This window comes from Camellia sinensis, chromosome 2 (genome assembly GCF_055761805.1).
Source record: "Camellia sinensis isolate YWXY chromosome 2, ASM5576180v1, whole genome shotgun sequence".
Taxonomy (NCBI): Eukaryota; Viridiplantae; Streptophyta; class Magnoliopsida; order Ericales; family Theaceae; genus Camellia; species Camellia sinensis.
The window spans coordinates 114,501,475-114,573,563 of record NC_138962.1 but is presented as its reverse complement, the minus strand read 5'-3'; the positions used below and the strand labels follow the sequence as shown (position 1 = coordinate 114,573,563).

The following is a 72,089-nucleotide window of genomic DNA, read 5'->3' as shown; positions in this document are numbered from 1 at the left end:
AACAGAGGCTGAGGCAAAAACAGAATAATTTTCTAACTACAAACAGAACAGATTCTGACAGCAAAACAGAGAGGTTTCTAAGAGGATATTCTCATTCGTGCGCGTGTGACTCTACGTTTCCCATAGTCCTTTAAATTAATGCTTTAATAGTAACATATTGTACTTAATTAGTAGCTTCATTCAAACTTGTAATAGCTAGTTAGTTAGCATTAATTCATTTGATGTTGTAATAATAGTTAATTAGGACATTCATTCAGACCCTCTTGTGTGAGGGCAAATTTGTAACACTTGTAATATTATGTATGTCTTCCAACCCCGCTCTTTCTCCCTTTTATTTACCCGCTTACTATGGTTGCATGTAGTACCATATTTTGATTTCATATCATTATCATGACTTGCATCCATATTTGCAGACTTTAGGATTTGGCTCATCACACTTGATAAGCATCGATTATTTCTTGCTTGAATACATGCGCTGCCATATGCCTTGAATTGATCCGCATATCATGTTAAGGAGCCGAATCTAATAGTTGCATTTTGTATATGTTGCATTAGTCACTTGCATATTAGAGCATGCAATTTTCTAATTATTTTCTTCTCTTTGGCTTGCCTTAGTTGAGTATTAGGTGAGCACTTTTGCTTTTGCATATTGTGTGTGTGTTAGTGTTGCCATATCAAGCATAGTTACCATGAGGCTAAGTGCTTAGTTGATATACCTCTTTGAATGTCGGTGGATGAAGGCTATTTTGCCTAAGTTGGGATGATTTGATTAATGTACATATGAGCTTGCCTTTTTCAAGCATGTAACGCCCCCAAAATAAGATCATAAATTTAATCCAAATGTATATAAATAACTGCATGAATCAGAGTGTAAGTTCTTTCATTTCATAATGTTAATAGTACAAAAGAGTTTAGCATAAATAAATACCCTACGGGCTTACACCTTTCCAAGTTTTGGCTTGGTTACAACAAAAGTGAGACTAGCTCATACAATTTAAGCCCTAGCCTATACAAAAGTGAAATAAGACAAAGAAGCTCTTGCTTCCCAAAAATCCCTCCAATGTTATTGCCTTGGTGGAGGCATGTCATCATTACCTGAAAATGTTTTTCCCAAATAGGGTGAGTCACAGCCTAGTAGGAATAATCTAACACAATATATGACATCTAACAAAGGTATAAGTATACATAAACAATGACTGTGATAAAACATTCTCATTTTATATAGTCATAAAGTACCAAATCTTAATCCATTTCCATTTAATTCATTTCAATACATGAGCCAATTTCATTATTTCTCAATAACCCAAATGAGACTACAACTCAATGGTTCTACGATCACATCATTAACACACAAACACTTCAATCTGCCATTTTACGAAAATTTCATCCACAGAATCAGCACCCATGTATAAATTTCGGGACTTACACCCAGGACACTTCGTCCAACTTAATTATAATGGAGTCCATCCTCTTTCTCCTCCCAAAGAGTGGAGTACATCCCCTTTCTCCTCCCAAACAATCATACATATGCAATGTATTTAAACACATAATCATACATGGAGTACATCCCATTTCTCCTCCCAAACAATCATACATATACAATGTATTTACAACATGATCATATTCAATGACAACCAACCATGGATTAGTTTTAATTCCCCTAATCCTCATGCAATTTCTACAACAATCATAGCAATTCTCCACCGATAGCCCAATACAGTTATTTCTAAACAAATAAACAGTCTCAAGACATATATATATATATATATTATTTAAAATTTTCAAAGATGAAGCGTATCATCTACTCAATTCCACCATGTATGTCAACGCTCGTTCAATTTCATGTTTACAACACTAATTTCATGTATTTATACAAAATAAATATAATAATCATTTTTAGGGCAAACTCTCTATATTCCCAAATATCAACCAAGTACCAAAATCAACAATTTTGACACCATACATCATCATTTTCAAACCCCATAATCATTTTCTTCTCATTCACCAAAAAACCCTCTTTCCATTTTACACCCAAACCCTAGGTTTGTTCATATTACCCCCAAACCCCACCATCGTTACACAACGACAAATAACTAAGTTAAAAACCATATTAAAGTATAGAAAATCCCTACCTCAAGAAGAGAAAACCAAGCAAAGCAAAGTAGAATCCTCAACAACGTTGAGACCACGTTCCAATCGGATCAAAATGAAGCTCTTGAAATGCTCTAACTTTTTCTTAAAGGCACTAGGGTAGAGAACCCAAAAGATCTAGGCCAAAATGTAGAGAGAGATTGTGTTTTAGAGAGAAAGAGTCAAGATCTAGGTTCTTGAAAAGTTTTAGAGAGAAAAGAATGAAAAAGTGATATAAAATGTCACTTTCGCGATTTGATATACGTACAGTTCGCTCGAGTGGAAGAGTTGACGCTCGAGCGTCAGACACAAAAAATTGTTCCGCTCAAGCGTAATAAAGGCTGCTCGAGCACCAAGACACAACGAACGCTTACCGCTTGAGCCCAAGAATTCGCCGCTTGAGCGTAGAAAACACACATCTATAAGTTTTATAGACAACAAGGCAACGCTCAAGCGTAGGAAAGTCCGCCCAAGCGCCCACCCACTTGAGAGTAGAAAACGCCGCTCGAGCGTAGAAATCACTCTTCCAGTAGTTTTACAAACCTGCAAAGTACTGAGAGTTTGTAAAGCCCGCTCGAGTGCAAGAATGGCCGCTCAAGCGGAGGAGCAAAAATTGCAAAGCCTGCTCGAGCGCAAGAATGGCCACTCAAGCGGAGGAGCAAAAATCTGAGCAACAAAGGTTTGGAAAAACAAGCAACTAACCTATTCCAAACACACAACTACAATCCAATAACCAAAATAGAGGGGAGACGAGGGAAACAAGATATGAATCACCATTCCAAACCATACAAACCTAAGTTCGGAATACAACATGTAGCGATCCTGAATTTGACCTGGTCAACTTCGGGGGGCGACCTGCCTGGTCAGCTCGTCAAAAGCAAAAATGAAAAATGCATTCGAAATTGCTTACGGGAAAGTGTATTTCACGCTTGAGGGACCTTGTTATATCAGTCCGTAAATTAGGGTTTCAGATCACTTTTTGCAGCCTCCTCTCTCTCTAAAACTCTCCAAATTTCCAGGTCTAGAGCTTCTCTCTCTAGAAGTCATTTTCTCTTTTTGATTTCTCCAAATCCATTGAGATTTAGGCCTAAGTTCTTCACCAAAGTTGGTTATCACCTCGAGGGCTTCATTGTGTGTGGTGGAGATCGAGTTTCGACACCGTAGATTTTGGAGTTACATCTTAGATTCTCTTCAAAACTTGAGGTAGGGATTTTCTACACTCTGATATGATTTTTAGCTTAGTTATTTGATATTGTGTATATATGATGAGATTTGGTTGTGGTTTGGACAAATCTAGGATTTGGGTGTGAAATGAAAAGAGGGGTTTTGATGAATATGAGATAAACGAGTATGAGGCTTGAATATAAGATCATGTTGTGCCAAAATTGTTGATTTTGGTGTTTGGGTTGATATTTGGTGAAAGGGAGATTCTGCCCTAATTTTGATTAAATTATTATTTTGCATAAATAATTGGGATTAACATTGAAAATGTGAAATTGAAAGGTTATGGGTATAGATGGTGAAATTAGATATGTATTATCTTACACTTTTGGAAGTTGTGAATAAACTATTTATCTTGAGATTGAATATCTGTTTAAAGATAAATGTATTGGGTTATCGGTGGAGGATAGCTATGATTGTTGTAGAAATTGCATGAAGATTAGAAGATTTAATGCTAATCAAATTTTGGTTGTCATTGCATATGACTATATTTATAAATCATTGTATATGTATGTTTATTTGGGAGGAGAAAATGGATGGACCCCGCTGAAAGCAAGTTGGCCGGAGTGTCCTGGGTGAAAGACCCAAAATCATATATATATATGGGTGCCGATTCCCGCGGACGAAATATCCGTAAAATAGCATATTTGAGAATATATATATATGGGTGCCGATTCCTTCGGACGAAATATCCGTAAAATGGCAGATTTGAAGTGTTTATGTGTGTTTTGCATAATTAGAAAACCATTGAGTTGTAGTCTCATTTTGGTTGTTGAAAGATAATGAATTTAACTCATGAATTAAGTAGTGTATATGAACTGGAAATGAATTATATATGAACTGGAAATGAATTGAAGGAAATTGAGATAAGATTGGTCTTCGTGGCATATGGATAAGCAGGCCTTGTGGATACTTCCATATCGGTATTGTTTATGTACGTAGTATTTATACCTTTGCTAAACCTCATAAATTGTGTTAGATTGTCTCTACTGTGCTGTTGGCTCACCCTATACGGGAATATCATTTTCAAGTGCAGGTGAGATGTTTCTTCCAAGGCAATAGCATGGATGGACTTTCGGGAAGCAAGAGCTTCTTATTTATGCTTTACGTGTGTACGTTTGTTATTTGTAAAGCCAAGGGCTTAAGATGTAATGAGCGAGACTCTATTTGTGTATAACCAAGCAATGACTTGGAAAGATGTAAGCCTACATGGCATAGAACTAGTTGTTAAACAATGAACTTTGATATATGAGAGTCTGTTGTTTCTCATATTTATTCCACATATGAGTTATCTTTATTGTATTATTTTGGGGGCGTTACACAACAAGTGACAGGTCAAACCGGAATCGCTATAAAGCAGCACATTCGAAACTCTTTTCAAACAAACATGAAATCAAAGCATTCCAAAGTGAGTGACTTAGTCTATACCTGTATGCCTCACATAGTAATGTTTAGCATTAATAAATCAGAACAAGAGTATATATTGTATATAAAAATCACATCATGAATAGTAGATCCTGATCTTTGATCGGATGAGTAGGGTACTCAATTCATGACCTTCCCTTTCATACTTAAGTTCCCGAGCCGAGACACTTTGGTTATGACGGACAAGTGGCCTTTGGCACGAGTCACAGGTTTTCTAAATTTCTCAAAAATATTTAGGTGCCAACTCTAAAATCTGACAATGCAGTCCATTTTTGGCATTTTTGATTGTAAATCGATTTTCCAAAGATTTGCCAGATTTAGACTCTTATTTGTTTAATCTATTTCACATTGCACTTGTGAAACTAGATTCAGAACCACGGGAGTCTGAACTGTAAGGTTATCGTATCCGAGGAGAATAAACCCCTCCAGAAGCACGAGAAACCAGCTACACAGTGATAACTAGAGCTATCCTTACCTGCCACAACAAAATTACCATTGGCCCCCTCAACAATATGGTCCTCCATAGTACACTTTACCAAATTATCTACAAACCTAAGAAGAGTATGTTGATCCTTTTCAGCCAAGGTATCCATTTTCTCCCGCAGTACACCAAGCAGAAAGGGACAACATGATGGCAACACTCACTTATATATTTCTTAGTAGATTAGGGTGAAGGTAGCAGTAGCAATTAAGCTCAACAACCTAAATCTCAATGTGCACCATGTTACTCATTTTGATGGTGACGTTATGTAATTTTAGTAATAACATTATGTAAAATGTAATCTCTGTCATTTTTGAATTGTGATATGATGTTATGTACTTTGTCAAGTTCTTCCATTAAGGGTGTATACTATTTTTAAAACTGTTCAAGTTAAAATCTACATATGCTTCCACAAGTATAATAATTAAAAAAATAATTTTATATATCTAAATCCAATAAAAAGAAAATTTTGCCACAAGTATAATATGGATTTACGACATATAAAGTCATTAATTATTGAAATAAAATGTAAAAAAAAAATTCATTTTATATTGATTTAAAAATATGAAGTATATTGGATCATACTTAAAAATTAACAAAAATTGATCAGAATTTATTTTAAAACCCAATAAATATGATTCTAAAAAAAATATGTGTATCGGTAAGTTTTTTTCAAATCGTGCAAAAAATAAAAAATTCACAATTCCGGTTACCGCAGTCGTTACGCTATGGCCTTTACACCCCATAACCGCAACTGCGCTACTACGACCGTTATGGCAACCGCAACCATTTTTCAGAACCTTGGTCTCAAGTGTTTGGAGGAAAAAACGTGGGTCACTCTTTTAAAAAAAATTATAAAAATAAAAATAACAAACGTATTTACAAAACCACTTTTACGTATACAAAATATTTTTTTCTAAAAAATAAAAATATTTAAGATGAAAATAAAAAATAAATTTTTTTTATGCGATTTATAATTTCTATAAAAACGTCTTTACAAAATCCACTTTTGATTAATTAAGTTTTCAAACATAACTTAATCAAAAACATGTTTTCAAAACACATTTCTTATGTTATATTTTTATTATTATTTTAATCAACCTTAAAATCGAAAAAACGTCTTTTGAAAACATGTTTTCAAGAAAACCTATTTTCAAAACCCACTTTACCCTATGTTGAGAATAAGGTAAAAATTCACTCTATTGTGGGAATAAAGTTTTGAAAACACCCTAGTTAGGAAAATGAACTCATCTGACCATCTCTTCTCAATAAATATATATATATATATATATATTGATATATATTAGTATATTATTAGTGTATATATAACCTACTAACTAGATGATTTCATGCTAACTAAATTCTAACTAGCTTAGTTACTATTTATTTAATTAATTAAAGTTTTCATAACTTCAATTAATATAGAAAAATTGAACACAAGAAATTAATTAGAAGGGTTTAAGATTATTACTAATCACGTCCCAAAAATCAAATACATCATGGTGACGGAATAATATAACACAGTAGGATTTAACTAGTGAAAGCAAAACATTATATAGATAATTAAGAATGACACATAAATATTGACAATAAAAAGTAATATTAATAATTATAGACAAGAGTTTCAAGTTACTAATTAAAAAACAAGTCTCTTTGCAAAAATTAACCAAATACAGAAAGATCTAATATCTAAGGCAATCACGGTTCTTTAAATGTTTTGGCAACTCCGCCTTCAGTAATTTTCCTCTTCACCTGGCATGAAACGCCATGAGTTTGGAATGCTAATAAATACACACACACCCTAAACCTTTAACCAATACAGATAAACAGGTACAATGTATAACATGATATAACACTTAGAACAACAACAGTATTATGATAATAGTGCTAACACATCAAAAAGTTAGTATAACAACTAGAATCCCCCAAAGAGATTCATCATTCTAACCACAAGAATGGATTTGGATTATTCAGTTCCCCATTTTTTGCTGTTTTGTAGACCATACCTTGGACGCCTACGGTGGTTATCTATAGTGTATCGTTAACTGAAAATCTCAAAAGAGACGGTTAAAAACACGGGTCAACTCCTAGAATACCCCCGACTAGACCCAACCTTATCCCTCCAAAAAATAAGATGTCGTATAGAGTCCGAATACAACTAAGCCATTTTAGGGCTACGAAACAAACACTTATGCAAGACTTAGCTTATTAGGTAACATACTCCATCACCTTTTATTTCATAAATGACAATTTCAAAGTCCAATGCAAGCTATACAAGTAAGCATCACCCGTTAGCACCCCATTATGTTTCCCGTTTTTTAGGTACGTTATGATATAAGTTACTCACAATCAATTAGCACTAAAATTGAACATGAGACAAGTATATGTGAAGAAATATAACACATAAGGATGTATATAAGATATGGTAAAGAAAGAACCATCATTAAAGAAGTCATTAGAAACACTTAAACAAATCAATACATCGATACATAAATTTCCAGCATTTCAGATTACCAGAGACAAAAATAATAAATTGGTAAAACATACTTTTGCAGGCTTAAGGGTCCGCTCGAGCGGGGAAGTCCATGCTCGAGCAGGGACCCTGTTTTCTGAAACTCTGAAAATGCATTCAGTGTTATATTTTTCCGTTCTCTTTCACTTGTAAGCACTCTTAGGCATGCATTGAGCATTGTAAATGAGTTGACGAGTTAAGAATAAAGCCTAAAGAGGAATATGTGAATTAAAGAACGGATTGAACTGTTAGTGACCTTTTGTGTTCATGAAATATGTAAGGTCAAGCTCCAGGGCAAATCCATAAGCCAATCACTGTGAGTAATATCAATATTTGAATGATTGTGAATGTCCAATTATTATTCCCTTATAAGCTTTATGAGTTGCTAATTGGGATTGTGGATAAAAGTCTGACAGGAATAAACATAAATGGACCAAAGGTCGTTTTGATAAACATAAATGGACCAAAGGTCGTTTTGATAAACATAAATGGACCAAAGGTTGTTTTGATAAACGTAAATGGACCGAAGGTCGTTTTGATAACAAAAGAACGGACCGAAGGTCATTTTGACCTATATGAATGGACCGAAGGTCGTTTTGACCTATATGAATGGACCGAAGGTCGTTTTGACATATATGAATGAACCGAAGGTCGTTTTGATCTATATGAACGAACCGAAGGTCGTTTTGACGTAAACAAATGGACCCAAGGTCGTTTTGACAGAAATGAATGGACCAAAGGTTGTTTTGATAGGAATAAGTGGACCGAAGGTCGTTTTGACATACACGAATGGACCTAAGGTCGTTTTGACATGAATGAGTGGGCCGAAGGCCGTTTTGACACGAATGTATGGATCGAAGGCTGTTTTGACGTAAACGAATGGGCCAAAGGCCATTTTGACAGAAATGAATGGGCCGAAGGCCGTTTTGACATAAATGAATGGGCCGAAGGCCGTTTTGACGTGAATGGAAATCTGAATGGGCCAAAGGCCAGAATGTTTGGAACTGTAGTCACTTGATTTGAATTTCGTATAGTTATATATCTGTTAAATAGAAATATGAATTGGGCCCAAGGCCGTTTGGAACATGTTGTTCTACATTGTTATGTAACTTCTGTATTTGATTTGATATTATTCACTGGGTTTTCGCTCACGCTCATTCATGTGTTTGTAGGTGAGCCAAGAGAAGTCCAGACCCAGTCTCAGTGAAGTCTGTATGGAACAACTAAGGTTTTGAGAAAGTCAGCCCTTGTGACTCACGCACGAGACCCGTCTTCGCCCTTTTGTTATGTATTTACATTTTGTCAGGTTGACGAAGTTTTGAATACGTCTGTATATAGCTTTCATGGGTTGACTTAGTTTGGATGATCCTGTCTGTATAGAATCTTATGTCATTACACTTTCTGTCGTGAGTTATTAACATATGTACATATGGGATGTTATGGTGTGCATATAAGCACGGCTCTATAGACAAAGTTTTAAATTTGCTTCCGTTTGGCCCCTTTTACTCTGATGAGTCTTGTCTTATTTGGTTTAAGGCCGTAGGTAATCTCGTGATTACTGGTCGGTTATGGCCTTAACCCATAGGGGCGGGTTCGGGTTGTGACAGAGTGGTATCAGAGCACGAGTTAATAACTCACGCACTTGTCCAAAAGAGCAATGAGCGTCTAGAAAAGATCTAGGATGCATTCATGTGATAAGTATGAATTCGAAAGCATCGAGAATATGCTTAAGTGTTTTGATTTGGGCAATTATGTGCTATAAGTTGTGCTGTACTTGCATTGCAAATTGTTTGACTACATATGCTCTCTGGTATATGCATACTTGTGTATCTTTTGTATAAAGTATAATGTAAGTTTAATCAGATGGTGAGTAATAACTCTGTAAAGTCATGTTTAACTTTAATTATTTTCTGATGATATGAAATGACAAGTTCCCTGAAATGCTATGTTTTGTATGAATGGATGATTGTCCAAATTTTCCTGGAACGTAATTGTAGTATCCTTAGCAGAGGCCCTCGCCCAGGGGACATAATACTGTGGCTTATGGTCATGAGGCCCTCGCCCGGGGGAAACAATACCGTGGCCTATGTATGAGATCTGTTACTCAGTACCGGAGGTTCCATTATTGAACTTGATATGCTTGATCAACTTGATATGCTATGCTAAAGGAAGTACCACACATAATTTGAATATGAGATATGAATTGTTACACTAATGTGTACAACAAATTTGTTTTGTTATAATGTACATACATGAATATGTGAATTATGAGAAGTTGGTTATGTGCATTCAATTCTGCCTACGGGTGTCTATGTGAAATATGAACATGATTTGAGTATATAATTACTTAGTAAATGTTCAGCATGCGATATCTGATAAGTATGTGATTATCTGTTACGTATGTGATTAATTACGTACGATATGTGAAATGAGAATATAAAGACGTGCCTATGTGTGACTATGTGTTTATTTTTGTATTGGATATCCCTGTATTTGGCGTGATTTAATAAGAGTTCGTGTAGAACGTGGTTAAAGTAAGCGCATATGAGTTGGCAGACTCTTTTACAGCCCGACCTGATAAACTGGAAAGAATGGTACAAGAGATGGCAGAGATCTTAAGACAACAACGTCAGTTGTTGTTATGGTGAGAACTTTTGCCACCACCAGTGTAAGAAACGCCGAGGAGTCGTTGTCGGATTTCGGGGGCTTGTTATAGGAGTGGTAAATGGACCATATGGTAAGCAATTGTCCTCGAACTGAACAAATGTGAGTAAATCTTCTGCCTCAGTTGAATTCGTACCAATGGTGGGAATTGCTAATCAAGATAGAGTAGTTGTACTCGTCCCAGAAAGCACTCAGAATACCGCAACCGTTATCCCAGGTATCTATACTGTTTATAAACAAATTCCTATGTGGTGATTGATTCTGAATTAGTACGTTTGTACATCTTTGTTTGGGATATTATTTGATTCGGATCGGCATATTTTTCCATATCTGTTGCATGTGTATCTAGATTGGTTAGACCTACATGATCGAGACCGTGTTCATTGGAGATATATGTCCCGTTTGGGAAATTTGTGAAATACGTTTTGGGATATTGATTGACTCTGCACATGCACATGTATATCTAAACCTATGCTCAGATTGATTTGCTATGTTACTGTCTTTAATGACTAAACCATTGGAATTGTGACTTTGTGATTGTATAATTGAGTTGAGCACCCCAAATAATAAACTCTGCAAGTTACGAGACCATGCATTTTGATTGGTAGAAAATTGACTGGATTATGTGACTAAACTGGGCTCGACTCATAAACCTACATTTTGTGACTAATTTGGAACTTTTGCGTAACAGACCCTATCTTATGTACAACCGAGAAACTCTATTTAATGTGTTACTATGCACCATGTGCTTGTATATAAGACTTGTTTGGGAATTGCTGTATTGATTATGGTACATACCTCCTGATCTGAATAACTGCACGTTTATGCAACTACCCCCGAATTTATGTAGTCGATGCCATATTGTACATGACTTGAAATGCTTTGATATGAATAGTTGTGATGAATAATTCTGATATGACTTTGAGAACTGATGAACTTAGGGCAGTTGAGAAACTATCAACCATGTACCTAAACAAACGAAGTATGCCTTACAGAACCGAATGTGCCCTAGTTGAGAAAATTTTTATCTGATTCGACCTGATAGAACCTTTTCCTGATATTGTCTTGATGGAACCCTCATTTGATATAATCTGATAGAACCTTTGTTTGATTTAATTTGGCAAGACCTGTGTCGGGATTGGTTTGATAAGACCCTCTATCTAATTTGATTTTGTTAAAAGGGGATTAAGAATTGTTTATGAATAAATAGCCAGATTATTCTTGGTAGAAAAACTAATAGACCCAAAACTTGAATTTGTTTGGAATACTTGACTTATTTGAAAGATCTTTTGTGGGCTGTCAACAGATTGATCTAACTATGAACACCGTTGAGAACCAACCCCCAACTATTGAGGACATATGTGTTAAAAATGAACCGAATTGTACAAACCCCATGATTGGGTGTCGTAAGGAGTGTTGTTCCATTTTGTTTGTTTGACGCTATGGGAACCGATGACGGTAGATTGATTTGATTTTGAGCAGTACTGAACATTTGTCTTTGACTGATTAGAACATGTTTTGTAAGGGAGAGTGGTTGCTTCAGTGTTATCAGATTTTGGGGAAATCAGGTTATAGGGAATGGTGTTGTGTTGCTTTGATGACATTCTTAGAGTGTCCTTTCGTGCTAGGGGACGTTAAGCCTATGTAGCACCTTTGATTGAGATACCTTTTGCCACCAACGGTTTCGTACGGGTGGGCTTGACTAAACGATCTGGAATCGGCCACCGACGGTCGCGAACGGGTGTGCTTCGATTCCGAGACGATTATTCCTTTGTTTTGTTCGGAATGTCATCCTTTAGTATTATGTAAATGTTTTAACATCCAAGAAACTTTGAAAAACCCTGATTGTCCGAAAAGTGCGTGAATTCAGTACACTTTGTATATAACCACCCAGTGTCATTATATTCTGTGATTGGAACCCTGAGAATGTGTGAATTGTGTTTGACATGTGATTGACTCCTTTGATAATGCCTTTGACATCATGGGGATTTACGTATATGAATTGCCTTATGCTTTTAACGACTATCAGATAAAGTAGAAAGACTCGATGGAATAGAGAATTGAATACTGAACTGAATTGTGAATTGCAAACTGTAAACTGTTGAATGAACTGAGAATGCGTGTATTCTATTAGAAGTCGATTGCCTCAGTGTTGTTGTATTTTACAATTGGTACTATGGGGATATATGGACTATATACGTTGTATGGGTAATTGCCTCGATACTACCTTTGTTGGCTAGGGAATTGGTGTCTGGATCCACCTTGAATTTTCGAAGACTTTTGATTGACCTTGGATAACTGTGATGAGTCACTAGACTAAATACCGAATCGGATTGCGAAATGTGGAACTATTGAAGAATGAATTGAGCTTTTGTGACAAGGGAATAGACCGAACTTCTGTGACAAGTTGGCTGACATTTGAAATAAATATGTTAGTGACCTGCTTTGAAGAGGGTAATTGGTGAATATGGGTCTAAGTATTTTTCGGGGCCAACAGGTCGAAGCTGAATATCAGATAGTGGCGGAATTACTTCAATCTCTCTATTTTGGAATGGAAATGGGAATATGTGACTACGAATTTTGTTGTGGGGCTACCTTGAGCACCCAAGGTATAAGTCCCGTTTGAGTTTTTGAATATGGGATTACTAAGTTTCCTGTCTCCTCCCTGTGAAATTTTCGTAAGATGCTTGCAGACTAGTCACTGTTATACCAATAAGATTGCTCGTTTGTATGAGGTCCTAGTATCTATTGTTTTAGACAGGAATCCTAAGAGGTGTTTGAATTTTGACAAGCCTTCAAGAGGTAATGAGGACTGAATTGTGATACGGCGCTGCTTTCCGTCCGCAAATTGACGCATAATCAGAAAGAACTTTTTGGATTTTGGGAGAAATACTCCAAATTTATGCAGTAGATTTTTCAGGGAATTTGAAAGATCTATCCATTGTTGGCAGACTTTGCTTACAACCACAGCTTACACTCTAGATTGGTATGACACCATACAAGCCTTGTATGGAGAAAAAGTTGAGTGTTTGACTGATTGAGAACAGAGTATTGCTTGATTTTGAGACTGAGTAGATAACTATCAAAAAGAACGGAACCGTTGAATAAGAAAGTATTCCGAATTGTTTTCGGCTACAGGTAAATTAAGTTTGGAAGACCAAACTTCCTAAAGGGGGGAAGACTGTGATACCCCTGTTCCGTAATATGCTAATCGGTCCTTAATTTAAATATGATTATGTGTTTGATATAATTTTGTGTGCCAATTATGTGAATATATGTGATTTTGAAGTTCTATCTGTTCACCGTAGGAATATTTGTTTGAATAATCTTTTTTGGAAATTAAATTGAGGGCCTTACCGGCCACAGAACCCGAAATTGATTTCGCCATTGTGATTGGCATAATCTTTAGAGCCTACGGTGAAATTTAATTGAAAAATTGATTCGGACCAGATTAAGCTGAGTTAAGTGATGAATTGGTGCCCAATTATTTTATTCTTATTATATTGACTTAGTGGGATTTGTTGTGTTTTAGCATTACACCTCATTTCTCTCCCTTCGATGATTTAGGTTGATCAAACTCTAAGAAAAGAAAAGAGAGGGCCAGCTGTTAGAGAGAGAGGGAGAGAATTTGGGTGATTTTGGCTCAAGATTTGGGGAACTTCAAGATTAAGCCCAAGATTTTGTTATAGTTTGGGAGATTGAACTCTTGGGTAAGTGAACTCATGGATTTTAGTTTGTAAATTATAAATTCAAGATTTATTAATGGCCAAGAACATGAGTTAGCTGATTATAAGAAAATTGAATTAGTTTTGTTGAATTGGAGGCCATTATGTGCATGCATGTAAGAAAGTACCTTGAATTTGCATGTTTGAGCACAAAAATGTGTAATCCATGTACAATTTTAATTGAAGCTCATGTTATAATCATCATTTGTGCTATCTAAGTTGAGAATGTGGCTAATTTATCTCATGCATGTACAATTTGAGAAGATATGAGCTTGAATGCATGAATTTGTTATGTTAGTGTTGAGTTTGACACATTTTGGGGCATGCATGTAGATGAATCAAGAAATTGAGCTTCATAGTGTTATAATCTTGCAGTGGTGCCATGTTAGTATGATTATATGTGAACTTTGAGCCTTAGAGTGCATGAAAAATTGGCTGGAAAATCGTGTTGGAGCTCAAGAACTTAATCTGGAAATCCCAGATTTTTTACATCCGCTCGAGCGGGGGAAGTGCCGCTCGAGCGGAAAAATCGTGCTTCCAGCACTTTTGGCAGACATGGTGCCCGCTCGAGTGGGGGAATTGACGCTCGAGCGGGGAGCTATGTAGACAGGAAGTCCGCTTGAGCGGCCAAGTTCACGCTCGAGCTAGAATTTGAGGTAACCAGCACTTTTGTAGGCTTAAGGGTCTGCTCGAGCGGGGACCTTGTTTTCTGAAACTCTGAAAATGCATTTTGTGTTATATTTTTCCGTTCTCTTTCACTTGTAAGCACTGTTAGGCATGCATTGAGCATTGTAAATAAGTTAACGAGTTAAGAATAAAGCCTAAAGAGGAATATGTGAATTAAAGAACGGATTGAACTGTTAGTGACCCTTTTGTGTTCATGAAATATGTAAGGTCAAGCTCCATGGCAAATCCACAAGCCGATCACTGTGAGTAATATCAATATTTGAATGATTGTGAATGTCCAATTATTATTCCCTTATAAGTTTTATGAGTTGCTAATTGGGATTGTGGATAAAAGTCTGACAGGAATAAACATAAATGGACCAAAGGTCGTTTTGATAAACATAAATGGACCAAAGGTCGTTTTGATAAACGTAAATGGACCGAAGGTCGTTTTGATAACAAAAGAACGGACCGAAGGTCATTTTGACCTATATGAATGGACCGAAGGTCGTTTTGACCTACATGAATGGACCGAAGGTCATTTTGACATATATGAATGAACCGAAGGTCGTTTTGACCTATATGAATGGACCGAAGGTCGTTTTGACATATATGAACGAACCGAAGGTCGTTTTGACGTAAACAAATGGACCCAAGGTCGTTTTGACAGAAATGAATGGACTGAAGGCTGTTTTGATAGGAATGAGTGGACCAAAGGTCGTTTTGACATACACGAATGGACCTAAGGTCGTTTTGACATGAATGAGTGGGCCGAAGGCCGTTTTGACACGAATGTATGGGCCGAAGGCCGCTTTGACGTAAACGAATGGGCCGAAGGCCATTTTGACAGAAATGAATGGGCCGAAGGCCGTTTTGACGTGAATGGAAATCTGAATGGGCCAAAGGCCAGAATGTTTGTAACTGTAGTCACTTGATTTGAATTTTGTATAGTTATATATCTGTTAAATAGAAATATAAATTGGGCCCAAGGCCGTTTGGAACATGTTGTTCTACATTGTTATGTAACTTCTGTATTTGATTTGATATTATTCACTGGGCTTTCGCTCACGCTCATTCATGTGTTTGTAGATGAGCCAAGAGAAGTCCAGACCCAGTCTCAGTGAAGTCTGCATGGAACAACTAAAGTTTTGAGAAAGTCAGCCCTTGTGGCTCACGCACGAGACCCGTCTTCGCCCTTTTGTTATGTATTTACATTTTGTCAGGTTGGCGAAGTTTTGAATACGTCTGTATATAGCTTTCATGGGTTGACTTAGTTTGGATGATCCTATCTGTATAGAATCTTATGTCATTACACTTTCTGTCGTGAGTTATTAACATATGTACATATGGGATGTTATGGTGTGCATATAAGTACGGCTCTATGGACAAAGTTTTAAATTTGCTTCCGTTTGGCCTCTTTTACTCTGATAATTCTTGTCTTATTTGGTTTGAGGCTGTAAGTAATCTTGTGATTACTGGCCGGTTATGGCCTTAACCCATAGGGGCAGGTTCGGGTCGTGACTCTTTTGTTTTTGCAAGAATCGTTGTAGGCTTTTGCTTTGGCAGGAATCTTTTTAGACATTTTCTTTTGTAGGAATCTTTACAGACTTTTGTAGAAATCTGTCACCAAGATTATATAACCTAGGACTCGTAATTGTGATTGTAAGTCCATTACAAGGACAATGTGAAAGTAAGTGTGACTGTGAGTCCATTACAAGAAGGGCAGTACATGCTTTGCCCAATGTGCTTAAAAGATTGTAAACTTTTTGTAAGTATTTCTTGTATTGTACTATAATGTATTATATTATAATGTATCTTTCATTAATGGAAAATGTTTGTTTTTTAATATGTTTTTGATTTCTAAAATTAGAATTCAAATTAATGATAGTTTACAATGTATCTCTGATCTTGAAGATGATTTGCAAAGATTAAATTCTCTCTTAGAAATTGCATTAGGATAATCCATAATTAATTATAGTCAAATAATTGTTTCTAGAACAAATTAGTATAAATCGACAATGCAAATTGTTACAAAGCTTAATCCTTAATTAGTTTATGTCACCAAGGTTATATGACCTGGGACTCCTTTGGTATTAGAACTATCTAATTCTTGGATTTTCTTTTTATGTCCAATTTTTTCACATTTCCAACTGGTAGCATTCTTCTTGGAGGTATTTGGTTTGGATTTAGTGAAATTTGGAGATTTTGAGTTATTGAATTGTTTCTTCTTATAATATGGTTTCTTTTTATAATGTTGGGATTTGTTGGGAGAATATTTTTTCTTAGAGTAATTTTTGGTTGACCTTCTATAAGATGTTTTCCTTGAAGAGTTTCCTGCAAGAGGAGGTAAATAGAATTATAGCCGAATTGGTAGTAAAATTGTCCTAATTCCATGCAGATGGTTTTGCGTTCTTTCTTTAATTGGTTCTTAAATTTGATATCATTGCAAAGAGATAATCCTTTAGCACAAATTTCAGATATTAATTCTCCAAAAGTATATTGTAGGGAATTTGTATATTATGTTTGGAAGTCCAGCGATGAATCTTTCTTTCCAATAGTCTTAATTGGCATCATGTCGTTGGTATAGTTTAGAAATGAATATGTCTTTCTACCATCGGAAATGGATAAGAGTTGGGCATCTAAGATTGATTAACAATTCTTTGGATCTTTCTAAGACAATTTGTGTGTTTCCTATGAAATGTTGAGTGATAGATGTAACCAATGTGGTGACAACATCATTGGTAGGTTGTATAGTTGTTGGTTCTGATATGGAATTATCATTTTGATCTCGCTTCACAATAGTAAGAATGGCTTGTCTTTGTTCTAAATTAAGGTAATTATCTCACTATCCTTTTAATTATCCTGTAAAACCAAATAAGCATGCAGGCAATGGTGGAATCATTGTTATTAATTGGATGTTTTGCAAGGGTAGCATTGGCTACCATAACCATATGTTGGCCAAAGTTGAGAATTTGATAGTTAGATTTGCCATCGATGTTTCATTCACGAAGATCACTTCCAGAATCATTGTTATTAGTTGGATATTTTGCAAGGGTAACATTGGTTACCAAAACCATATGTTGGCCAAGGTTGAGAATTTGATAGTTAGATTTGCCATCGATGTTCCATTCACGAAGATCACTTCCAGAATAAGCAAAAAGGATGTCAAAATGTCTTTCCTCTAATTGAAGATCTATGGGTGTAGAACGAGGACAATAATTCCTTGTGGGTGGCTGAGCTATAATGGATGTTTCATTGATTTGTGTAGGAGTGTTTGATGTAAATTGTTCATACTGATTGTGTAACAAATTGTCCTCTTGTAAAACATTGATACTCCCACTTTGTTCTACTTTTTCTTTGCTTTTATAGGTAGAAGTATGAGAAGTGTCTATTTGTAGGGTAGACGATTGGTTCATTATCATTGATAATTTTTGAGAGAGTTTACTTGTGTTTACTTAATTCTGCTAAAAATACTTTAGATGGGTTTGTAAATGAATAAGTATGATATGGTAAATTTTGAATTAAAAGAGGTTGACGAATTTGATCTGGGGGAACAGAGATATATAAATGTCTTCAATGCGAGTAATTTGTTTACCAATGGTTTGTAAATACATATTTGTATAATTTAATTGTTCATAAACTTATCCTACTTCAAAACTAGTGGAAGGAGTATTTTTGGCTATTTGTGAGCCTTCTAGAGAAGGTCGGGTATATGAACAGGCATAAAAAGTAAGACCTACACCTTGTAAGGTACAAGTTTTACCTAGTGGATGGATAGATTGAACTATTTCTCCATTAAGGACTGGCCAATGTTGAAATGAGCATTTAAAAGGGAAGTTGGAACTTGTATATTGTGATGTGGGCAATAGTTGGTAAAATACCATTGGAAAAAACGAATATGGATTTGTAATGTGGTAAGAGTGAGGTAATATTTAGAAGGGTTAATTATATTAATAGTCCCTATAGTTTGGGACTTGTGTCACTTTGGTCCCTGACTTTTCAATTGTGACACATTTGACCTTGAATTTTGAATCTTGTTCCAAATAAGGACAATTGAAAATGTCATTAGATTTTTCAAGGGTAAAATCGTCAATTTGATAAAATATAAACTAATTTGACAAAAATAAATGTCAAAAAAATATTTTTAATTTTTTTAAAATTATTTTTATCCATCAATGATAAAATTATGTAAAATTAATAAAAATTATATGATTAAATTTTTAAAATTAATTTTATATGATTATCATCCAAATACATAATAAAAATTAATTTGGTAAAAAAAAATAAATATCTAAAAGATTTATTAATTTTACATAATTTTATTTTTAGTAGGTAGAAATAATTTTTAAAAATTCAAAAATATTTGTTTGACATTTATTTTATTCAAATTAGTTTATATTTTATCAAATTGACAATTTTACCCTTGAAAAATCTAATTATATATTCAATTGTCCTTATTTGAAACAAGATTCAAAATTCAGGGTCAAATGTGTAGTCAGGGACCAAAGTGACACAAGCCCCAAACTATAGAGACTATTTGTGTAATTTTCCCTATTTAGAACGAATGATTTGTTGTTGTTCCATGGTGTGAGATTTTTTTTAAATAAAGATGATTCTTAAAATTGTAAGGAGCATTATATTCTTGTGAAAGTAATTCTCGATTGATTTGGAAATTATTAGTGATGACATTGATAGTTAAAGAATTGATGTCGAAATCGAGCTCTTGGTTAAATTGGCTAAAATCCTGGTAATTAGTGTGTGGGATTTGATCTGGTTGCAACCTCGTGGAAAACAAGGGTGTATCTGTGAGATGTCTATTAGGTATACCTAGGGATCGTCGAGATAATTGGGTTGGTGTTTGGATGGGAGTGTGAAATCTAGTAGAGGTAGTGAATTGAAGAAATTGGGGTTGAGAGTGTACAGATCGAGATCTTTGGAATTGTAAGACAACTAATCCATTTGAATTTTGTATGATTGTTTTAGGGTTGGTTTGTGTTTGAGTATTTGTGGAAGGAATGGCATGTGGGATGACCCAAGTAGGGGTGGAAAAATGGGCCGTGGCTTGTGGGCAGTTTGAAGCCCACTCACGGCTTGAGGTGGGCTCGGCTTGCTTAGGCCCGAGCCTAAGCTCTACCTGGGACCTTGGGCATCATTTTGAAGCTTGACTTGGCCCATGGGTCCTCCCAAGGCCTGAATACCCCCTGGGCTTGAGCCTAGGCCTAATTCTTCTGGCTCGTAGGTTGGTTCTGACAGACCTAAATTTTGGCAAAAACAAGGGTGGCCCGATATGGGTCAGGCCCAATTTACACCCCTAGACCCAAGTATCATCATCCTCAGCATTTGATTGTTAAACTTCATCCCATGTAATTACTTCAGAGTGTTCTTGGTGAGATTGGAAAAGGATTGTGGAATCTTTTGGGTTTAGCGAGATATATTTGAATCATGGACATGATGTTATCATAGCCTTTAAATATACGTGATAAACAATCATAATATTATAAGTAGATGAATCCATTTTATATCTTTTTGTTTGAACATTAAGTGAGGGTTTTTAATATAGTAGTATCCATTAGAGATACTTCAAAGTTTGGAAAGCATTCAAAGTATATAGGACCATGAACTAAACTATATTTAATAAAGAATCTTCATAATCATGGTGTCTCATATCTCGTAAACTGTAAAGTATAAACTTTTTGAGATGACTTCGAGTCATAGGTTTAATTCTTACGTGTACCAAATCAAGATGTAAGAAATTGAAGTGCTTGCAAAATTTGATAGTTGTTTCTTTATCAAGCAATTGAAATGTTTGATTATCTTTAGTAACAAGTAAGATTTGTTCTACAGTTTTGATCTTATAAGTTTGTTTGAGTTCAAATTTTTTATTATATAACTGATCCACATCTTTTTTGGGCATTTTCCAAATGGCTAATTTCTCTTCCATCCATTCAATTCTACATCACTTTGATTTATAACTACTGGCTTGCTAAAGGAACTTTCACCAGAAACTAAGTTAGAGAATGACTTAAATATTATTGCCATTAATAATAGGTAATTGTAGCTGTCAGTAGTTGGTTTTGCTCAAGCTTTGTTGGCCTGCAACAATTTCCTACCTAATTGAACTAAATGGCTTACAGACGTCTACGACTTGGGTGCTACATCGGTTAACTGCTATAACTAGCAGGAATATAAAGAATGACCTAACTTAAGGAATGGCTTTGATACCAAAGGAGTCCTAAGTTATATAACATTGGTGACAGAAATGGTGTTGGTTTCTTCAAGAATTTTCTTATAACAAAGTCAGAAATGTTGACCAGAATGTTGGGGATAGTGCCAATTATTTGGGAAATAAGTAGGGATGAGGGTTTCTGGTTCAACGTCTATTTTTTCTTGAAGGTATTGGACGTGATCAAGAATAAGGGGAACAATAGGGTAAGTATTATCATGAGGGTAATCACCTTGATTGATTGTGGGTGTTTTCAAAGGAGGAATTTGTGAGTGTAAGGAATAAAATTGGGTCCTCTGGAAAAGGATGCAGCCTTTGAAGAGTGATGTTTTTAAAGATTTTTTGCCATTCAATGATAATAATGATTTATTTTGTGACGTCGATGGCGATGGTGTGTAAAGAAATTATGGAATTTAAACTCTTGTTTGTGACGGTTAAGACTAAGACTGTGGCAGTTAGTTGCTAGTGTTTGGAGGTCCTTGCAAATAATTGGAGTCACCGCGAATATATTCAATTTTAAAATAAAAAACACATAAAATTGCTTGCCATCAGGTAAAAACTTGTCAAGAAACGATATTTTTAATATTATTTTCAAGGACTTCTTTTGCGGCCTTGCAATTAATACGTAATAAAAATTCTTGATTTAATAAATCATATTCAAATTTTTTGATACAAGAAACAATTGATAAAAGTTCTTTTTGAATTGCGGAGTACCGTTTTTTAGCACCTTTCCAAATAGAGGAAGTAAAATGAACTGATTGTTTCTTACCACAATAGCGTTGTTTGATAATGCCACTATAGCCAATATTACTTGCATCTGTTTCAACAATTTTGTAAGCAGTAGGAATAGGTAAACATAATAGAGGCAAATATTTGGATTGTTGTTTGATGTATTGGACAGCCAATGTATGTTCCTGGGTCTAAGGAGTTGGATTGTTTCTTAAATGGGTATAAAGGATTTGAGTATCTTTATGGAGATCTTTGTATAGTTCAGAAATATAATTGAGATTGCCTAAAAAATTTTGTAAGTAGGTTTTGTCGCATAGTTCTTCTGGGAATTTGGTGGCAAACTCTATAGATCGTTGTATGGAAATGATGGTACCTTTATGTATAATATGACCAAGGAAACAAATTGAGATTTGAAAAAGTTACATTTTTTTTTTTTTTTTTTTTGCACTTAATAAGAGACCGTTGTGTTTAATAACATGATAAAATTCGTATAAATGTTTGCTATGTTGGAAGATAGAATTGGAGTATACCAGTGCATCATCAATATATACAATAGTGAATGCTAAATATGTAGAAAAACTAAAAAATAGAAGTTAGAAAAAATAAGCAAAGATAAATTAATCTTTCTCATATTATAATTTTTTGAGTTAGACACGTATTATGTGTGCCAGGTAGTATAATGATAGTTATTAATAAGAAACTCTGCATTGAGTATTAAAATTATATAGTTAAATTAGTAAAAGATATGCAGTATTTATATAACTTCATGTACAAATTGTAATTAAACAACACACATAAAATAGTAATATCATTACCATTATTTTCTTAAGAAACTCTGCATTGAGTATTAAAATTATATAGTTAAATTAGTAAAAGATATGCAGTATTTATATAACTTCATGTACAAATTGTAATTAAACAACACACATAAAATAGTAATATCATTACCATTATTTTCTTTATTGAGGTCGCATTCGAGAATTTGACTTTAGCCATTTTTTGACTTTCTCATAAGATGAAAAAAATTAATATGCATAAAAATGATTGTTTTAATTGAATAAATAATTGTGAAAAAAAAATATAATCGTTTTAATTGAATAAATAGTTGTGAAAAAAAAAATATAATCGATTGATGCATATATCATGTAACCTTTTACTATCAAAGTTTTTTTTTAACCTTTTAATTTATTTATAATAATTTTTTGACCTTTTTCTAACCCAAAAAAACTGAGTCTTAGTGGGTGTTTGAGGTTTACTTATTTGGTATTTTTTTGTTGCTTATTTTCATTTTTAGTGAACATTTTTTTTGAAATTTTTTTAAGTTTCTAAATCCAGCCCGACTACACGAATTGAAAAATTAAAAAAAAAAACAAAAAACAAAAAACTCAAAATAGTGAATTTTTTGACTTATTTATTTATGTTGTGTTTGGTTGGGAGATTTGAGAATGAATTTAGAAAGAAAAATGAAAAAAATATGTGAAATGTAAATAAAATATGTCTATATTTTATTTAGTTTCACACACCTTTTCCGTTTCTCTTTCCAAATTCCTCCTCAAATCCCCTAACCAAACATAGTGTTATAAAATACTTTATATTTTATATTTTAAAATTCGTCTATATAAGACGGACTGAAAAATAATGACCCCGTTTGGTATAGTTTTTGAAAAGATTTTTAAGAAGGTGTTTGGCATGTACTAAATTAGTATTTTTTTTTTCAAAAAAAAAAAGGTGAAATATGAGTTGTGTTTAAAATGATGTGGTAGAGAGATTGTGTAATCCAAATGAGATGATTGTGACCTAACTGAAATGATTGTGACCTAAATAAGATAATGTACTATTTTAGCACATGCCAAATAGTACCTAAGTTTTGAATTGTATTTTAAAAGATAAATTGTTGAAAAAAGTTTTGACAATTGAAAATTTGTTTGACTATGAATTTTAAAAATAATTTTAGAATGATTTGTAATTTTTTATATATATATTTTTTGGTAGTTGACTATATGAGAGTGAGAGAAAATTTAATTAATTGATATGTAAAATGAGAGAGGAGAGAAAAGAGAAAAATTAATTAATTAATTTATTAATAAAGAAAGAGAAAGAGAAAGGAGGGAGCACATTAATTTTTAAAATTTGTTATTTTTTTTTATTTTTTAATTCAAATGTTAATTTTAACTAAATCAGACACTGTCAAATTTTTTTTTTAAAAATATTATAATTAAATAAATATCATGTGACATATTTAATTATTTATTTAACGCCCTCAGCATTACTCAAATTATTATTATTATTATTTTTTTTTGACAGATGACCATTTTAGGTGATTCCGCCGGTCAATATGTCGTCCAGAAAAGTCAGGACTCTTCGAACAAGTGACCCGGATTCCGCCGAACGGGCCGTGCGGTCGAAGCCCTCTCCTTTCTTCCTCTTGCATGTATACCCTACTACGCAAAGTACAAGTACTACTGGGCTGCAACTACAAAGTAGAAAACTCAAAACAGGCTTCTTTCGACCTTCTTCTACCTAAATCAATCAATCAATAATAATGGCTCCTAATGCTTCTGTTGCCCTAGCAGGTCCTCCCTCTCTCTCTCTCTATTACATATTTTGATGTTGCAGTTGTGTTAACTCATCTCTCTCTCTGGTTGCAGTGAGGCAAAAAGTTGAACAGTTCTTGAACGCCGCTCGTACCGGAAATCTCGATCTTTTCAAGAGTAATTTTCAACTTTTCTTTTGCAAATTCGCTTCTCATGAAGTTTTTTTTACTCAAATTGTTTTTGCCTATTTCAATATATTTTTCAACTTTTTTTTGCTCTGAATAGAGTTAGCAGCACAGCTCGATGATGGGAAAGGCTTGGCCAAGACAGTTGCTGATGTTAAGGATGCTAATAAACGAGGGGCTCTTCATTTTGCTGCCAGGGAAGGAAAGACTGAGGTCTGCAAGTACTTGTTGGAGGAGTTGAAACTCGATGTGGACACAAAAGATGAGGATGGTATATGCTTTTCTTATACTCTAGATATTCACATTAACATTCACACTTGCACAAGTCAATGCATGTGTTTTTGATATATGTAGCTCTGTGTTGTTTAGTATTAGCATTTAATGAACATTATGGTACTTTAATTTGCAATGCAACACATGAATATTGTTGGGACTGTTTCGTGCAGCTTGTGGAGCTGTTTTATAATTTATTTAGGCGGTGTTTGGGAAAATTTTTTGTTGGGTTTTTTTTGATTTTTTGTACTAAAGGACAAAGTTTTTGCAAAACCAAAAAAGACACATCCAAACAAAATATCACATTCAACCTCATATTCATTTCACTTTTTCTCTCACAAACATCACATCCAACCACAAAAAAACCCAACTATCTTCTCAAACACCAAAATTTTTTTCTCCAATAATATCCTATAATTAAAAAAACCTACATAAAAACCCACTTCCCAAACACCCACTTAGTTTTTAAAATTTTGGAAATTCGTGTATGTTTGGTGCAATACTTTATGAGACAAAAATAACTTAAATAAGTTAACCCCAGGGGGTAGCTGTGCGGTAAAGACTTGAGGATAAGATATAAGGTCTTGAGTTTCAGTCACCCCAAGGGCCACTGGAGGTTTATCCGGTTGTTAACTCCAGGGTCTTGGGATTCGTTGAGGTGCGCACTAGCTGGCCCAAACATCAATTATCAATACAAAAAAAATAAAAAAATAAAAATAAATAAGTTAAAAGCGGGAGGAGAGGTGCTTTTAGTCCCTCATTTATGATTATCAGCTTTTAACTTGTTACAAGTTGCACCAAATAACCTCATTGTGAAAATTCTAGTTGGAGGTGGCGCAATATTAGTTTTCTACTGATTAGTTAACTGGGGTACAGAGTGTAATACCCCAATCCTACCATTTTCATTAAATGTTTAAATAACATTCAAATGTGTTGGAAATTCTGATGTGAGAAATGAATGTCATTGTGTTCTTGTAGGGGATTTCATAGATAATGCTTGTTTATTTTGATTGATGGTGATCAACCTAGCTTTATTTAACCTAATCAAAGGGCTTGAGTGAATTGAGTTAATGCTACCATCTTGTCTATTGTGTGTAATTATGATTATGATTAATTAAGACTAGTTGTGATTAATTGAGATGTAAGTACATTTAATTGAGCCCAAGTGTGATTGATTAAGCCAAGCATGATTAATAAGTGTGGTTAAGCCACAGTTAGCTAAGTTAAATGGGGTTAATTGGAGTTCATTGGAGTTGCATTTGATTAATGAAGGATAAATTGAATTAATTAAGTTTAATAAGGATTAATTAGAGAATGGATGATTTGTCAACAAGTGTGCTATGGGGGAAGAATATATTAAAGGCACTGCATGCTTCAATTATACACCTCATGCTTATTTACAATGCTTGCACAATACACTCTCGACAATTACAATTCTTGCACAATACATTACAATTATATTATTTTGCGTGCAAATCTTATAAGAAATATAAAAGTAGAGGGAGAAGGGGAGAGCTCCTAACTTGTGCTGGAGGCATTTTGTTTTGAAAGAGAGAAAGAGTGGGAAAAGTGAGGAGGAAAGGGAGAAGAAGAGAAATCAAAGAGAATGGAAGATGTAAAAAAGACTTGGTTTAAAGTATGAAATACTATTCTAATGCTAAAATTCTTTCACTTAATCGAAAGGAAAGCTTAATTGAAAAAAAAACATTTGCAAACATAAATTGATGGACTTTAAAGTCTTCCATTACATTTCTGAAATTCTTAGAACAAGTTATGGCCAAAACAGTACCTAGGTGTCATGCTGATCAAAAAAAAAAAAAAAAGTACCTAGGTGTCATTGCTGGACAAATTTGCTGAAGCTGAAAATGGGGTCTATTCTCATCTAAAACTGATTGTACTTGCACATCTTGGCTTGCATTGGTTTACACACTTTGAAAGATAAGTGAGTCTAGTTTCTAATGCTAAAAATGGTGTGTCATTTCAGGATTCCTAGAGTGAGTTATAGCCAAAATACTAAAGTGTGCCATTGCTGTCTAAGAACAGCAGCAGAATCTATTTCAATATTTAATATCTATTTTTCTGCATGGAACTAAATGCAAGTCCATGACCATTTTGAAGCCGAGGAAGTCTAGTTTCACTTCCAACAAACAGACATCATTTCTGGTTTGTAGAGCTGTTTATGGCAAAAACATTGAAGAGTGCTGAAGCCGTCCCTCTATAGATGATTGATACTATGATCATATAACAAGGAATCATTTATATGCTTAATGTTTTGACATAGCTGTAAATTGTAATTTTGTAATGTGTATTAGGGTGAAAGCAAGGTTTTGAAAAGCGGTTGCGGTCGCCGTAACGGTGGCGGTGGCGCGGTTGCGGTTGCGGGGTGTAAAGGCCGTAGCGTAACAGTTGCGGTAACTGGAACCGTGAATTTTTTTATTTTTCGCACAATTTAAAAAAAACTTACCGATACGCATATTTTTTTTCATAATCATATTTATTGGGTTTTAAAATAAATATTGATCAATTTTTATAAATTTTTAAATATGATCCAATATATTTCATACTTTTAAATCACTATAAACTGAGTTTTTTTACATTTTATTTTAATAATTAATGACTTTATATGTCCATATTATGCTTGTGGCAACAACAAATTTTTTTTTATTTGATTTAGATGTATAAAATTATTTTTTTAATTATTATACTTGTGGAAGCATATGCAACTTTTAATTGAATAGTTTTAAAAAATAAATTATACATGTTAATATAATCATATAAAAATTAAAAAATAAATTATAAAGAATTTTTTTTTTTGTTTGGGTTTGGATCACTTGAATATTCATTCTCTTTTTGGATAACTAGTAAATAAAAATAAAATAAACTAATCAAAAGAAATTGACATGTATAAAAAATGTATTAATATATAATTACAGATGTTATGTTTTCTAGATATTTTACAAAAAAATCAATCACTAAACAATGACAAAAATAAAAGAATAAATAATAGCCTATATATATATAAATAGATAATAACCACACTTATTATTATTATTATTATTATTATTATTATTATTATTATTATTTTCAAACAATATGTAGATAGACGCAAACAAACAAAATGGTTGAATGATAGCAGCTGAATAGAATAACATAGGTCTTACAGTTTTAACAAATCAATAACATGTTCTTCATCTTCTCTCTTCTTTCTCTATCTCTTACTCCTCCATCTTCCCTTTTCATCTTTCCTCTTCTCTCTCTATCCATTTTCCTCCATTTTCAGTTTTTTTATTTTTATTTTTTCAAAAGAAATAGTTTGAAACCGTTACGTAATGGTGCGTAACAGGTCGTTACGGACGTTTCGGCACCGTTACGACCGCTACAGCAGCCGCTACGGCTGATACACCTGTGAATCTCAATCACACTGCAAAAGCGGCCGTAACGGGTGGCGGTAATCACCAAAACCGTTACGTAACGGCGTTACGTAATGGTTGTGGCCGCTTTTTAAAACCTTGGGTGAAAGAAAAACCACAACCAGTTTTCAGTCAATTCCCATTTACTGAACGTTTGGTTTGGTCTGGATTTAATATTTTTTTATCGGTGTGGTTTATGGTTTCCATAATTTAATAATTTCAATCTTTTGAGTCCCTCACCTCACTCTAAGGTAATTTCAAACCCCTTGATTATACATAGACCCTAAAAATGAAAATAATTGAAAAGCCTCAATTTTGTTGTCCTAATTTCAAAACCCTTGTTTCAAAAGCCCTAATTTTGAAGGCCTAAATTTTTGCCCCTTCAATTAATTAAATAGATAGTGTTTTGATTACTCATAGCCACTGTTGGATTTTGGTGCATGGTATGGAATGTGTTTTAATTAATCATAGCCACTGTTTGATTAACATAGATTTTGGTGAAGGCTATTGGACTTTCAACTGTTCTTTACGATCTTTGATAGCATATGTGAATTGATTATAGTCATTGTTGGATTTTAGTGCATGGTATATATTGTGTTTTGATTATACATACATAGCCACTGTTTGATTATACATAGATTTTGGTGCATGAAGTCTGTTTAGTTTGGTACATTGCCATTATTTAATTTGGTAGATTTTGGTACATAGCCAAGGTATAGATTATACATGTGTTATATTAGTGCTGTTATTTGATTGATGATATAACTATTATGGTGTGGATTATGCATGTGATCCTAAGGTTAATGGGACGAAATGCATGCTAACTCATTTAGAATCACAATGTAAAATGTATCTCTCAAGCCAATATGAGTAGCAAACTTAGGTTTCAAACCCAAGAAAGAAACTAGTGATGGGGAAACAATTGGTAATATTGTGGCCATAAGCTTTAGTGTGGATGCATGTAGAAAGGCTCTAGTGGAGATGATCATAATATGAACTGCCTTACAAATTTGTGGAAGGTGAAGAATTTAAATGATTCATTTTGGTGCAACCAAAATGGCTAAAAATCCCATCTAGGACTACGGTTGCAAAGGATTGTATGTCATTATTTATGAAGGGACACTTGGTAAGGTGATTGAGCATTGTTTATTGGAAGGGGGGATCAATAAGCTTCTCACAATTACAATTGACAATATGAGCTCGAACAATGATGTCATTATGTTTTTTGAAGTGGAAGATCAAAAGTAGAAAGACTATCATCTTAGAGCATGAGTTTTTACACGTGAACAATCCACGTGAACTAGTCCATGTGCTATTCCTTTTTACACTAGTCAAAAATGTTGTATGCAAGTTTACTTGCTTATTTATTTATTTATTGATATTTAATTTTACTATTGTTATATTAGCTTGTTAATTCTTACTTTTTATGTAGTTATATGGGACAATGTGTGATACAATAATGATACATCAATTTGACAAATTTTGTTACTTTTAACCTATGAAGCACGAATGTCGGTACGGATACGGGGATAGGTACGGGTACGATCTGGGTACACCGATATGCTAAAATCGAAAAAGGTGAGGTACAAGTATGGCTAGGGTACGTCAAATATTTATTTATTTATTTTTTAAGTTTATAGCTAAACATTCCATCTACAAATCAAAGTTCAAAACAATAGCTATAATGAGAAATTACAAAACTCGAAATAAATCAATATTCAACAATACAAATACAATACTATACAACAATAAGTGGAAGAGGGCAAAGTTACTCACTAACAGTGTAACGAGTTGGTGGTTCCAAATTACATAAATTTTATGAAGATGATTAAGGCTGTAGACTTGGATCAAATTTCAACTTTTAAAAAAAAAAAAAAGAAAAAAAATCAGTTGTTGTGGAGTACCTACCCTGCACCTATTGAGTACCCACCGTGTACCGAACTTCCCTCGACTGTATACGGCGTACCCAGTACATATACGGTGTACCCAGTATGCGTGCAGCCTTACCGATACGCATACCCTCATTCGGTAAGTACCCGGTACTTGTACGACAACATTTTTGGAGTACCCGTGCTTCATAGCTTTTAACTCAATATGCTCCTTTTCAAAAAACGAAGCAAAGTATAGAAAAAATATTATTGTATTTATCCTCTGAATTAAGGTATACTATAAAGGTATGCAAGACATGTTACAATTCTAATTTCATAAAACAAGTAATATGTGACTTGGAGTATCGAAGGAGTATTTGGTAGTATCGAAGGAGTATCGGTATCCAATACGGATGCGTCTCCCTTTTAGAAGTATCCACGCTTCATAGATCACAATGGCCCGTCAAATTTTAAGTACATGAGATGCATGATGGATACTTGACCCAAAAAATAGGATGTTTGAGATTAGCATTGCATCTTGTCAATGGGGTTAGTTATGGATCAATTTATAAAATAGTAGTAACACATATCAAAATGCACGGTGTAATTTAATAATTTGTCCTTTTTCCATGCATTCTTAGACATGTATAGTTTTTGTTGCTTTGATTTGTTATTTTGGTTTAGTTTGTTAAGTAGGATTTTCTTTTTCTGTTTCTCAACTTTATGATGTGTACAGTCATCCAAGGTATATTGTAATCTGCAATTGGAATGATAACATATTATGCCATGCACTTTGACACATGGTATTTTTGGGTTAGGCTTGTGATATATGTAGATCACTTAAGAGAGGACTGAGGCATTTGTAGATGTCTACATCATTTCTTAGCTATTGATGATTAATGATAAATTACAATGTTAAACTCACAGTTTTATGTCTATAAATTTTATTGCTTCAGAAATTAATGACACAAAACTTACAACTTATACAGGTAAGGCCATTGATCTACTGTGTGTTTCTTAAAATCTTTTCTTAAGAAAATCTTTTTGGTTATTACATTATTTTTCAATTTTCTGACTATAGATTAGAAAACTAAATGATGAAACAGGAAAGTACTGTATGCTTAATGTTTTAGTGTTGGAACTAAAAGATATCATGTTTTGAAATGTGTGCTTCCAAAACATAAATCTCTCAGGGATTACCATTTTATAGCAATAATGCTTTGATATCAAGCCAATATCCATGTGTTTCTGAAACAGAATAGAGATCTGCGCCGTTCATGTGTAATGCTTTTCTAATTCTGTTGAGTTTACAAATAAGGAAAGCAACCTTGGTTGGAGTCACTATTGATAATTGTTAATTTCTAACTCACTGGATTTCATAGAGGGGGGAAACAAATGTATCATGTGGTATTGTTTAAAGCCTATTGTCACTCGTCATTGTGTTTCAGAGGATTATGGTGAATCCATTTGAACTTTGAGTCACCTGTTTCCCATTTACTAGTCCACAAAATCTTCACTCCTGATAAGAACTGTAAATTCAATTATATTCTCTTGTCAGGTTGAGTTGGTTTTAATGTTATACATATCTATATTATTCAAAAAGTTCTGTTATTGTTTGAATGGTCAGCATATTTACTTACACTTTGCATTACTTTTGTAGCACCCAAAATTTCACTGAAAATGTCACATTCATTCTTATTAGGCTGCTTCTGATTATGTTTGAAATTTCTTTTGTTTTACAGGTGAAACTGCTCTTCTTCATGCTGCTCGGCAAGGACATACCACCACTGCCAAATACCTTATTGAGTGTGGTGCTAATCCTGCTATACCCAGTGAGCTGGGGGCTACAACTCTGCATCATTCTGCTGGAATAGGTGTACATTTATTTCATTTTCCTTGGAGCACTTTTGATTTTGTTGTTGATATAATATCTTCTCTGTATGTGAAAAATGGATGACTATCTCTGTGCTGCTTGCATTTTCTATTATATTACACAAAATTTGTTTCCACCTTATTGTACGGATGCCTTGGCATGAAAAGCATCTATGTTGTGTCCTACTAGTGTTTTGGAAGTAAATGTTTAATTTCTCCTTCTACTATAGAGATACGTGCATATATTTATGTATTGGTTAAGTCCCTCTCTCATTTTAGATCTGTTATATTTTTTTTATCTACAGTTTTAGCTTTGGTAATCTTTGCAATCCTTTAATGGAATTTAAAGGTTCAGTTAATTATACAAAGGGATTGGGTAGTAAGGGTGAGTAGCTAGGTTTGTACCAGAACAAGCACAACACTAAAATTCTTGGCACAGTGCTACTTGTGCTGGGTCGGGCCTGGTCTGGCCTAGATTTCGAGTCTTGGTTCTGATTCACAAATATTTGCATCTATGTTTGCACGTATCTACAAATGTATAGCGCTGCATTTCATAAGATTCCTTCTATGTAGCACAAACACTTTATTTTAGTTGCTGTATCTGTGTCTGACACTTGTTGCACATAGACACTCTTTGAACATGCTATGTGGTGTCTGATTTTTTTGTGCAAGACACATGTCATGTCATGACACTCCCTAGACACATTTGTAATATTAAAAGTTGTTAATTCAGGGTGTCGACACTACTGTGTCTTGGTGTCGACACTTGGTCTCTGAATTTCCATTATTGCGACACTGCTTTTTGGGGTCGACACTATGGAGAAAATGAAAACGGAATTTTGGAAAGAACAAAAACTCCCCCTATCATAAGGGCATCTTTTCAATACCAGTTTTTGTTAAAACTCAAGGCTCCCCTTGTCAAAAACAATGTAGTGCTCAAAAGACAATTTCAATGAAGTCAATTCAAATGATAAGATGAAAGCAGTGTCAAGTCCAATAAGAGATTGGCTTTTCAAAAGCAGTTTTTAATTAGTTAAGATAATTGGTGTAACTTAATTAAAAACAGCTTTTAGAAAAGCCAGTTTCTGTGTAATATTTTTGTTATTATTTTAATCAACTTTGGCAGGAAGAAAATGGCTTTAGACAAACTGTATTTTGGAAAACGGCTTTACAAATGCTGGTTTACCATATAATGGGAAAAAAAGTCAGTAACCCACCCTACAATGGGAATAAAGTTTTGTCCGTACCCTTGTCAAGGAAATGGGCCCTCTCTCTCCCCCCCCCCCCCCCCCTCTCTCTTCTTTAATTCTTACATTTTTCTTCTCGCAGATATCTATTTTCTTTCTAATCTATTATGCTTATCTACTTTGCCTTTGTTTCTAGGTTCTTGTCACACCATTACCTCCCTCTCCTATCTTCTCTCTCTCTCTTTCTTGCTTGACCATATCTTCTCTTTCTTTGTCATTCCTATAATTAGTCTATATCATCCTCTACTTTTCATTTTGTTTAATATTTTTATTATTGATTGGAAATATAATATCAAATAAGAATTAATAGCTGACTGACTATCTTCCTTCCTCGATAATATTAATGGAATAGAGAACAGAATTGCATTGTCTAATATTTTCCATGGCTGTGTAGACCATTATTTAATTTGTTCTGCCTGATGTTGCTGCTGGTTTCTATTAATGTGGCCGGACCACGATATCCATGTTTACAATATTTTTTGGGGTTCAACCTTTGTGTGGGTAAAAGAACTAAGGCATGTGTACTCATTTCAAGTAACTAAACTTTGCAGGAGATATTGAGTTGCTGAGGTTCTTAATTTCCAAAGGTGTAGGTGTTGATTCACAAAGTGATGCTGGTACACCTCTGATTTGGGCTGCTGGTCATGGCCAACCAGATTCTGTGAAAGTATTGCTAGAAAACCATGCTGATGTAAGCCACTATGCTTACAGTTTGTTTTATTTGTTTAATGTCTAATTTTTATTTAAATATATCTAAAAGGTTTATTTAGTTATTTAAATAAGTTAAAAGAATTTTATTAATAAGAGACACGGGGGTGCAACCCATACACAGATAAAAGGAAAGCCGAGTCAACTATACACCAAAAACCAATTTAAAAGCCTCTACAGAGTACAAAAATAGATTCAAAGACGGATTAACTGCCCTGAAAACCTTTTCAATCTCAAAACTGAAACTTCTTTGCCATCAATTCTATTCCTTCTCCCCACATAAGCCATAGTTTCCAAAGGGGCCGAGCACGAAAGCTTCTTCCTCCTCCCTACATGATCATGTCTCCAAGAGCAAAGACATGACCCCACAAGTCAAGAGAACGTCCAATCCACTCCAAACAAAAATAAGATCATGGACCAGAATTATCTTGCCATCTCGCAATAAAAGAAAAGGTGCCTCACATCTTCCTCATCACGTTCGCACAAACAACATGAATTGACATGCACTTGCTTCCTCCTTAAGTTGTCCATAATGAGGAACTTGCCATGAGTCATGTACCAAACAAGAAAGCCAACTTGGATGGTGCCTTAATAGCCCACACCTCTTTCCAAGGGAAGAAAGACCCTCTATGACCCTTGAGAGTATCATGGAAAGACTTGACAACATTAAAACTAGCCTAAAGAAGATCTCCTTCATCGAATGATATCACCTCCGTCAGCAGAGTGGTCAGCATATAAGCAAGCTAGAAGATCTTCTAGGTCCTCCAACTCCCAGTTATTTAGCTGCGTCCAAAGGGTAATATCCTAAAATACATGATCACCATCTTCAAATATTCGCTCACAGAAGCCTCCCAGTTACGAGCAACTTGAACAATATTAGGGTTGACCACCTCTAACCTGTCCTCCTTGCGTCAGCAATGGCTCCAAAACCTTACTAGATCCCCATTTACAAGAAAGAATCCCACACTTTTTGGATGCCTTCTCGGATTCATCCCATATTTGCACTCCACAACCCTGTGCCAATACCTCTCTCACAAGCAATATCCACAACTACTTCCCAAACAAAGCTTGATTCCAGATAGTAAGCCTGCAGATGCCCAGTCTTCCTTCTCTTATTGGAGGGTGGACTATATCCCAATCCAACACGTGATTTTTAAGTTCCTTGCCCTACACCATAAAGAAAATCACTGTGTTTTCTCCAACTGCTTCACCACCAAAACCAGAACAGTAAACAGAGACATGAAATAAGTAGGATGGTTGGATAATGTACTTCTAATCCAAGTCAACTTAGCTTCCTTAGAAAGTTGCCGCCTGTTTGATCTTGTAAGGTCGCCACCTTCGTTTCTAGCACTAGTAGAGATGCATCCAACTTCCCTTCAACAAAACTCTGTCGATACTCAACTTTGAGGCCTAACTTTGCCCAAGGAGGAACCATGAACCTCAAGCAGCCCTACCAATCTTGACCAATGGCAGAATTTGTTCTCCATCTGAAATGTTTATGCTTGGAAGGCCATCTGAAATGTTTATGCCAAGTTGTATCTTATGCTAACCCCAAAAGCCACCATACAAGTCCCATATCTTGAAAGACCTCCTCACACTAGTGAGTCAGCAGAGCCATAACACAAACCCAAACATCCTGTGGTTCCTATCCTGACTTGTAGAAACCCCCTATTGGACACCAATCAAGCAAGGGGTTGACTTTGACGGTCTAATCTCTCTGCAATATTCGTTGCGCTTCCACATCACCGTAAATACTAAGAGGTAAAAGGTATGTCCACTATTGAGAGACTGTACACCCACTGGAACCTCCGCTTTCTTTGGCCAGATTCGAATTGCCACAACCTCTGTGAAAGATCTCGATAGGCCCACCATACTTGGACTCCCTCCCAAGATTAACTCTTGCAACACCTTAGCAACACCCTTCCATCATTCATGGAACTCTAACTGAGGGATACATAACATCTCATGCTTCTTTCCCCCAGAAATCCCCCCCTCCAAAAAGGAATCCCTGATTGACAATGCCGTGAACCTCCAGCAACGTTTGGCCTCCTCGAGATGTCCTCTCCCCAACTGTCCACTAGAGGCTTTTTGATGAGCCATGACACTTCAAAACCCAACAGTGATATCATTCTCTGCATTAGTGGACCTCGTTTCGTCACCAAAGTTCTTTGATCAACCACATCGGCAACCACATCGAAAGTTTAGAAAACTGCTTGGGCTATTCTTCTCTGCATTTTGTTTGTTTGTTTGTTTTTTTAAATTCCTTAGAGATTACATAATTTCCATGTCACATGTTCACTTCATAAAGAACGAAAGTATGATGAGGGCAGATACGTAATTTTGAGGGGCCAAAATCCCACAGCTAGTGGGGCATTTTACAAAAATGAACAATGAGAACAGTGTGAATATGTTAATAATATATCCAGATACTAAAATTTTATATTTTACTTCTCTAGGAGATATATCTTGTTGTTTCAGATGACATAAAACTTTGTTTTTGTGTTGGTTTTGTATTTCCTTGTTTTGATCTTGCCTTTCAAAAATGTTTTGGGAGCAAATTTTTTAGTTAAAATTTTAATTGTGTTCAGTGTTGCAGTCTTGATCACTTGTCTGTTGTCCCTTGTATATTATTAGTTAATGCGTTGCATGGAAGATGAATAAGGGGAACTTGGAAATCTCATATTGGCCTAGTTGGGACCTTGTGTATTGTAATTTAGGTTTGTTATTAAGTCATAGTTTTATGCTTTCTATAAGTCAACATGCTGCTAGTTATATTTATTTCAGTTTTATTAGGTTCTAGACTCAAGGGGTGCCATTCTATTTACATTCATCTCTGCAGATTTACTTACTGATTTTATTTTATTTTATTTTTGTCTCTTTTAATTGGAAGTTTTTCTCTCTTTATAAAGCAGGAACATTTTTTTATTTTATTTTTATTTTTTGTATTATGTTTTATGTCTTCTCTAGTGTAATGCTTATTTCTTTAATCTTTTCCAGCCTAATGCTGAAACCGATGATAATATCACTCCACTGCTGTCATCTGTAGCGGCTGGTTCACTGGCATGCTTAGAGTTGTTGATTCAGGTTGTGTAATTTTCTTAATTCTGTGTTCTGTAGCTGCTTACTTGCATGCTTATCCTCCTTATTGCTGTTGCTTATAGTGTCTTGAGTTTGTTGACTTGCACAGGGATGATTTCTTCATTACTAGTTACAGAAAAGATTCAACTATCAGTTTTCCCACTTAGTTTTTGATTGAATTGCTTGTTTGCACATATGCCAATGTTTGATTTGTTGGGGAAGCTTATTTTGGAAATTTGCATCTAATCGTGTTAGTCAATCTTCAAATCACATGATTTGGTATATTTCTGGAGTATTCATACAGTTGAGCCTCTCATAATAAAAATGCAATATATTATTGATTATTTGTTGGACAACAGTTGCTTGGTAGATAATTGACAATTCTACCTTCTAATATGTTTTTTGAACTTTATTAGTCACACACCCATACAACTGAAGTGAGGCACCGATACACTTTGTGGTGGTCTCTTAGCTATTGGCAATGCATAAATTAGGAGGCATGGTTTTAATTTTAGTTAGTGTTATTTTGCTCCCTTTTTTTTTCCCCAGTGTTTTTAAATAAAAGATTCAATTTTCAAATAAAGACATAAATATTTATAACTATTTATTTGTATGTTTCTCCCGCATGTCATGTCTTGCATTTTTTTAGAATTTACATTTCAACATGTTGTATAGTGTCACATGTCATGTCGTGTGTCCATGTTTCTGAGCTTATGATCGTATTATTAATCATAAAATGTTGCACAATCATATGGTGATGCCTATTTTGTGTATTATGTTATGATGGTAAATGGAGGCAGCACTACATCTTTAGCAAAAAAGAATTGGAGCACTTCTTCGTATATTCACAATGTTTGTTGGAATATGGAAGTGTTAGAATATGGAATATTGTATATTTAATTTAGGAATTTAATTTTAGGGTTTGATTGTGTAATTATTTAATTCTTTTTTCATGTATCTTATATTGATTATATATAGACACGGTCTCACCCAAATTAGGGTAAGCCAATATTTTATAACTCTCTTCTTGTTATTAGAGCCAAACCCTAGCCACCCACCCAAACCCTAGCCACCCACCACTCTTGTCTTCTATTGCCGGCAGCCCTAAACCACCTACCCAGCCACCCGACAACCCTTCTTCTTCCCTCTTCCCAGCCAAAAGTTTTCCTCTTCCTTCTCAGCCCCTTGGCAGTCCCTTTTCCTCACTGCCGCAGCTTCCTTAGGTGCCGACTAGGCCCTCCCTGCCTTGGGTCTAGTGCGGCTTCCCCTCCTAGGTGTTGTTCTTCTCTCTTTACCCTTCTAGGGTTCATGTGCTGATGTGGTAAGCACTTTCTAGTTTGATTTTCTATTGTGTTGGGCTACCGGTGTGTTCGGTAGCATCTCTTTTGTGTGACGCCGCTACTTTGGCTTCGTCGTGTTTCAGCATGTCTGACTTTGTTACACAAACTCAGAGCATTATACCTCGTTCAGATGTTTCCTTGGCCTCCCATGTTCCGATTCATCGGATTACCAGTGTGTTGCTCACTGGTCGCAACTTCGCGGCTTGGAGTCAGTCTATACGTCTCTACCTTGGGGGTAGAGGCAAATCTGGATGGCTTTGGGAAACCGAGATACAACCTCCCGCTGATGATCCTAAGCGGGTTCAATGGGATATTGACAATTGCACCTTACTTGGTTGGATGTTCAACTCTATGAAAGAACGCATCTACAACATGTTTATGTACTGTGATACAGTTCCTCGGTTGTGGAGTGCTCTTACCCAGATGTACGCACATGCCCACAATAATGCTAGGATTTTTGAGCTCTGATACCAAGAAGAGAGTTATAAAATATTGGTTTACCCTAATTTGGGTGAGACCATGTCTATATATAATTAATATAAGATACATGAAAAAGGAATTAAATAATTACACAATCAAACCTTAAAATTAAATTCCTAAATTAAATATACAATATTCCATATTTCAACATTCCATATTCCAACACTTCCATATTTCAACATTTCGTATTCCAACAATGTTGTATGGAACAATTTGGTGGCATTTGTTAATGCTACCAACAAAAAGGATAACATATTTAGCTAGCTTATATGTTTTCAAAACATATAAAACAAAAACAATGACGATATATTTGATGAGTTGCTGTTGGGGGTGTTCATAGTCGGTTTGGTTCGGTTTGACACTAAATTTAGAACCAACCCAATTATATTCTGTTCCAAGTTTTTGGACCCAGAACCAAACTAATTATACACTAGAACCAACCCAACCCAATCCAATTAGCTCGGGTTGGTTTGGGTTAGAACCACGGTTCCACTATATTAAAAATAAGTGAATTAATCAATAATAAATAATTAAAATAAACAAGTCTTTAAACTTTAAACATAACACAAACAAAAAATAAAATATTATTGTTTAATGCAAGTCAATACAAATTAAATCCAACTCAAACTTAAACATAACCAGTACAAATTAAATCCATTAATACAACCAATACAAATTAAATCAATTACGAAATCCAACTCAAGCTTCTAGTCCTTTGTTCGTTCACTAATAATTTTTGTGTGTGGAATTTATTAGGAGCTACCAAGTCCATTGTAACAGACCAATTAAGTGACAACATATCAAATATAAATAAAATTGTAATATATATATATATATATATATGGTTGATTCTCGGGTTGGCTTGGTTTAGGCAAGACCTAAACCAAGAACCAGCCCAATCCTATTGGTTTGCTGATTTAAAGATCCAGAATCAAACCAATGCACTCAAAACCAACCCAACCCAACTCAAAGAGGTCGATTTGTTTTGGTTCTTCGGTTCATTGGGTAATTTGAACATCCTTACTTGCTGTAGGTGGTGATCAAAGGTGTGGAGTGGCTAAAGGTGGTTGGGCAGTGGGGGTGGCCTATTGTTGGTTGATCGGAGGTGGTCGCTAGCAGTGGGGGTGGCTACCAATGGTGGTGAACCGATGTGGTGGGGAGTGAGAAAGGAATGAAAACCTATTTTGAAAATGAATAAAAACACTTTTTTTCTTGGTTCCTAAAATTTTGAAAATTTTCGAAACTGTTATTTATTTATTTATTTTTGGAAATGATGGCAATTGACAAACTATTTTTTTTTTTTTATATTTTTCAAAATTTTTGAGAATAAAATTAGAAAATCGAAAACAAAAATTTTGTCAAACAAGCCCTTAGTTTTGTTATAAGGTTGGATTTTGTTTAGTCTATTCTTGTTTACATGTTCTTTTTATTAATTGTATTTTTCCATCCCACAATGTTAGTCCCTTTTGGGAGTTTCAACTTTTTAAGGGGACCTACAATAATGCATTCAAATTCAAATTTAAAGGCATTGGTTTGCCAAATTGTTTTATATTTCCATTTTTAAATATATTCATATTGTCACACATATTTGATAGTTTTGGAAAATTTAAAAATTTTATGCTTTGACTTTTGAAGGACTGACATTTCGGGACATACCAAATAGGGAAAAAGGACTAACAATGTGAGATAGAGGTCGGAGGGAGTAATAAAATAGGCTGAATGTATCACGAGCTAGTTAAGGGTTGTTTTTTTTTTTTTGTGTGTTCATTCCAACATTTGGCCATTAATATGATTTTAAGACAAATATAGTGATGGACCGTTCAAAAAAATGGGATGTTATATGAAGGATACAATGATTGATGATTCCCAAAATGAGATTAGAGGATTGATATGGCAATTTTTAGAGCATGATCAAGATGGTACAGGTACTCAACAAGAGCACGCACAATCAAATGACACAGGGCACAAGATCAACCTACTCCACTTGGTTCGAGATTTCATGGCTAAAGTTCAAACATCATTAGCTAGTTTTTTTAATCCAATGCCTCGAATCGGATCCCTACAATTTTAAATCTCCAACTTCGTTAGATGAGGTGGAACATCATTGTCTTCCAAGGATAAAGGAATGAGGCTAATTACTTAAATTGTTGAATGTTGCTTCATCAAAAAATCTTGTATGTACACAATTATGCATTGGTGTAAATATTAGTACACATTTTCTTAACAAACTTATGCCATTAGCTAGTTTTTTTTAATCCAATGTCTCGAACCAGATCCCAACAATTTAAAATCTCCAGCTTCGTTAGATGAGGTGAAACATCATCTTCCAAGGATAAAGGAATGAGGCCAATTACTCAAATTGTTGAACATTGCTTCATTAAAAAATCTTGTATGTACACAATCATACATTGGTGTAAATATTAGTACACATTTTCTTAACAAACATATGCCGTTCTGACTGAGGAAACTGAAGAAGCCTATCCCTAACTATACCACGATCCTGCAAGACATGGCATAGCACATTCCAGTTGTGTTTGCCACGATGATTTGTTGGGATTTATTCCATATTGATAAATCAAAAAAAAGGAAGCAAGGATGAGGCATCTTTTTACAAAAGGAAAATGAGAAAGAGCAAAACCCTAACAAGATAATCTTAAGCAAAAGCCTACATATCACGCACTGCCAACCAATTTTTAGCTAACAAAAAAAGTGGGACCCCCTTAAATAGAGAACGGAAGCACACCATGAACACACCGAAGAGAAAAAACAATCACGCATAGATTTAGATAGTTCGGCCCAAATTGCCTACATCACGGGAGAGAGAACTTCCACTATGAATAAAATAGAGAATACATGTGAGATTGTCAAAACACTAATAGAAAACCCGCAATCAACTGTCATAGGCGAAAATTAAGTCAACTTTGAACACAAATCCTTGATAGTGTTTGGGGAATTTGTCTTGGGAAGCAAGGTGATAGCAATACTATTCTAGCCTCTCAACATTCTACCTGAGCAAAAAATGCTTCACAGCTACCATCTATAAAGCACAGATACCTCTCAAGAGGCAACGTATAGGTGTTGGACACGTGTTGGACACGGACATGCGTCGGACACGCTGTGGACATATGTCGGACACTCTACCTAACGTGTTTCCTTTTTTTTTTTTTGTTGAATTTTTGTAGCTAGACACTATTCAGTCACTCTTGGACACGTTATGGACACGTTGGAGATAGAGAGAGAAACCTTATCCCATTGGGGATAGAGAGAGAGAAACCCTAACCATTGAAGACAGAGAGGGAGAAAGAGAAAGCGAAAGAGAAGGAGAAAGGGTGAAGAACCTGTTGAAACCCTAGATCGAGGATAGATCGAGGTATGTTCTTCCAATCTATATGTGTTTGACTCTCTCTTTCTCCTTTTGTTCGGTGCTCTCTGTTCGTCTTCTTTGAACTTGTTCATCGTCTCTCTGTTCGTCTTCTTTCTCTGGTTGTCTTCTTTCATCTCTCTCGCTGCATTCGACCCTCTTGCTTCTTTGTTCGACTCTCTCTTTTTTTGGGTGAACAGACTCTCTCTCTCTCTCTCTCTCTCCTCTTCTTGTGTTTGACCGTGTCTTAGACTCTCTCCCTCTTTTATTTGTTATTTCTTCTTTTTACCTTTTTTGTTTTTGGTAACAAAAAATATTCCCCTTTTTTACTTTATTTTTTATTTTATTTTTTTTAATATTCTTGTTTGCTAAACATTTAACATATAGAATAAATTATTTTTATTTGTAAACAAAAAAAAAAAAAATTATGAATGATATTTGATATTAAAATAAATAAATAAATAAATAAATAAAAATAATATATATTTTTTTAATTTTACATATAATAAATAAAAAAAAATTATATGTATTGGGCGTGTCCTTAGCGTGTCGTGTCCCTCATTTTTTAAAAATTTGCGTGTCCCTGTGTCCATGTCCATGTCCGTGTCCGTGCTTCATAGGCTACCCTTAAATCTGCCCCCATCACATTCCAATTCTTCTGGAAAAAAATTAGCATTAAACTCATCACGAGCTGGGGACTTGTCAGCTTTGATACTAAAAATTGCATCCTCCATCTCTTCTTCTGTTATTGGTCTAACAAGAGCACTTTTTTGCATATACTGCACTTGAGGCAATCCTATTCCTGCGAGAAATCACCTCCCTCTTCTTTCAGACTGAACTCAGACCCTAACAAGAGCTTGTAAAAAGAAATGATCTCTTCTTTAATCAACTTGGGATCCTCCAGAAAATCCCCATTAAGAGCTTTAAGACTTAAATTCTCATTCCCCATCCCATGGTTGCTCACCTTCTGGTGAAAAATCATGTGTAAGATTATGAAGTAGCATCATGCGTGCTACTGGTTGCATGTGATGTTGCATGTCCTTAATTGATGTCTATGACTAACATTTATCCTTGGGTTGACTGAAAATTTGGCTGAGCTAAAGTGACCTTTCATGTGGTTCTCATCATCTCTCAGTTTTATGGTGTTACTATCCAGCAATGGCATGGGTTGGTACACCTAAACAAGCATACAAGTGATTCTGTTTGTGCACCTTTGGGCCTGTCTTGAAATAATTATATTTCTTTATTTTATTAGAAATTGTGCTATTTCATGCTAGGACTGTACGACTCTTAATAGTGCTTTTCCTGTACAGGCAGGGGCTAAAGTGAATGTTACTGCAGGCGGAGCGACTCCTTTGCACATTGCTGCTGATAATGGAAGTCCAGAAATAATAAAATGTTTATTAAAAGCTGGATCTGATCCCAATGTCACTGATGAGGTTAGTCTTGCAGAATTTTTCTGTCTTTGCAGATTTCTCTCATACGGTTGCAGTTAGAAAACTTGATTTAGGAAGAGTACAGTATGTTTTAGGCATTCTGCTTACTTCATTTCTGGTCTAAATTATGATAAAGATTTGGTTTATCGAGTTGGCTTATTTGATGTATGTCCACTGTTACTGTATATATCCATATCTGTTTATGTAGCCAGTACCTTTTCTTTTAACTGTTCATCATTGCTTTGGGTTTCTTGTGAAGCTTAAATTGGATGGCTTGCCCATAATATTAGAGAGTGACACCTGAACGTAGTGGAAGTGAGAAATTTGCTTAGGTTAGAGTTAGAAATCAGATATGGTGAAGGTGAAGTAAAGTTAATCTTTCATTGGTGGGACTGAAAGACGATCCTGTTATTAAAACAGAGTGACATATTTCTTTCATACTTGGAACTCCCTGAAAGAAAATGTTTTTATTGTGTTTCCTAACTTATGGACTATTTTCTGTTTCTCCATCTCAGTCTTTCAAATGTTTTCTTTCCTTCATTATTCATTCTGTTATTTATTTATTTATTTATTTATTTTTTTATAAATGGAGTAAAAAGCTCAAGTTTTGAAATGCTCTAAACACCCTCTTCCTCTTTTTTTTTTGGTGCATTGGAACCTGCATGGGTCTCACCTGTGAATGTTCAAATAAGTATCTGATGCTGAGCTGTATGATAATCTCCAATATCTTCGGACACACAATTATATGAAGGTGGTTCTTGTCAGTGTCTAGGACCTGGACCAGAATGGGTGTTAAATAATTGAAACGATCAATTTGTCTTGGTATGGAATGAGAGATTGTTTCTAGAGCAACATGGCAACCTATAAATTATTGGTAAACATTATTTGAGGTTCCATATATACTTGTGTACCAGTACATTGATGTTGTTAAATTGCAGTAGATAATTTTCTGCATATACTTACCCCCTCCTGGCCCGCATCCAGAAAAACAAAGAAAGAAAAGAGCTCATGTGGGAGGAACAAACTCTTGTCATGAGTTTTTTCATTCAACGCGAACTGTGGCATGATCAGGCAATTGAACTGTTGGACTGGTGGACCTGATTCCTCTTTGGTCTAGCCTCTAGTTTATTTTACAGTCATCAAGGACACTCTCGCAAAATGAAATCTTCTTTCCCACTCTTTCTTCAACTTTTTTCAATTTTTTTGTGTGTGGTGTGTAGATAGACAGTCATGAGAAAAAATTTGGTTACTTGGGTATCAAGAAGCAGACATTGGTGGTAAGATCCAGTGTCTCTAGTAGAGGGCCATGGCTCATGGTACTTGTGAGCTTCTGTCGCTTCAGACTTTGCTAGAAGATCTCGGAGTCTATTGTGGTGAACCATAAAGTTGTATTGTGAAAATAAAGCTACCATTAGTATTGTTCATAATCCAGTTCAGGTTGATAGAACCAAGCATACATTGATTGGCATGCACTTCATCAACGAGAAGATGAATAAGGGATTAATTTGTCTGCCTTTTGTGAAATTAAAAGGTCAGTTAGCTAAGCAAAAGCAGGTAGCTGAGTTTTTGCTGAAGGTCTTAGTAGTAAGTTTTTTTACCCTATTGTTTGCAAGTTGGGTTTGCAAAAAATCTTTTTGCCAACTCGAGGGAGACTGTTATAAGTTGTGTTTTTACTTTATTTAGTTGCTAGTAGCCTATGCAGCAATTATGTACTTTGGATGACTATAATACAAATACATATGCAATGAAAGAAAACCCTAATTTTTGGGTCTCTCATTAGCCGTTTACTGTATGCCTATGCGGCAATTATGTACTTTGGATGACTATAATACAAATACAAATGCAATGAAAGAAAACCCTAATTTTTGGGTCTCTCATTAGCAGTTTACTGTATGTCTGTCTCTGTCTCTCTCTCCCTCTCTCCTGTTTTCATCTCCCGCGCTAAATCTAACTCTAAAAACCAGAAAAAGGTAGAGACACCTAAAACAGGAAATCCCTAAGTATGCATTACATCCCCCCCCCCCCCGGGGCGCTTTTTTTCTTTGTTTTTTTTTCCTTCTTTTGGGTGGTTGTACTTGATGTTCCTTCCCTTTTTCTCTTGAAAATTCCCATTTTCTTCTTCTAGATGCTTGAACATCTTTTACATGCTGGATGGATTTAAGCATAAAAGTTCAGTAAAGCATGTAATATTGTTTTATTTACATTGCCTTTTATTGTCTCAACAAATACAACAATTGTCTCTGCTTCAAATTTATGTTAACATGGAATTTGAATATATATATATATATATTAGATACCATATACGATGCTTTATTGTCGAAAAGAGATAGTATCGTTCTCTTATTTAATTGAGAATAAAATGAAAAACTCAAGCAGAAAATCTCCTTGATTCTGATGATGCATCTTCTTTCCATTATAGGATGGGCTCAAGCCTGTGCAGGTTGCTGCAGCAAGAGGTAACAGGACAGCTGTTGAGATTCTGTTTCCCTTAACTTCACAAATTCAAACTGTTCCAGAGTGGACTGTTGATGGAATACTTGAACATATGCAATCTGAAACTGGAAAAGAACAGGTACTCAGATCTTCTGCCTTTTTACATAGCTTTGTGTTCTTTATCATTTAATTCAGGATCGAGGCTTACACCCTATCACAAATGCTTCTAGAAAAGAGACAAAATCACCGTTAACAACTTATGCGGGGAGTCTGGAGGAAGCCTTGTACTTGGCAGTGTTGCTTCACATATGGCATGATATATATTGACACACTATCTACAAGGCTAAAAAATCTTAACAAATTTATGAAATTTTCTAAGTTTTAGAGACGTGATAATGGAGCAATAAAGTTGGCAAAGCGCACCATTTAACTCATCCAACATTGTCCAAATTGCATGTGCGGCCGTGACCAAGTTCATTATTCTACTATACTATTAAATATAAAATATGTAGACACTGAATGAAAAATAATCCAACTAGTTACAAATATACGGCTATTAAGTACCATCCTTAAATATGCTTCTCAGCACTTTCAATCACATTCTCAATGTGCTGTCTTCAATCCTACTGAAATTGATTAAAAGATATGTATATATGTGGATTTTATATAAAAATTAGGTAAAAACTGTTCAATTTATAGGAATGAGAATGAGATTGTAATAAAAAAGCAGTATAACTGAAAAATGTCTTGCATCATGTGGTAAGAGCATACAAGTTAATTTTGTTTTCTAGTAGGATATGTATGATCTTGTGGACATTGGTAGAGCACACAGGTTCAAACTTTGAATTATTAAATTAGTTGTTACATTTTAAAACACAAAATATTCATGATTTTAAAACATAAAAAATCCAATGGACATTGGTAGAGCACACAGGTTCAAACTTTGAATTATTAAATTAGTTGTTACATTTTAAAACACAAAATATTCATGATTTTAAAACATAAAAAATCCAATTTTCTAGAAAAAGGCCCTTAGCAAAATATGACATTGGGTTCCAAGTTGTATGTGTTCCCAAGTTCATATTTGTTGAACTTGTGACTATAAACTATTTGGTTGATTTTCCATATTTAGTCAATTTACTAAGAAAATAAAAATAAAAAAAATTATTGTTTTACATATATATGTTAAAAAAAACCCAAATCAAAGCATGTTGTTTACTCAAGAAATGAGTAATGGTTGAGTGTCAGGAGACCGACTTTGCTAAAGAATATGTATTAGCTGTCATTCTAAACCTTGTTTTTAGGTGGACATTGTGTATGTGCTTTGCTTTTTATATATCCATAATTTTAAGCAGAATTATGCTTAGTACACCAGTGGCTCTTTTGTTTCCTAATTTATTTTGAATTGAAAAGCAAAAAGTGAAAGCCTTGACATGTTATATCTTTATTTTGCAATATATTAACAATTCAGGTTATATATGCTCATCTTTGCTGATATTTTACGGAGTCAAAATATTTTAAATTTTAATAGTTAGAATGTAAAATGAGGAAATTTAGGGTTAGGAAGAAGAAGGGGAAGGATTTTTTATATATCTCATAATATTGTGCTCAACCCTACATCAGTACATTAGCAAAATATATATATACAAACCCTAATATTGCAATATGACCATTGTACCCTCAATTTAAGTAAATATTAACAATAGAATAGAAATAACTATTCTAACATTAATCACTTTGTAGCACGATACAATAGCATTGCAGCACCTGCTATGAATGAGGCACAAGAGGCAATGTTTTGAACCTTGCTTTTTGGACAATTATATATATATGTATCTTTTGTCCCGTATCCGTTTATATATTGCAGTATAGAATACCATTTTTTGTTTATTTTAAATCAACTAGCAAAAATAAAAAGCCACATGGATGTCTTTCTGGGTGTTTTCCATTCATAGGAGGGGAGCTTTGAATGTGATTTGATTTTGATTCTACTTTGAATTCCTACACATTGTCCATTTTACTCTACTCAAAAAATAAAGGCTAAACTAACTCTCAGCATTTCCTATTTTTTTGTATTAACTTTGAGGTGTGCAAATTGCAGGAAGAGAAAAAGGAAATTAAATTACAGAGGGATGCTATCACACCAAAGCAAGATATGGTTGAGGTGCAGTGTCAACCATTATTGACCTTTTTAAATTGATTTTGACATACTCAGCTTTGTTTCTGTTGCAATGTTGCTGACCTCTTCTGAACATTCATAAACAATCATTCATGTCTTTGGACAGAATTGTTAGTAGCAAATCTATAGTGACAAATTCTGTTGTCAAAATGCCATTTGTAACAAATTCATTAACTAATGTATTGAGGATTAATTAGAGAAATTTAGAATGATCTAAACAGGATAAGAGTGATGCTACAACCTTTGTGCATATTGCCAAAGGTGTTAGGTATGTACCCAATCTTTCCCTTCCCAAGCACACATTAATGTGTACTATTGGGCGTTGTGTTTTAAAGTATTTCTTGTATCGGCCAGCTATTAAAACTAACTGATAAATTTGTTTCAGTTAGGTTGTTGAGTTGGGGAAGGATTTATGAGCCTGAGTTGACAAGTAGATTGTAGGCTTATGCTAAAAGTTTGTTATTGTTAAATAATTTCAAAAAAAAAAAAAAAAAAAAAAAAAATTCAAAATAATCATAGCAAGAACTAATGTAGCTGTTAGCTAAATTGGCCTTGATGTTTAGATTGATTTAAGCTATTGCTTTATACTCATGAGTGGAAGAATCGTTCATTCATTTTTTGTAATAGTCCCTCCACCTGTAAAAGGATCGTTATCTTTCTGTTTCCTCTTTTTGTTGTGTCAAAAAAAATTTACTATCTTGGCCTTAGTAGCAGGAAACTCCCATAGGGTCCTTGTTCCTGCCCTCACTCAACCTTAAACCTTTCTTTAGGGCCCTCGCTCCTGCTCTCAGTTCGTGCAACTATGTCATGGCTGCAAATTGTCATCCTTAGTTATCTGGAACATTGGTGCTATATTGAAAAACTTGTATTGTAGGTGTTTGACACTGAAAAATGTTGAATCTCTTCTCAGGTGACTCCTGAGGCAAAGAAGAAAGCTGCAGAAGCAAAATTGAGAGGAAATGATGCCTTCAAACAAAAGGACTATTTGACAGCCGTTGATTCTTACACACAGGTGCCAATTATTTTCATTTGCTCTGCTCTGCTCTGCTGTGTGTGATTATCATCATCTTGCAAGTTCCATAGCTAGCTTGCAGGGCTTGTGATTATAAGAGACAATTTCTATCCTTAATTGTGTGTATGGAGAATCCAGGTGTTTAATAGATTGTGGGACCTTAGTTGCACGAAGTGGGGACGGGAGTGGGAATGGGTGTGGGTGCGGGGAAGCGAGAGCATTCGGGAGCACCTATTGAAGCCTGTATATATTTCATATATTAACTATATAAATATATTCTAACAATTATTTTTCTACGTAGTTGTAAAATGTGTTAAATTATGAATAAATACTTGAGACTGATGTCAATTACAATTTGTCTTTGTCAAGTATGAATAAATATTATGTATGTAGAAAGTACTTTAATAAGTTTAAGTCATTTTTCTTTTGTTTCTTTGATATTTGTATGTTTAAGTGTTTCTATCTAGAAATGCTACCGGAAAAAGAGGAAATGAGACTCGAGTTTCTGGAAATGTTTCAAGAGGGAGTTCCATGGAAAATTCAGAAAAAGATAAAAAAGAGAAAGAAAAGAAGATTGAATGGATTATCCAGAACTTGCTATCGCTGCCGTCGCACGAACCATTTATGATGGCCGCGTCTGGGTGGATGGTGGTGCTACCATTCCTTTAGGATACCTTTGGGAGTGAGCTTTTTCATCGACGGGAGCGAGTTTCTTGGGAGTGCAAAAAGGCATTTCTCATTAAAAAACATCACCTAAGTTGGAGTTTCCTGCTAGTAAGTGGGGACCTTCTGGAAATAGTGGTAGGCAGTAAATGTCATAAAACACCAAGGATGGATAGGGAGATAGCCGATGCAGTCTTAGTAGAGAGAGTGGGAGATTTGCCTCTATGAAGGAATGGTATGGTCAATCTCAAGGAGGGAGTGAGCTCCCATATCACCTCGTCCCAGCCATCCCGGATGCCCGTCATCCACACTTATTATGTGAAACAAATAAATGAGAATATTCTTTCAGGTTGGGAAGTTTATAATATCAATTGATATATCCATATTCTTCGGAGATTGATATGTTGTTATGTGTGTATTTTCTAGACATTGATATTTTGATTTATTGATATATTTTATTATGATTTTAATTTCTGAATCTGGATTTCTCCCCAAACGATATCTATATTTTGTGATATATTGATATCATCTAGGTTGTTTATATCCTCTATTGATTTTATGTTTTCATCTTTGCACTTTCCAATTGCCACCCACGGTCCTGTACTGAATCTAACATTTTAGATCGTAGGTTTCATATGCAGGTGATGGCAATTTATGCCATAGTTTTGATTAGAATGATTCAATTCCTGCTTTGATTAACTTGCACAAGCCTGAATGTGGAGGTCTTGTGTGTGTGTGTGTGTTTTTTTTGGGGGGGGGGGAGAGGAGACTACTCTGGGGCATGTGTTGTCCTCCCATCCCACATGCACTGGAAATGTTTAGAGAGCTTTTAGCACCAAGAACTGCTACAGTAAAATTCAGTTGAGTGCTGAGATGTAATATAGGAGAAATCTAATTTTCTTATCTGAGTCGGCTAGGTAGGTTCTGCTAGTTGGTTCTAAAAAAATGGTGATGTTTGGAAGTAGCTCAAATGATGAAATATTCTTGAAATAGATAAAATAGTAGTGGAAATGTGATAAAATTGTTACATGAGGAAATTACCTGAATAGAAGTTGAGGGTTTAAAAAATTGTAGAAATTAAGTTTACATCAATTTGTTCTCTGTGCCCCAATATTTGATGAGTCTTATGTTTATACTTCCCTAACGATGTTTTCAGAATTTAGTGCCAATAATAAATATGTTACTTGTACTTTTGAAGCTATATCGAGTCAGACTAAGTTGTTTTATGCTGATGGATTTACAGGCAATTGATTTTGATCCCACTGATGCTACTTTGCTTTCCAATAGAAGTCTTTGTTGGATTTGTTTAGGACAAGCTGAGCATGCCTTGAATGATGCAAAGGCCTGCAGAGCACTAAGACCGGATTGGCCGAAGGCTTGCTACCGGGAAGGTGCAGCTTTACGTTTATTACAGGCATGCTCTTGTTCTTTTAAATGCTTTTCCTTCAAATTAAAATTTTAGTAATAAATCTTTATTGTTTTATCTGATGTTTTTTTCTCATGCTTCATATTTATAGAAGTTTGATGAGGCAGCCAATTCTTTTTATGAGGGCGTGACGCTTGACCCTGAAAATAAGGCTCTTGTAGATGCTTTCAGGTTAGTGGGAAAATTCTCTGGTTTCAACTGCTGTTATTGCTTGCGCACTCGTGGTTTTTTTTTGCTTTCAGGTCTTTTTCCTTTTTCTGTGAGGTGGTCTTGTAAACCCAGGTCATTACATGTGAGTCTGACCATACAAATCATTTAAAATCTGCAAATTAATTGAAAAAAAAATGTATAACAATGACAGTAACTGGGTAGAGAAATCTGGCACAGAAAAGTAACCTGGTATACATTTTCCCTTGCGCTCTGTTTGTTTCAGCTCTATTATGGAAATTTTTTTCAAGAAAAAGCATTTCCTATATTTGGTTGCGTCCTTGAAACTAATGTACTAATGGTTATTATATTAGTGATGTCTTGTTTTTTTTCAGTTGAATAGATGGGTGAGAAAAAATTTGATTGATTGATGTGTAAGGGTGTGAGAGAGTGAGATGGTGGCAGTGGTGGTAGTGGCATGGCACTGGCAGGACTTTAATCCAGAAAACATTTTCCACTAAGAAAACATTTTCCCCCTCTTAATAGTGGAAAACATTTTTACATGCAAATAAGCTTGTATTCCATTGACTACAGAAAATGTTTTCCGTTGAACTTTAGTTTGCACCTGTATCAAACCCCAGAAAATGTAGAAAATGTTTTCCACTTAAATGAACATAGCATTATTATGTTATCAGTACCATCTTTTGAGTAAACCTCAGGTCTTCAAAAACCAGAACAAGTGTTGTTTTTGCTAGCAAGAACAACGGCAGTGCAAAGTCGGACAAATTCATTGCTATTGTAAATTTTTCTAGAGAATTCACACTGTTTACTGCTTGTGGAATTCTTCTGAAAATACTGAATCCATGTTTCATTAATTCATTGGAATGTTGTGCATCATTTGATATTTCTGACCTTTGAAGAATATTGTTAGAATCTTTCATGCTTACACCAAAACGAGGCAAACCTAATTTGGGTAACATCTTGTTATTTCTGGGTGTTGATGTCAATGTGAATCAACTTATCAATAATATCTAAATGCGAAAAGACTTTTGACATCATTATCTTGGCATATGCACTGAAATGCATTTGCAATGCGGTTTTGATCGTGTATATAAACGGAAAGCTTAACAAAAGCAACTAGTAAACCTACATTTTTGGGTATAGAAACATTGCGATTAGTATAAAGATCTTGTCCTTTGTCCAAGGGTAGAACTCGTTAAATTTTTTCTAATTGGCCTTTGTGTGCAGGGAAGCTGTTGAAGCTGGGAGGAAGTTTCATGGTACAGACCAGCAAAAATCATAGAGGTGTTTGCTTGTATATCAATGGAGAGAGATGTGGGACTGAAACAATGCTTGATGACACTGAAATTTTGTTCTCTTGAGATTTGTCTTTTTTATTTACTTATTTTGAACTCCTGTAAAAACTTGTTCGCTTGTGCACGGCTTCTCTAATTATAATGGTTGATTTTATTGCTTTATTTTTTTGTTGCTATACTCAAGTGGTGTGCCTTATCTTAAAGATTCCATAACCAATCAAGCAATGATTTCAAGGGAAAAAAAATCAGTAAATTTCCCGTCTCCCAGATAGTTCACTGATATATGCTCACACTAATGGATTTTTGTTTTTCCCCCGAGAATGTACCTTTCATTTTTTTGGTTGACTAAAAAATTTCATCTCAATTGTTTACAAAATTTGTCCTGAAATGTGTGGGTGGGTGGGTGGGTGTGTGTGTGTGTGTGAGAGAGAGGGCGGTGGGTAGTCTTCGAGTGTGGCTCTATTTGATGCAATTTATTATGATTATGATTATTATTATTATTATTATTATTATTATTATTATTAAGTCATTTAAAATGATTAAAAAATACTTGACATTGAAAAAAAGTGTAAATCAAAGTGTTTTTGGCACTATTCATTATCAGGCTCAATATTTATTCTCTCTTCTTACACTTTTTACTTTGCATTTTCGTGCCTGATCTTATTTGTTTGAATCAGTTGTTCTTTCATTCTATTTCATATTAAAATCAACAATGGACAATAAATGAGATTTTTATTTGATATTTTTATCATTTTTCATTATTTGGTTTATGGAATTGATTTAGAAATTCAGTACTAAGCAAATTATATTTATTCGGAAATAGGGTTGTAAATCTGGCCTGGCTGGGCCGAGTTGGGTCGGGCCCACCTTGGCCTAGCTCGGCCCATGTCGAGTCTCGCGGGCTCCTATTAAAATTCGGGTTGGGTTGGATCACGGGTCAAAAAATTAAGCCCATGCCCAAGGATGTTTGGGCCTTGGCTAGGTCAGTGGGCCTGAGTCTAGTCATGAGCTTGGGTCGGGCTTGTGCGGGCCGGACTATTTTTTTTGATTTTTTAAAAATTTTTTCTACCAAAGTGTTATTATTTTTCAGTAAAAAATACACTGGGTCTCGGGTTAGGCCTTGAGTGAGCTTTAAGCAAGCCGATGAGCTGGGCCAGGCAGGTCGGGCTTCAAAATGATGGCCCAAGCTCAGGCCCAGGGGCCCGGGCTGGGCTCGGCCTCGGCCTCGGGCCTAAATGGGCCATGGACCATTTTTATATTCCTATTCGGAAACTTGTTTCCAAACAAAATCTATATATTCAGCAATTTCAAAATAATAGTTATTGTTCAGTATTTAATATCCAAACAAATTGTCTATGTTTAGTTTTGTTTTTTGAAATTTAATTTTCTAACTTTTTCACACTCCAATATCGAACAAATATATATATATATATATATATCTCTGGTATTATATCTCCATCCAAATTGCCTATGCTGAGAAATTTGTTTTTGATTTATTAAGTATTAAAAAAAATTAAAATATTCGGTTATGTGTTTGTATAAGTTGAAATTTTTTATCTTCTCATACTATGCTTTAGGGTGATGTTTCTATACGACGTAATAAGGTTTCAACAGAATGTGTAATGGATTTTATTAGTGAATTTGTTACTCATAAGGTATGTCACATAAAATTAGTAATTGTAATGTGTACTATTATTATGAATATTAGTTATTTTTTTCTTATAAGTAGATATATAAGAGTCGAGAAACATTAATTTGGTGGGTTTGTGACATAGGAAGGAAGAATGATTTTTTAATTGTTACGAAGAGGGCTGATGCAGGTAGCAATGGTAATAGGAGAGCAAGAATTACCCTCCGTGTGAAAGAAGTGATTATTATAAAGTGATTATTATAAAGATACAAGAAAAATCATAAAGGTCCAAAAATAAATGAATTTCAAGCTAACGGGTACAGAAAGATGTGGTTGTTCTTTCCAATTAAAGGACAAGAAACTCGACACAAATGATGATTGGATGTTGGAAGTCGTATGTGGTGTACAAAATCATCCACAGCTGCAAACCATTTTGAAGGTCATTCTTATGTCGAGAGGTTATCACAAGAGGAACCTCGTTATTGGTTGAAATGTTCAAAAGTATGGTGAGGCTGCAAGAGATTCTAATTACTTTGAAACAAAGATGCTGTCAATATGTCTACTATGAAGACAATTTATAATGCACGTCGAAGATATAAAGTTGGTGAAAAGGCTGACCATCTCAAATGCAACAACTTTTGGGCCAATTAGAAGTGCATAAATATATTCAGTGGCATAGGAAGTGTGACAATACCGAGACTATTATTGAGATAATTTAATATTTTTAGAATTGACTATCTTGATGGAAAAGCAGGAACCAATTTTCTGTTGTTCAGAACTGAATATTCGTACATGTCTCATTTGTTTGGAATTGAGTATCCTAACATATTTCTTTTGTTCGACACTGAGTATTCAAAGAAACTTCAAAGGCTCGGAATTAAGTATTCAAACATATATAATTTGTTTAGCATTATATATTTAGATGAAAATGCTGCAACCAACTTTCTATTGTTCAAAACTGAGTAATTGAATAAACTCCATAGATTCGAAATTAAGTTTCAAACATATATAATAGGTATCAGACTTGGAGCGTAGAAAGTAGAATTTCAAGGGTTTTTCTTTGATTTTTAGGGTTATAATAGGTATTATTTTGGATGTCCATATAAATATATAAATATTTAAATTTTAAATTTGTGATGTTTCAAGTAATAAAGTGTTAACCTAATTTTTGGGGTGCATTTAGAGTTACCTCCTTGAAGGAACTAATTTTTTTTTTTTTATAATTTTTTTATACCATTTATCTCCTTTTTACAATAGTACATAAGATTATATATATTATCTGACTTTTTAATTTAACTGGGCTAAATATAAAGGCTGAAAGAAAGAACCTCACTCATTAAAATAATGAGTTGTGGGACTACAGTACATGTAAACATTTGGACTTGCTGACCTTTTCCAGGAGCCTGTGAGATCCCAGTTGTGAAGATGATTGCAAGGAATGAAACACAACACCTTAAGCTCCATACATGCACGAATTTTCACTAGACTGTCATGGTTCCTTAATAATAAGTATGAGATATATAATACTCATTGTGTTTAAAATAATTTCTCTCAAATATATGTATAATTAATATTTAAAAAAGAAATATCAAGTTTCCAAGATTATCATCAAGCATTTACATCAGTAAGCATCTACAGGGAATTTCACCAAGAAGGATTTAGCCAGAAAACGACAATGGCCAACATAATTATTTAAATTTGTCAGAGATAAGGCTTCTCCTTCACGCCTGAAAATATGTGTCAGAATTTATGCCAAAAAACGACAAAAACTATTGTAATTATTTGTGTTTGTCAAGACTTCTCCTTCACACACTACTTAATAGATCAGATGACCCCTACTCTGCTCCATTAAAGAACAGCTGTGAGAATCCTTACATGTGCTTTATTTTGTTTTATTTTTTGTAATATTTTGTAAACAAAGAACCAAGAGAGGGAGGGTTGAATGACGTGCGATGGGGCTTGTGTATGCTGATTTCTGACCACACTGCCAAATAGGAACTCAACAGGAGAGCACAGACATAATAGATTATGCCCGAACAACCTGTCACAGAAAGATAAGACTTCGGCAGTGGTTCGTCCATCTAGGGGCACTCCGACAATCAAGTCAGTACTGAGTTATCTCTCAAAGATAGTAAATAGTGCTTAACTCACTAGCTAGAATACAAACAACGTACCTTAGACCCACGAGGGTGCCTTACTTTTATAGCCAGCACTAACCTGATCCCTGTAGAAGTCTAGCTTCAATGGACTCTGGCTCAATGCTCATCTTAGACTCTCAAATAGATAGAGATAAACTTCCTAAGAGTTTTATCTTTATCCAGACTGAGGTTCTCCCCCATTTTAGGACTCTTGTCTCTTATCCGCTCATCCCGGATTCCGATATCTCTGCAGATAACCTCAGCCTAGCCAAGATCACCTCGGCGCCATAACCAAGACACGTGGCAGCTTGGCTGACACTTCAGTGTCACCTTGGCCACGTGTTGTCATTCACAAAATATGCCGCCACAACTGCCCCCTAGGTTCCATTACCTCGGCATCCTGAGGTGATGAAACCTATACCATTTTCCCATACAGCACATCAGCTAGGACTCACTCCATCTTTCATGACCGAAATCATCACGTCGGCTTCTCATGACCAAGACTCTGCAGTCTACTTTATTAATGACCAAGAACCAAGAACCGAGTTCTTCACGTCCCGTAACCGAGGTTCTCGCTTCATTAAATCAAGAACTTCAAGAGTTCTAAATGTGCATGAGCTGTCACGCACGGTTTTCCCAACTGTTTTATCCACGTGTCCTTTTCTCATTGAATCGTACCTGACACGCGCTATCAGGTCGCGTCGCTTTTGTGCACGCCGCCTAACAGACATGTCGTCCAAGGCACATTATTATGATTTGCCGCCCTTTTCATGTTTTAACAAAACATCTTTCTCTCTCCGTCTCTTCACTTTTACATTCTTCGTTTTCCCTCTGCATTCAAGTTTTTCTCTCTCTAAACAAAAAACCTCCATTTTCGTTCTTTCAAAGCTTTCTGCAACTTGCATCGAGCACCTCCTTCGGTGAGCTTTTCACCGTCCATTTGCGACCACTCACGTCGTCCAACTCCGGCGATATTCATTCGGCGTCATTCTTCTCGGTAAGTCACTGTTTTCTCTCTTTTCAGTTTTTTATTCACTTCAAACTCTATTATGCCTGTATGTTGCCATTGTGAATCCATTCGTATTCTTCAATCTTTGCTTGTGTTTTAAATTCCATCATTCGCACATTGAGCATGTTTGTTTGTAACTTCGTGTTTGTCCAATATTTTTATGGGTCTACATATGCATACACAAACTGCTTGTATATTTGTTAATTTGCCACTGTCCTTGACTTTGCACCTCTGTACACACTTTGTCCAGTGTTCTTTTAATTCTTGTTTGTCTTCTTGAGTCTGAATCATTGTTGTTTTCTGTTTTTCTTGCTTTATTTCTAGATTCTTGCCTTTGATTCCTATATCTGCGTAGATTTAGGTTTGGGATTTGATTTAGAACTCTGTCCTTTAGGAAAACCGAACCAAAAACCCCCTTAGATCCTTAGAAACCTTTACCCCAGTGCTCTCTAGGGTTTAGTCGAGGTCTTTAAACCTACACCAAACATCCTTCTCTAAAATTTTGCTTTAATCTTCGGAAGTCGACATCATGGGTATATTCAGGTGGAGAGTCGACACCCCTTCCAAGCTAGAGTACTTTAGGACAGAGTTCTCCATCCCAGCCGATGTTCACCTTAGGCTGGCAGGGGAGGAGGACTCCATCATGCCTGATAGGGACTCTATGCCTTTCCCTGTAGTGGCCTTCATAGAGTGTGGACTTAGGTTCCCTCTCAACATCCTTTTCCTACAAGTCCTTCATTATTACAAACTTAACCCAATGCAGCTGGCTATTAACTCTTATAGAGTCATTAACGGTATTATTGCCCTAGTTAATCGAGAAAACACTAGGATAACACTAGCCGACATCCAGTGCTATTATACCATGTGTGGCCTGAAATTCGAAAAAGGCTACATCTATTACCTTAAGCCGAGATTCACTGAATACAAACTCATAGCCGACCTCTCAGACTCTAACAAAGGTGCTAGAGATGATTATTTCATCGTCTCGGGCAACTAGGAGTTCCCACCTGATGACGACCTCCACCTCTATCCTTTGAGCCAAATAGCATTTAAAGAGGGTAATGGTAAGAACCAAGTGTCACTTTACCTATTTTTAAGTCTTTATTACTTTGTTCCCTTTATATGTTCTAATGTCTGTTTTTTGTACTTGCAACTCTTCCTCAGCCACGAAAAAACTTCCGCAAAACCTTCTAGCCCAGCAAGGATTTTAAGAAGTTGCTGGGCTTGCTAGTTGATCAGCGCAAGGCCCTTTTGCTGCTTAAATACATTCTAACCTACAAATCTGCCTTGCCCGACGTCCCCAAGAAAATCAAGTCTCCTCCTTCAGCAACACTCCGCCTACCACTTCATCACCACGACCTGACCAAGCCTCAACCTCTGATCCAGCGGGGCAACCATCAACATCTGCTCCCTAACTGATTCCTTTAGGCCAACGCCAACACCGATACCGAGTTCCAATTTCCGCTCTTGCCGGTAGAACCCGCAATCGAAAAAGCTGACTTTCTGAGTCATCGGCCTACGACCCAGAAAACCCACCTACTACACTCCCAGCTATCCGCTTTGGCACCAAAGTAACTGTAGCTGCCACTGCTAAAGAAATGGGGTGCAAACCAACAGTTGTTGAAGACCTGCTCGCAAACATCCCCGGGGTGGTGACAGTTCAATCCTCATCCTCTCCTTCCCAACCAACCCCAAAGCCAAAATGGATGATGAATGCCAAGGCAAAGGCCACAGTGACTCATATCGATTTTGAGGACACTGTCCCCATCTCGAAGCTAGCTGAGGCCGAGAATAGCGCCCCTTCCGCCAAAAAACGTCCAGCTGAGGACCCAGCATCCGAGGCCCCACCGGCCAAAAAAGCCGAGGTCCGACCACCAAGAAGGCAGCAGCTACTCCCGAAGCATGATCTAGGTACCCGAGATCATGCTTGACGACAGACCTCTTACTGCCGGTGATAGTGCTGTGAACCTTGAAGTCGGCGCGACCCTGCCCACGACAGTTATTCTACCCGAAGACATGAACCGTATGGCTGAGTTATATGTGTCACGACCCCATTCCGCCCCTAGTAGAATGGTGCCGTGATGGCCAGTAGTCCGAGATTACCGAAGGCCAACTTTCAAAATTCACACACAACCAGAGTATTACATATGGGGCTAACATGTGCGGAAGCAATATATACAAATCTAATTAGTCCATAAGAGCTGTGCATAAATCAAATGAAATGGCATACATCTTTACATAGCTTTACAACTTAAACATAAGCAAAATAAAATACATATTACATCTTGACTAAAAGGCTTCTCAAGTCGACATGTTCAAAATACATAAGCTTCAAGATTGCCGACATAACATGCATTCCAAAACATCTTGCAAAACACACATCTCGGCGTCACCGCCTTCTAGCTTGTTACCTACATATATATATAGAGAGGGTGAGCTTGGATACTCAGTGAATGGTATAAGTAATAAATGGGTAAATGAATGATTCCCGAGGTCCTTGTCAAAACAATACATATATTATAACTTGTACAAAACAAAGCATGGGATGAATCAAGTTCGTCAATCAAATCTTTCAAAGCTTCTTGGATGTTAAAACATCAACATGTACTTGGGGTAATGACATTCCGAACAAAACAAATCCACCCGTTCATAGACCATCGGTAGGGGCTATCCGTTCATAGACCGTCGATAGCAGATTAGACAAATCCACCCGTTCATAGACCGTCAGTGGGGGCTATCCGTTCATAGACCGTCGATAGCAGATTAGACAAATCCACCCGTTCATAGACCGTCAGTGGGGGCTATCCGTTCATAGACCGTCGATAGCAGATTAGACAAATCCACCCGTTCATAGACCGTCGGTGGAGGCTATCCGTTCATAGACCGTCGATAGCAGAGATCTCCCAAACATAATGCTACATGGGCTTAGAGTCCCCTAGCATGGAAGGACTTTCTAAGAATGTCATCCAAAACAAAGCTAATTACTTGATACACGAACTTATACTTGATACACAAAATAGGGGTAATCATTCATGCTTAACAAATACTTTCAAAACAAAGCAAAGCAAAGCCTTTATCAAAATGTATAACATAGCTTTATTAAAAATACCACTCACATAGTTCTTGGGATGTCGGGATCAAGGCAAAGGTCCAAGTCCTACAAACACATGTCAAAGTCTATTGAATGTACTCTTAAAAACAAGCTTTACATGAATGCAAATGATCTAGGGAAAACACGCTGGATTCTTCTAGGGAAAACATGCTAGATTCTTCTAGGGAAAACATACTGGATTCTTCTAGGGAAAACATGCTGGGTACCAACCAGGTCCTGGAATGGATGCACATAGATGATCTAGGCTAAAATGACCTAGTTGGGTGAACTCAGGAGGTCTTGGCCGAGGTCCCACACCTCTTGGCCGAGGTTTGGTTACCTAGGCTTCACTGTGCAGCTGCCTGCAGAGGTGTTACAAAGTACCGGCAAGGGTGTACCATGGTCGGCCTAGGTGTGCAGTGGTTAGCGTAGGTGTGCATGCAAGATAAACTAACGTGCAAGTGATCATGCAAGGTAGGCCAAGGTGAGATATGATGCTTAGCCTAGGTGTGCGATCTAGGCAAGAGTGGTCTCGGTGATCACACCTAGGGAAATGAAGTCTGGAAATCTGGGTTTCCTCGAAGAACATGAAGAACATGAGCATGAAGAACATGAAGAACATGAATGCTAAAATCATAACTTGTTATTACAAGATCTGGGATTTCATGCTATGAGTCCGAAAACATGGACCTTGGTACCCATACTTGAAGATCATATGAAAACAAACACGAAAACATGCATCTTGATACAAACTTTTGGATCAAAACATGGTTTTCTTCAAGAACACATGAATACCACTTTCTCTTTCTAAAACCGAACTTCAAAGCAATGCATGGTTCATGAAACATGTTAGATCATGCAATACGATTAGATCAACATAAAGAATAACAAGAGTAGATCACAAATCTAACCTTAAAACACGGATCTAACGGTTCGATCTCTAGGGATTAAGCTTGGAAATATACCTCTCTCTAGAATTCCTCTTCCTCTCTTCCTAGAGCTTCTCTCTCCTCCTTAGAACAAAGATATAGAAATGATAGGTTTCTCTCTCTCTGACGGCTGATTTAACACTCTGCCGGGACACGTGGCACTACCGGATTGGTTCTCCTCAAAAAGGTGACTAAATGACAAGACATGTGTAAGACAAAGTGTATACAACAAGCTAGATGACATGGGCACTCCGGCAGGTAATGATCTCAGCTTAGGACAAAGGCTTCGTAAAGTAAGGTTCCAATGGCCTTGACGAGGAAGGATAACACTTGACCTAGCTGTGCCACACCTCGGCTTAGATGTGCCACACCTCGGTCTAGGTCATTCCAGTCCCGGAACAAGATCACTAGGTGCAAGGATCAGGGATCTAGAATGCCTAGATGATAACATCTCGGCCTAGATGATGACATCTCGGCCAATATTCCTAGGTGATGGTGGAGGTCAACCAAAGTGGTTCGAAGATGGTCCTAGGGTAAAGAGGTTCAAATGTGTGACCTAGGCTTGGCATGACCTAGGCTTGACATGACCTAGGCTTGGCATGACCTAGGCTTGACATGACCTAGGCTTGGTATGGCCTAGGCTTGGCATGACCTAGGCTTAACATGACCTAGGCTTAGCATGACCTAGGCTTGGCATGACCTAGGCTTGGCATGACCTAGGCTTGACATGACCTAGGCTTGGCATGACCTAGGCTTAACATGACCTAGGCTTGAGATGACCTAGGCTTGGCATGACCTAGGCTTGGCATGACCTAGGCTTAACATGACCTAGGCTTGGCATGACCTAGGCTTAACACAGCAAGGAAGGAACAAAACATGCAAGCAACACTTAAGCAAAACAAGGCAAGATTCATGAATGCAAACTTAACAAGACAAAGTTATGTGAATACACATGAACATGACTAAGACATGAATATGGGTTGTTACAATATGAGTATGAGAATTTTGCTCTCATGATGCAACATTTGATTTTGGTAATCCTCTAATACTCATCTCTTCATAGTTCTTTCTACACTTAGAAAAAATCTTACCAATCTGTTTTCCTTCTTGCAGGCTATTCAGCATGCCCATTCGTATGCTGTAAAGACCGAGATGATGAGGAAGGAGTTGGCGAAAAAGACTAAGGAAGTAGCCAAATTCCTCTCTTCACTCAACAAGGCCGAGGCTAGCAATCACGCTCTAATGGACCAGGCCAAGGACGCTAAAGCTACTTAAAGTCTGGCTGAGGAAAAGGCAAAAATGGCCAAAGACGAAGCCGAGGCAACAAGAGCCGACCTCGAAGCTGCCAATGCTGACATGGAGGCCAAACTTCAGGAGGCTTTTGCCAATAAGGAGGCCGAGGTAAAGGCGGCCAACGAAAAATCCTTCGAAGAGGGGCAGACCGCCGTTCGTGACTAATATAAACAGCAAGTCAACTTGCCTTGTAACCGAGGTTACTACCTCGGTTGGACGGCGGCCCTCAACAAGTTGGCTATTTCCGTGGACTCCGATCTTTAGGATATCAGTCAGCTTCAAGTGCTTTTCCCACCAGAGTCGAAGGACTCCGACGATGAAGCCGAAGATGATGCCGACGATGGTGAGGCCGACGAAGAGGAGGGGAAGGCTGCCACTGATCCCAAGTCTCCTACCCTCAACGAGCAAATAGACTTAACTCAGGATGACGAGGATGACTTAGTTTCCAAGGGCATCTCTCCCAATCCAACTACTTCTGAGACCGAGATCCAGTGTGTTGAGAGAAGTCTGGATCAGACTCTGCTGGAGATTGACGCCGAGATAGCGGCCGACAAGAGTGCAACACCACCAGCCAATCAAGCCAATCCTAGCACTTGGGATATTTCTTCTTTTCCTTGTATTCTTTCTCTTCCTTTGTTTGGTTTCATATTTGGTCGACGTGCCGCTCTTGTAACCTGAACAAGTAATCTTTTGTGAATGCAAGTTTCCTTCTTTCTTCTAAGTGTTTGAATGTCTTCTTTTCTTTTATGTGTGTTCTAGCACTTTCATACTTAGAATAATTTGGCATGTCTTCAATTTATACCTTTAACTGTATAATCTCCTTAGAATAAAATATCTCGGACATAACTTCTAATTATTTATCTCGGCCACGACTCAACACTTTGAAAACATTGTAAAAATATTTTCACAAGTGCTGTTTTAAACTTGCCACTGCATTCTCAGTTTATCAAGACTTCTGTCTTCTATATTTCCCAAGTTTGGCAACCTGACCATCTCGGCAAGTACGTTTGCACTTCTTGCAATATTATCTCGGCCTAACTTCAACTTGTAAATTTTTTCAGAAAATTTCAACAAGTGTTAAGCCAACTCTAGCTTGTAAATTTCTCTATAAGATTTCCAACTCCCAAGTACATTAAACTTTTACTTATCATTCTCCAGCTCCTTGCACCCTAATGTGAACTTAAGTTTCACTTATGTCCACATTAAGTACGTATATTTTTTACCGAAGTAAGATTCAAACAAAGACTAGATGAGGTTCTAACCCTTAGTTTCTTTGTTAATCTAACTGAAATGCACTTAGTTTCATTCAAAGCTTAATTCTGCCGACATGGTAAGGCTATGCTAAACCAACTTAGTTCAATTGCATTATATGCAAGTCCAGTTTCATCTTTGCCATATAATGAGTCTAAGTTATTCGTCATGTTTTAATAAGAAATAGCGCCAACTTAGTTTAACTCTATTATATGCAAGTATAATTCAATTCTGCCTTATAATAAGTCTAAGTTATTCGTCATGTTTCAATTAGAAACATCGCCAACTTAGTTCAACTTTATTATACGCAAGTATAATTCAACTCTGTCGTATAATAAATCTAACTTATTTGTCATGTTTCAATCAGAAACATTGCCAAAGGACTGGTCAGTCCAATCACACAAATTTTCAAATTCTTAAAAAATCAGGCTAAATATTTTTATTACTACCTCAGCTAAGAAAATCAAGACAAAAATTTTGAAAAACAAAAAAAAGTCTAATGATAAAAAAAACTTTAAGTTGCAAGTGTTCCAAGGTCTTGGCAATTCCTTGGCTTTATTGTCTTCAAGCCGATATGCCCCGTTGCCGGTGACTGAGATGACTCTATAAGGCCCCTCCCAATTTGCGCCCAGCTCTCCTTCTCTGGGATCCTTCTTGTTGCCGACAACCTTTCTTAGGACGAGGTCCCCAACTTGAAACTCTCTTGGGTTGACCTTCTTGTATTAAGCCCTAGCAAGCTGTTGCAAGTATGTCCCCAGCCGAATTGTTGCTCTCTCATTTTTTTCTTCCAGTAGGTCCAGATCTTGGGCCAAGAATGTCTCGTTAGTCCCATTCTCTACTCCCTGGGTTCTGATCCCAGGGATGCCAACTTCTAGTGGGATAACTGCTTCTGTGCCATAAGTCATGGCAAATGGGGATTCCCCAGTTGATCTTCTCGACGTAGTCTAATATGCCCAGAGTACATTGGGTAAATCTTCCACCCACTTTCCTTTAATTACTTCCAGCCTCTTCTTGATCCCATTCAAGATAGTCTTGTTGGATGCTTCTGCCTGACCATTACTCTGAGGGAAACTTGGAGTGGAGTAGTAGTTCTTGATTTTGTACTTTGCACAGAAGTTTTGGATTAGTTTACTGTCAAACTGTGTGCCATTGTCTACTATTATTGCCTTTGGGATCCCAAACCTGATGATGATGTTCTTCCATATGAAGTTCTTCATATCAATGTCCCGAATCTTCGCGAAGGGTTCAACTTCTACCCATTTTGTGAAATAGTCAGTTGTTACCAGCAGGAACTTCCTTTGTCCAGTCGCTTGAGGTAGTTGTCCAACAAGATCCATGCCCCACTGGGCAAATGGCCAAGGGCTGGACACTGGGTTTAAATCTGCTGCTGGTTGATGTATCAAAGGTGCAAACCTCTGACACTTCTCACACTTTCTGACGTAAGCTTCATTATCTTTCTACATGTAGGGCCACTAGTACCCCTGAGTAATGGCCCTATGAGCAAGTGACCTGCCCCCAGCGTGGCTTCCACATACTCCTTCATGTATTTCATACAAGAAGTCTTCAACTTATGAAGGATGCACATATCTCAAAAGGGAACCAGTAAAAGACCTTCTGTAGAGATGTCCTTCTGCTGTCAGACTGAACCTTGCCGACTTCAGTCTGGTCTTGTGTGTTTCTTTGCGATCATCCGGCAACTTCCTATCTCTAAGAAATATTACTATTGCATCCATCCAACTTGGACCCATCTCCACACACATTGCCTCATACTCTGTGATTAGCGGTTCCACACTTAGGCCTGATAGATAATCAACTAGTATTGTCCTTGCCTCCCCTGATTTTATTGCACTAACCAGGTTAGCCAGGGCATCGGCATGGCTGCTGTCATCTCGGCTAACTTGCTGTAGTCGGCAATCCTGAAATAAGGCTAACAGTCTGACAACCTCTCTTACATAGGCTATCATTCTTTCATCTCGAGCTGCATACTCGCCTGTTGCTTGGTTCAAAATAAGCTGGGAGTCACAACTACCTCATTGACTTCCATTGATGCCGCTAACTTCAATCGTGCGATCAGTGCTTCATATTCTGCTTCATTGTTTCAGGCTTTAAACCCTAGTCGAATAGATTGTTCTAGCATCTGCCCATCCGGCGATACTAGCACCACTCTTGGCCCCGCTCTTTGTCGGTTTGAACTTCCATCAACAAACAGACGGAAGGAGTCGCCGATATAAATATCGTAGGGCCTGAGTTTCTCTTTTTTCTTCTGTTCTACTGGGGGGTTTTTCATTCCCAACTGGGTCTCTTCTTGTTCTCCTGGACATCCTAAGCCGCGGCTCACCGGAGCCTGACATGGTATGGCACTAGGTGTGAACTTGGCCACAAAGTCGGCCAGAACCTGGCATTTGATTGCTATTCTGGGTCTGAACTCTAAATCGTATTGGCCCAATACCACTGCCCATCTGGCCACCCTGCCTGTCAATCTCTTTGCTGTAGCAAGGACTTCAAAGGGTGCTCAGTCAATATCACAACCTTATGGGCTTGGAAATAATGGTTCAACTTCTTGAAAGCCATTATTAAGGCCAATGTTAGTTTCTCCAAGGGCAAGTACCTGGTTTCTGCGCCTGCTAGGGTTTTACTCACATAGTAAATTGCCCTCTATTCCCCCTTCTATTCTCTAATTATCACTACACTCACTGCATGCTCCGAAATTGCCAAGTATAAGAAAAGTTCCTCTCCAGGTATAGGATTTGAGAGAACTGGAGTTGTGGTCAGGTATTTTTTCAAGTCGGTTAAGGCGACGTCGCACTCTTTTGTCCACAAAAAATCTGTGGCCTTCTTTACTAAACTAAAAATGGTTTGCATTTGTCAGAATTTCTGCTTATAAACATGTTTAGGGCTGCGGCCCTTCCAGTCAACATCTGTACTTGCTTTGCCAATGTTGGGCTCTTCAAGTCCAGGATGGCCTTGATTTGATCTGGGCTTGCCTCAATGCCCCTTCTCGTAACCAAGTATCCCAAGAACTTACCAGACTCGACTCCAAATGCACATTTTGAAGCATTGAGTCAGAGCTGATATGTTTTTAGGATGTCAAAGATTGCCTTCAAGTCAGCCAGATGATCACCAATCTTTAGGATGTCAATGTATATGTCCATTGTTTTGCCGATCTGATGTCTGAACATCTTGGTCACCAATCTGTAGTACGTTGCTTCTGTATTTTTCAACCCGAAACACATCATTTTGTAGCAATACAGCCCTTTTAGGGTGATAAATGCAGTCTTCTCTTGAACAGGGGGTACATTGCTATCTGATGGTACCCCTTGTATGCGTCCAAGAAGCTCATCCTTCCATGCCCTGAAGTGGCATCCACCAATTGATCGATTTTGGGGAGTGGGAAACTGTCCTTGGGATAAGCGTTATTTAGGCTAGTGAAGTCACACAGACCCTCCACTTCCCATTCTTCTTCTTCACAACAACTGTGTTTGATAACTAAGTTGGGTAGTTTACCTCTCGAATGGCTCTACCCTCCAGCAGTTTTCCCACCTCCTCTTTTACTGCTTCAACATGCATCAACGTTAGCCTCCTTGCTTGTTGGATGACAAGTTTAGCCGACCTGTCCATATTCAGTCTATGGCAAGTGACCTCAGGGTCAATTCCAGGCATCTCGTATGGCATCCAGGCAAACACCTCATTGTTTGCTTGTAAGAAGGCTTCTAACTCCCTTTCTTCCTCTTCGGCCAATCCTGAGCCGAGAAGGAAGAAACGCTCCCTTGTTGGACTAGAATCTTCTTCAGGGCTTCCTTATTTTTCTTGGTTGGTTCTTTGCCGACGTTATCCAGGACCTCCATGTCCTCATCCTCAATCTCGGCTGTGTCTTCTTCTCGTACGTTGCATATGGATTTCATTGCTGCCATGGAGCAATTCTTTGCCTGCACCTGATCTCCTCTGATCTCCTCAATTCCCTGTTCTGTTGGGAACCACAACAGCTGGTGCAGTGCTGAGGGAACAACCCTCATTGCATGCAGCCATGGCCTTCCCAGGATAACATTGTAAGGGAAGGGGGTGTCAATTACTGTGAACTCTGTGCTTACCTTCTTAGTGCCTACGTGCACCTCCAAACTTATTGCTCCCAGGGGCCACGTCAGCGTTCCATTGAACCTGACCATTGGACTACTCTAGATCATCTCGGTGAAGGCCGAGCTCCTTATAACATATGACATACATGATGTCACAAGAGTTGCCTTGGTCAACCAAAATGCGCTTTACTTGGTACTCTCCAACCTTGAGGGATATTACCAGATCATTGTTGTGTGGATGCTGCACAATGTCTAGGTTGGTTTCAGTAAAGGACACCATTGGTCCCTGGTACTCGTCTGCCCTAAGCCTTTTTTGTTGGACCTGATACACATGCTGTAAGTGCTTCACCCTCAGAGTCTCTCCACGTACCTCATTCTCATTGACCTTTGAGTGAATCACATTGATCACTCGAGGTCCGTCTGCTTGCGGTTGTGGTGCTGGTGGAGGTGGTGCTGCTGGTGCCTGGGGCAGCCTTGCTTGCTCTTCCCTTGTCCTAGCCTCATCTACTAGGTCCCTTAAATGACCTTGTCTTACTAGATCTTCCAGATGTGCCTTTAGGGCTCTGCACCCCTGAGTCAGATGCCTATCCTCATTGTGGTAGGCACAGTGTTTCCCCAGGCTTCTTCTCATAAATTCGCCAGGAATCTTCTCTGGTGCTCTGTAGTAAGGCTGATTCCTGATTCTTTCCAGGACTTTGTAGACCGGGATCCGAAACATTGTGGTGACTTCCTGTGTAGCCCTCAGTCCCGTTTCTTGTCTGTTAAAGTTTGTATTACCTTGGCGCGAGCAGTTCCTCTTCTCTTGCTTTGATGCCTTTGTTCCCGGCGTGTCTTCGTCCGCTCTCGCATATTTCTCGATTCTGGCCATAAGTTCCTCTATAATTTTTGGCAGTGTCTTTGCTAGTGATTTTCGAAGCAGACAATCACCGTTCAGGCCGTTCTTAAAAGACATGACCGCCACCTCTTGGTTGTACCCTAGCATTCGGTTAAACACCTCATAATACCTCTTAGCATAAGCTCTGAGGCTTTCATCCTTGCTAATTCTCAGAGCCATCAGGGAGTCTACCCTCAACGGCTGTAGTTTGTTTGTAACAAACCTGACCACAAACATCTCGACCAGCCCTTCTTAGCTTTTCACAATTCTTTTCGGCAACTTGTGAAACCAATCTGATGCGATTTCCCCAAAAGACGAGGGGAACACCTTGCAGAACAACGGCTCGTTTTCGGTGTATAGTGCCATTGAGTTCAAGTATAAGCCGACATGAAAGTTGGGATCAGACTTACCATCGTATATCTGGAATCTCGGCATGTGGAACCTTTTCGGGGCCTCAAACTTGTCCAATTCCACCGAGAATGGCGTTCTCAGCTTGACCAAAGATGTTACCTCGGCATCTTGTCGCTTCCTCTAGAGGTAATCCCTCAAATCCTCCTTAGTCCGTCCAGGAGCTCGGCTGTCAACGAATTTCAGCCTTTTTGGTGCGCTACTCCCGGTGTCGTTACGAGTCCTTTTGGATCTCCCTCCATTCATCGTGTCAAAACAAAACTCCTTTCCTTGAACATGCTGATGTTCTTTGGTGTAGGCTTCTTTGGCACGATGTGTCTTCTGAGACTCTCCTCTCATCGATTTTCCTCGCCTGACCTCCCGTGATGGCCGATGCGAATGCTCCCTTCCCTTGCCATGCTGAGGGACTGCAGGGATTACTTTCTGTCCCCCTTTCTGGGTATCGTTCTTGGCCACTAGAATCGGCGTGTCCTCTAATGGGAATGGTGGCTGCATGATGTTGTTCTGCATCATGAAATTAATGACCAATTGCAGGTTTGCCAATTTGTTTGCCATTCCCTTCATCTCGTCGTCCCTCCTTAGGCATCTATCTTTCCACACCTGGAGGTCGCTTTCGTTGTAATACCCGCCCTGACATGCTTTCTTCGGTGCGTCTCTCTCTTGGCCGACGTCTTTTTCTCTGGGATTCTTATCCCGAGGTTCTTTATTATAGTTGTCCACCTCTATGTTAGGTTCGGTCTTTTTACCACTCCCACTAGGGATGCCACCTCCAATTATTTCTTTCTGCCCGTTGTTGGCCATTTATTTTTCTTACGATTCCCACAGGCGGCGTCAAATTGTGTGTGCTGATTTTTGACCACACTGCCAAACAGGAACTCAGTAGGAGAGCACAAGCAAAACAGATTATGCCCGAACAACCTGTCACAAAAAGATAAGACTCCGGCGGTGGTTCGTCTACCTGGGGGCACTCTGACGATCAAGTCAGTACCCAGTTATCTCTCAAAGATAATAAATAGTGCTTAACTCACTAGCCAGAATATAAATAGCATGCCTTAGACCCACGAGGGTACTTTACTTTTATAGTCAGCACTAACCTGATCCTTGTAAAAGCCTAGCTTCAATGGACTCTACCTCAATGCTCATCTTAGACTCTCAAATAGATAGAGATAAACTCCCTAAGAGCTTTATCTTTATCCAGACTGAGGTCCTCCCCCATTCTAGGACTCTTGTCCCTTATCCGCTCATCTCAGATTCCGGTATCTCCGCAGATAACCTCGGCCTAACTGAGATCACCTCGGCGCCATGAATGAGACACGTGGCACCTCGGTTGACACTTCGGTGTTACCTTGGCCACGTGTTGTCATTCACAAAATATGCCCCCACGGGGCCCAAAGTAGTACCTGACATCATTATCTTAATCCTTGACTGATTCTTTCGGTAGTCGGTCTTTAGGAGTATTCACCACTATAAATAAAGAACACTCTTCAGTTAGACAAGCAAGAAGGAAAAAATCACTCAAGTCCTTATCTTTGTCCAACTCTCAAGTGTGTCAACTTTCGTCTTCCAAGTTTCTAAGTGTGCCAGAGTCTGTAACATAATCCTTGTAAATATTTTGTTATATTAATATAAAGTATGAGTAATTTCTCTTTTTCCTTGGGTATTTTGAAGGGAAAACTCTTTGTTCTAAAATTTATTTTCTTTTTGAAAAACTAAGTTTATGAAATGCTTGCTTTCTCGTTAATATTACATGCTTTGAACCTTCATAGTATCTATTATTTTTTCTATTCCATTACTAAGTTGCCTTAGCTGAAGAACCTGTGTGAGCAGTGATCAAGCATTAGAGGGAAATTGTAGGCAGAAAGGGAAATGTAAAAAATAGGAAAATAAATATATACTATGTCAAACCAGGCTTAGTCTCAAGGTGAGAGTACATGTAATGAAAGCAAACATCACTTAAAAGTAATTTTTCAAACTAAAGGAAAGAATTCTAGAAGAAAAGGAGAGTAACCTAAATAGAAATACCAAGGAATATTTTCAATATAATATATTTTAAAGCCAAATTTTCATGCTTTTGGAAGAAGAACTTAGAGTTAAAATTAAAGCCAGTATTGAACATATGCAAGAATTAGAAGATCAGAAACAAAGATATCAATTTCTACTATCATTAGCTACAAGTAGATCTCTAGCACACTATAGTTTGAGAATCACACAAATTGACAGACAACTAACAATAAAACAAGAAGCCTTAAAGCAATTGATACAACAACTTAAGAACTTAATAGTAGAATAACTATAGAATTAACTAGATAATTCTCAGCCCAATACCAAGATAGCGGTAAATCACTAACTCTCTTTCCAAATTGGTATCAGAGTAGTGTTTGGTTTTAGAACAATTTATGTTAGTTTATGAATTTTGCTTACGGAAATAGAGTAGTTTTTATTATTGGAAAATTTAGTTATAAGTTTCATGTTATAGTTGTTTTTAGTAATTTTAAATTAGGATTTAATTTTGTGTATGAAAAAAGTAGAATACCTAGATTTAGACCTCACCAATTATAATAACCATCACCTTAATATAAATAAAAATAGACTTTGTTGTAATTTTGAAGGTACTTTTACACATTAGCTTCATAACGAACATAATTTTTA

General features: G+C 36.6%; 1 protein-coding gene across 1 annotated transcript; it reads left to right on the top strand.

Moving 5' to 3' along the window:
• Positions 1-24,048: 24,048 nt before the first annotated feature.
• TPR10 (ankyrin repeat family protein) lies at positions 24,049-52,927 on the top strand. The gene is made up of 13 exons (XM_028247293.2): positions 24,049-24,349; positions 24,425-24,487; positions 24,596-24,766; positions 31,789-31,920; positions 33,717-33,856; positions 36,871-36,957; positions 43,446-43,571; positions 45,988-46,140; positions 48,103-48,165; positions 49,091-49,192; positions 51,099-51,269; positions 51,373-51,452; positions 52,677-52,927. The coding sequence occupies exons 1-13, from the start codon at positions 24,319-24,321 to the stop codon at positions 52,729-52,731; spliced, it is 1,374 nt and encodes a 457-aa protein (XP_028103094.2). The 5' UTR covers positions 24,049-24,318; the 3' UTR covers positions 52,732-52,927.
• Positions 52,928-72,089: the final 19,162 nt, after the last annotated feature.

What these genes read in the sequence shown, in the direction of transcription:
- TPR10 (XM_028247293.2), top strand. Translation starts at nt 24,319, where the DNA reads ATGGCTCCTAATGCTTCTGTTGCCCTAGCAG. An exon ending in TGCTTCTGTTGCCCTAGCAG is followed by an intron (nt 24,350 to 24,424) that starts GTCCTCCCTCTC and finishes CTCTGGTTGCAG; the next exon opens with TGAGGCAAAAAGTTGAACAG. An exon ending in GCTTAGAGTTGTTGATTCAG is followed by an intron (nt 36,958 to 43,445) that starts GTTGTGTAATTT and finishes TTTCCTGTACAG; the next exon opens with GCAGGGGCTAAAGTGAATGT.